This window comes from Cyprinus carpio, chromosome B15 (assembly GCF_018340385.1).
Source record: "Cyprinus carpio isolate SPL01 chromosome B15, ASM1834038v1, whole genome shotgun sequence".
Lineage (NCBI taxonomy): Eukaryota > Metazoa > Chordata > Actinopteri > Cypriniformes > Cyprinidae > Cyprinus > Cyprinus carpio.
Window position 1 is genome coordinate 1,247,312 of NC_056611.1, and position 72,089 is coordinate 1,319,400.

The 72,089-nt window shown below is 36.8% G+C and overlaps 6 protein-coding genes and 1 long non-coding RNA gene across 7 annotated transcripts in view; 5 read left to right on the forward strand and 2 right to left on the reverse strand.

Moving 5' to 3' along the window:
- The window catches only part of LOC122139755 (olfactory receptor 1D2-like), a 3,428-nt gene extending 687 nt beyond the window's left edge, over positions 1 to 2,741 (forward strand). Inside the window, exon 1 of the mRNA XM_042738886.1 lies at positions 1 to 2,741. This exon is cut by the window's left edge and continues 687 nt beyond it. Within this exon, the coding sequence (XP_042594820.1) occupies positions 112 to 1,059 (948 nt within the window). The 5' untranslated portion in view covers positions 1 to 111 and the 3' untranslated portion in view covers positions 1,060 to 2,741.
- A 4,348-nt stretch (positions 2,742 to 7,089) lies between these two features.
- LOC109105517 (olfactory receptor 52K1-like) lies at positions 7,090 to 8,915 on the forward strand. The gene is made up of 2 exons (XM_042738859.1): positions 7,090 to 7,107; positions 7,905 to 8,915. The coding sequence occupies exons 1-2, from the start codon at positions 7,090 to 7,092 to the stop codon at positions 8,850 to 8,852; spliced, it is 966 nt and encodes a 321-aa protein (XP_042594793.1). The 3' UTR covers positions 8,853 to 8,915.
- An 8,431-nt stretch (positions 8,916 to 17,346) lies between these two features.
- Positions 17,347 to 18,189, forward strand: LOC122139756 (olfactory receptor 1D2-like). Its single transcript, XM_042738887.1, has one exon. The coding sequence runs from the start codon at positions 17,440 to 17,442 to the stop codon at positions 18,187 to 18,189; it is 750 nt and encodes a 249-aa protein (XP_042594821.1). The 5' UTR covers positions 17,347 to 17,439.
- Positions 18,190 to 22,931: 4,742 nt separating this feature from the next.
- Positions 22,932 to 24,184, forward strand: LOC109047145 (olfactory receptor 1D2-like). The gene is made up of 2 exons (XM_042738860.1): positions 22,932 to 22,949; positions 23,179 to 24,184. Exons 1-2 carry the CDS (start codon positions 22,932 to 22,934, stop codon positions 24,124 to 24,126), a joined length of 966 nt encoding a protein of 321 aa, XP_042594794.1. The 3' UTR covers positions 24,127 to 24,184.
- Positions 24,185 to 31,714: 7,530 nt separating this feature from the next.
- On the reverse strand, positions 31,715 to 32,838 carry LOC122139904. Its single transcript, XR_006156635.1, has 3 exons — positions 32,426 to 32,838; positions 32,032 to 32,306; positions 31,715 to 31,920 (listed from the first exon to the last, which is right to left on the reverse strand). It is a non-coding gene; the product is annotated as an uncharacterized LOC122139904 (long non-coding RNA).
- Positions 32,839 to 35,260: 2,422 nt separating this feature from the next.
- LOC122139757 (putative gustatory receptor clone PTE03) lies at positions 35,261 to 37,803 on the forward strand. Its single transcript, XM_042738888.1, has one exon. The coding sequence runs from the start codon at positions 36,655 to 36,657 to the stop codon at positions 37,570 to 37,572; it is 918 nt and encodes a 305-aa protein (XP_042594822.1). The 5' UTR covers positions 35,261 to 36,654; the 3' UTR covers positions 37,573 to 37,803.
- A 26,519-nt stretch (positions 37,804 to 64,322) lies between these two features.
- LOC109084126 (olfactory receptor 1D2-like) lies at positions 64,323 to 65,270 on the reverse strand. The gene has a single exon (XM_019098824.1). The coding sequence runs from the start codon at positions 65,268 to 65,270 to the stop codon at positions 64,323 to 64,325; it is 948 nt and encodes a 315-aa protein (XP_018954369.1).
- Positions 65,271 to 72,089: the final 6,819 nt, after the last annotated feature.

Below are 72,089 nucleotides of genomic sequence, written 5' to 3' on the forward strand. Positions count from 1 at the left end.
CTAATTAAAGACCATGACCATTCAAGTTAACACATCCTTCTATTTCTAATTAGCTTTCCAATAACTTAATAACAACAACAAAATCTACATAATAGTTGAATATCATTCCAGATGCAGCCACAGCTGGAGAATGAGTCCAGTGTCCTAGAATTTACTCTCTCTGGTCTCAGTGAAACAATGGAAAACAGATATGTGTTTTTTTCTTTAACTGCACTGTTTTATCCCTTGATGGTCTTTTGTAATGTAACAGTTATTTTCACTATAATCTCACATAAGAAACTTCACGAGCCAATGTATCTGTTTATCTGTAATTTATGTGTAAATGGACTTTTTGGGACGGCTGGATTCTATCCTAAATTCATGTATGATTTATTATCATATGATCATGTGATTTCTTATGTTGGATGTATGATTCAGATATTTGTCATTTATTCATCTGCTTTATGTGACTTTTCAACATTAACAGTAATGGCATACGACAGGTATGTGGCAATATGCAGACCACTGGAGTATCATTCAGTAATGACTAGTCAGAGACTTCTTCAATGTATCCTTTTCTGCTGGCTGACTCCATTTTTGTGCATGTCTGTTCTAATTATATTAATTGCTAGACTCACTTTATGTGGCTCTACTGTTGAAAAGTTATACTGTGAGATTTGGGCAGTTGCAAAACTTTCATGTTTTTCTACAACATTAAATAATGTGTTTGGGTACATTGTTATTCTTGCATACTTTGGACATGCAGTATTGATATTTTGCTCATACCTTCACTTGGTTAAAAAGTGCAGGAAGTCAATAGAGGGCAGAAACAAATTCATACAAACATGTGTACCACATTTGCTCTCACTGATCAATGTGACTACTGCATCATTATTTGATGTACTTTACAGTCGTTATGGCTCAAAGAATTTGCCACAAGGTGTGCGTAATTTTATGGCCTTGAAATTCTTACTCATGCCACCAATTTTAAATCCCCTTATTTACGGTCTAAATTTGAAAACAGTACGGCAGCAAATTATTAGACTGTTTTTCAAAAAACAAGTGGGAATCTCTGAATGAAGATATTATCAAGTCAAAATGTTTTATTCTTTTTTTATTCCAGAATGATTGTGACTATTTTTTAAGTAGATTTATTTCATGGGCTTTGTTTATGGACAATAAGTCTTTTGATTTTACCATGATTAATGGCTGTTCTTAGGTATGAAATGAAGTAGAAGATCTATGAAAAAGAACACAAGGGTGTTGGGAACAAGGAAAAAAAAGTTGTTAATTTTGGTTTAAATTTTCTTGCATTCAGGTGCACTCAATGTTAATATCAAAGAAAACAGCTCTGATTTAATTTATATTTGCTATTCATAAAAAAAAAAAAAAAAAGAAAAAAATGTGTTTGAGTTGTAATAGAAATGTGTGTATAAAAACGAACTGCCATCCTTGGAAAAAAATATTTCAGTACTACAATAGCATCATGCTCAGTTCATGTGCTTTGTTTTGCATACAGTCATTTTCCTACTCACTAACATACTGTCAAGTTATCGAACATTGGCTATGAATACAACAATATAATCATATATTCCTGAGACAAGGACACAACAGGAGTGGCAAAGAGACCAGTACAAGGGTCATGTTCCTAAAGCAATGCACCAAGACCCTGTTACTAGTTCTGAAGTGACGTTTCGAATAACTAATTACTGCTTGTGGGCAAGATACTTATACAGTGCCATAAGAAAGTAGTTCTATATACAAAAGAAATTCATTATTAAAAAAAACACCTGACTAGCGAGGACATTTTATGTGGCCATTTCATGTTTCTATTTAAATCTAGTGTTTTGCACATATGTTTTAGATGTTTAGAGTCCTGGGGTTTGGTTAAGTGACAGAACAGGGATCTCCAATCCTGCTCCTGAAGAGCTACCATCCTGCATACTTCAGTTCCAACTCTGCTCCAACACACCTGCCTGTAATTGTCAAGTAACCCTGAACACCTTGATTATCTGGTTCAGGTGTGCTTGATTGGCGTTGGAGTTGAAATCTTCAGGATGGTAGCTCTCCAGGAGCAGGGTTGGAGACACCTGCATTAGAAAATTATATTAACCTGATATAATAACAATGGCAGTCAATGAGATGTCATCACTAACATAGTGAAGCATACATGAGTATTTGTGTCACAAAGGTGTTGATTGTAGGCCTATCCATGGTCTTATTTGGCCAATTTTTGTAAGTCCAGTAGAAGGACATTGGAAACAATGTGTAACAACTTCAGCCATGATTTTTTTTCTTACATCAAATTTTGAGCAAAGTTCTATTAGCAATATACTTTTGCATTATATATAATATTCCATTTGCCATACTGTAGTGTGCTCTTTGTGTGTGCTGTCTAACAATGGTTAGTAAACAATAAATGATTCATTCAGTAATAAAGAACTTGTCATGATCATTCTGTTGCAAAAAGAAAAAGGAAACCCTGCTATACTTAGGAACCAAAAGCTTGTGCCTGTATTGGGGGCCTGGTGCTAATGCCTGCCATTGGGATGTGGCAGATATGCGTGCTGCTGGAATAAAAATAAAAATCATGCCATGGTTGCGACACTGATGGACAAGCAGAAATATAATAGAGAATATTGCAAAGTTTTTGTGACAAAGTCCTTGCTGCCGGTATCTATATGCATTGTTGATATATAACATGTCCATGGACATTTTTATCTTAGATGCTGGAAGGTTTTTTTGTTTGTTTGTTTGTTTGTTTGTTTGTTTGTTTTTTGTAGAAATTCCATGTACTCTAACCAGTAAGCATGAGCTAAAAGTTGCATATACACTGTAAAACCTGACAAGTCACAGTAACTCAAACCGTTTGAGTAAACAGATTGCCTTTACTTAAACCATGTAAGTTTTAAAACTTTGCAATTATGTAATCAAGTGATTAATTAAGTGCTGATTGAGCATTAGTGATAAACAGCTGCTGTTAACAAACAGCATCACCAGCTCCACTTATTAGTAACCAGACTGACTTTATTTCTGTCAGACGTCTACAGAAGATCTTATTGAGAATTAACTAAGGTTTAGATGTTGGTTTATTGTTTCATTTGAAGTAACCATGTTAGAGATCAGTGTTTGCTTTAGTTGGGCTCTTGACCCTTGACTTCTGTCTTAGATTATTTTATTTTTTTTTTGGACGTTGTAACAATGTGTTTTTGAAACATGTTTGTTATAACTCAAAAAACCCAGAAAAAATATGATCAGGTATTGGTTGTTATACAGCATATTGGAGATGATAATCATCAATTATGGAGCTGTTCAGAGTTCAAAATCTTACTAAATAGGTGTTCTTATAGTTAGTTCAGTTGATTACAATACAAGCCATTCAAAAAGTGAGGAGCTGTTTCATAATCAGTTAATATAAAGAACTTTCCAAACAGTTTGGTCTTTTATGGTGTCAATCAGTCACACACAGACATCAATAATCAGAATATGAACCTCAACAATGGTTACGAAAAAAAAAAAAAAAAAAAACATGCTGCAATGTATGCTGCGTACTATTGTAGTACAAAAACTCATCCATGGCCCCCAGCATGCTCTGCTGCATTGTTTTTTTTTTTTTTTTTTTTTTTTTTTATGGTCACCATTGTTGAGGTTCATATGCTGATTATTGATGTATGTGTGTGACTAAGTGACACCACAGAAAACAAACTGTTTGGAAAATTCTTTATATTAACTGATTATCACAGAACCACTGGCTCTTAGAATCACTTTTAAAATAATCAATCCAACTAATTACGCAACACCTATTTCATCAGAGATTAGACTCCAAACAGTTCAATAATCAATGATTATCATCACCAATATACAGTATAACAACCAACATCTAGGTACAGGTTAGATAAAAAAAAAAATGCTAACCTGAATGCACCTTAAGTTGCTTTGGATAAAAGCAGCTTATAAGAGTGCGAGTGTGTGTATAACACCTGATGATATTTTCTCTGGGCTTTTGAGTTACAACAAATGGTTACAACAGCCAAAAAAAAAAAAAATAAGACAGAAATCAAGGGTCAAGAGCCCAACTAAAGCAAACACTGATCTCTAACATGGTTACTTCAAATGAAAAAATAAATCAACATCTAAACCTTAGTTAATTCTCAATCAGATCTTCTGTAGACGTCTGACTGAAATAAAGTCAGTCTGGTTATTAATAAGTGGAGCTGGTGATGCGTGTTTGTGGGGTTCTTTAATCAGATCTTGAGAGATTTAATGTATTTTATTTCAGTTGATTTCATCTAAGGCTGTGTCTGAAGTCAGTTGTAGTTCTTGTATTTCTCTTTTCTTCAGGGATTCTGTTTGTTAACAGCAGCTGTTCATCACTAATTCACAATTATCACTCAATTAATAACTTAATTATTTAATTGCAATGTATATCTTCTTTCAGTGAACTCAACTGAATTAAGTTCAGATTACTCACAACTATTAGTTTTAAAACTTAAATGGTTTAAGGCAATCGGTTTCCTCAAACGGTTTGAGTTAACATAACTTGTCAGGTTTTATTGAGGCTGTGTCTGAAGGTCAGTTGTAGTTCCTTTCTCTCTTTTCTTCAGTAATTCTGTTTGTTAACAGCAGGTGTTCATCACTAATGCTCAATTATCACTCAATTAATCACTTAATTACTTAATTGCAATGTAAATCTTCTTTCAGTGAACTCAACTGAATTAAGTTCAGAGTACTCATAACTGTTAAGTTTTAAAACTTAAATGGTTTAAGGCAATCGGTTTCCTCAAACGGTTTGAGTAAACCCAACTTGTCATGTTTTTAAGGATATTTGTTTACACAAAAGGTTTGAGTTACGTTACTTGTCGGGTTTTACAGTGTGTTAGTTTTAAAACTTAAATGGTTTAAGGCAATCGGTTTCCTCAAATGGTTTGAGTATACCTAACTTGTCAGGTTTTTAAGGATATCTGTTTACTCAAACGGTTTGAGTTAAGTTACTTGTCAGGTTTTACAGTGTATAATTATTAAAAAAAAAAAAAAAAAATTGTGCTTTTTAAATAGTTGTATACTGTGTAGTAAAAACTAAGAGTAAAAGTCAGGGAAATAATACTGTCCAACCAATGTAGACATCTTTATGTAACAATGTTACTGCAGTAATATATTTCAGAGGACATGTGGTGTCTTGCAGATAAATGTTTCACTTTACAACATCTGCTCCTGTTTCTGGCAACTCCATAAACAATGCAACTTCTCTTTAATTTTAATTGGGGAAGTCATGGCCTAGTGGTTAGAGATTTTGACTCCTAAACCTAAGGTTGTGGGTTCGAGTCTCGGGCCGGCAATACCACGACTGAGGTGCCCTTGAGCAAGGCACCGACCCCCAACTGCTCCCCGGGCGCCGCAGGATAAATGGCTGCCTACTGCTCTGGGTGTGTGTTCACGGTGTGTGTGTGCACTTTGGATGGGTTAAATGCAGAGCACGAATTCTGAGTATGGGTCACCATACTTGGCTGTATGTCACGTCATGTCACGTCGTCACTTTAATATCTATAGTCTTGTAATCTTTGTCATATAAAACAAAATTGTGTGACAATAAATGGTTTTCTTTCTGTCTTTAGAAAATATATATATTTTTTTAATCATCTGATTGTGAACTTGAGTCTAGCTCTGGTCTGTATGACAAGAGCCATGATAACATGTTACAAGCGGCGGCTCTGTTGGAGTTGATTTTTATTAGTGGTGGGCCGTTATCGGCATTAACGTGCTGCGTTAACGTGAGACTAACGCAAAAATATATCGCCGTTAATCTATTCTCAAAGTTGGGTTGGCAGCTGGGTCTATACTACGCAAGCTATGATTACTTTCACCGTGATAGTTTAGTGCGGATGTATACCTAGACGAATTGCACTGTAGGGGGCGAGAACGAGTCTTCGAACCTGTGTGTAGCCTATGCTATTCCTACTGTGAAATTACCAAGCTTGCCCAAAAAAAAACTCGACAAGACTCACTCACGCCTGTAGTCGCATATGCAGTCCGTGTGTGTGTGGTGCAGAAGCAGCACGGACTCATTGTGCTTTCACACAGGACTCGTTTGCAGTCCGCTTCTGATCCGCGGCTGTTTAGTCCACAAACACAACATTTGTTCATTATTTTATATTTCAAACCATGTAAAAAAAAAAAAAAGTGTGACTCTTATCACAGAACAGTAACAATCTTTCATAATCATAAACATTAGTTTAAACTTAATAAATATAAACAACATATTATTCATGCATTTGACTTCTAGGTTTGTATAATAAGCTGCTCAAGCAAGCTGCAAAACATTTAAACACAACAATTAGCCTACTTTTCTTGTTGGAATATCGCAAATAATTTAAAATTAAAGCACCACTGACAGAAACAGTCGACTCTCGTGCCTTTTGCATTTAAATCTTTATTACAAGCAATCGCATGGTTCTTAATGAACTTTGTTTTTCTGCTTCCATAAAAGTGCATAGGCCTATATCATGTTGCCTCGTTTATCTAAAGGTGCTCTTTTTCTTGTTTTAAACCTAGCCAAAAACCAATGTGTTGCATGTGAAACACAGTAGGCTTTAATTAGTATACATTTATTGTGAAATTACTGCATTTCTGTGTCAATCCATGTTAATTTTTACTGCGAACAATGCGCTGTCATTTTAATTCACAGCAAAAATAGACTCGGTACGTAAACGATCTGCAGACGCACTGCTCGTGGAACGCACTGACGGACCACAACCGTGTGAATGCTGGAATCCGTTAATGGGTGCGTAAAAAAAATAAAAAAATGCTACGCATACGCACTGCAGACGGAGTATGTGTGAAAGAGGTGTAAGGTTGTTTGCAACTTGTGCAAATGTGGAATTAGTTTACTGTAGGAGTTCTTTCAGTCTCAAGTACCACCTAAACGCAAAGCATCCCTTAGCTAATGCGGAAGATGCCGGGCCAAGCAATGTAGCACAGGAGAAGAGTCATTGTCAAACTACTATGTTTGAGTGCAGCACAGCTCTATCAGTACTAACAAGTACATCTTACTGAACATAATTTGAATGCATTCGGCAGAATTCAAATGAGCCATTTTAATCTAGATTGATCTAGATGAATTCCAAGATTACAGTGAGATTAATCTAGATTAAAAAAAATTAATCTATGCCCACCACTAATTTTAATGTACCCAGTCAGTGCAAAATAATTTCATAATTTATTCCAACTGGACAATGGGATCCTGCAAAAGGCCTGTTTCCCACACACAGTCTGAGCCTGCAGACAAAAGCAGAGCACTTTTTATTCATTTTTTTAGAAGAGCAAATGTTTCCTATTGTTGTGACAACAGAACAATTAAACATGAGATCCAGTTATGACTTATTTGTGCAGGAAACCACTAGGTAAACATACTATAGGTTTACATTCCTTTTGAATGAACTAAAGCAACCATCTTGTTAAATTGTGTAATACAGGTTTCATAACTGTGTAGTGGTGGATCTGATATATTGGCTGAAACATGAATGGCAACTTAAACTGTATTCTTATATATTATATTCAATTTATTATATCCAACTTAAACTGTAAAATTTTACTTGTAGGCACAGATTGGCATAGACGGGCAGTTATTTTAACTTAAAAGAAAGAAAAAAAGAAAAGAAAAGAAAGCCTTTAGAGAGCTTGTTAAACCTGTTTTCAATGTTTGTGGACAAGGCAATTAGCATGAGTCCAGAGTCTATATATAGCAAACCAAATCGAACCTTTACAAAACACTACAGGAAACATGCCAACAGTGAACACTGGTAAGATGTCACTTGTTTTGCAACCGGAGAAATAAAATGTGTAAAAAAAAAAAATATATATATATATACAGTTTGGTTGTTTTTTTTGTTACATATTTTGATATTCCATTTCCCCAAATATCATTCCAGGTGCAACCATCACTGGAGAATGAGACCAGTGTCTTAGTATTTACACTCTCAGGTCTTAATGAAACAATGGAAAACAGATTTGTGTTTTTTTCTTTCACTGTACTGTTTTATCCCTTGATGGTCTTTTGTAATGTAACAGTACTTTTCACTATAATCTCATATAAGAAACTTCACGAGCCAATGTATCTGTTTATCTGTAATTTATGTGTAAATGGACTTTTTGGCACGGCTGGATTTTATCCTAAATTCATGTATGATTTATTATCATATGATCATGTGATTTCTTATGTTCGATGTATGATTCAGATATTTGTCATTTATTCATCTGCTTTATGTGACTTTTCAACATTAACAGTAATGGCATATGACAGGTATGTGGCAATATGCAGACCACTGGAGTATCATTCAGTAATGACTAGTCAGAGACTTCTTCAATGTATCCTTTTCTGCTGGCTGACTCCATTTTTGTGCGTGTCTGTTGCAGTTATGTTAGTTGCTAGACTCACTTTATGTGGCTCTACTGTTGAAAAGTTATACTGTGAGATTTGGGCAGTTGCAAAACTTTCATGTTTTTCTACAACATTAAATAATGTGTTTGGGTACATTGTTATTCTTGCATACTTTGGACATGCAGTATTGATATTTTGCTCATACATTCACTTGGCTAAAAAGTGCAGGAAGTCAATAGAGGGCAGAAACAAATTCATACAAACATGTGTACCACATTTGCTCTCACTGATCAATGTGACTACTGCATCATTATTTGATGTACTTTACAGTCGTTATGCCTCAAAGAATTTGCCACAAGGTGTGCGTAATTTTATGGCCCTGGAATTCTTACTCATGCCACCAATTTTAAATCCCCTTATTTACGGTCTAAATTTGAAAACAGTACGGCAGCAAATTATTAGACTGTTTTTCAAAAAACAAGTGGGAATCTCTGAATGAAGATATTATCAAGTCAAAATGTTTTATTCTTTTTTTATTCCAGAATGATTGTGACTATTTTTTAAGTAGATTTTATTCATGGGCATTGTTTATGGACAATAAGTCTTTTGATTTTACCATGATTAATGGCTGTTCTTAGGTATGAAATGAAGTAGAAGATCTATGAAAAAGAACACAAGGGTGTTGGGAACAAGGAAAAAAAAGTTGTTAATTTTGGTTTAAATGTTCTTGCATTCAGGTGCACTCAATGTTAATATCAAAGAAAACAGCTCTGATTTAATTTATATTTGCTATTCATAAATAAAAAAGAAAAAAAAATGTGTTTGAGTTGTAATAGAAATGTGTGTATAAAAACGAACTGCCATCCTTGGAAAAAAATATTTCAGTACTACAATAGCATCATGCTCAGTTCATGTGCTTTGTTTTGCATACAGTCATTTTCCTACTCACTACCATACTGTCAAGTTATCGAACATTGGCTATGAATACAACAATATAATCATATATTCCTGAGACAAGGATACAAACAGGAGTGGCAAAGAGACCAGTACAAGGGTCATGTTCCTAAAGCAATGCACCAAGACCCTGTTACTAGTTCTGAAGTGACGTTTCGAATAACTAATTACTGCTTGTGGGCAAGATACTTATACAGTGCCATAAGAAAGTAGTTCTATATACAAAAGAAATTCATTATTAAAAAAAACACCTGACTAGCGAGGACATTTTATGTGGCCATTTCATGTTTCTATTTAAATCTAGTGTTTTGCACATATGTTTTACACTGTAAAAAATGATTCACTTTATTTACTCAATAAAATTGTTTACAATTGTATATCCTATATTATTAAGTAAATTTAACACATTAGAATTAATTAGAAATAATCAAATTAGATGCTTACAAGCAACCATTCAAAATGATTAGAAGAACATGAAAAAATTAAGTAAAATTTACACAAAAATATTGATTTCATTGAAAAAAAAAAAAAAACAGAAAAAAAAAACACTATGCTAAAGAATACTATGTTATACATGCCAGCCCAGTAGTTGGCGATCATGAAACACGCTGTGAAAACATTATATGCATGCACATGACGTCAACTTTTTTACAAATTCACATTTTTGTTGCTTACATAGATATGATACAGGCATAATGTTCAGAAGTTTGTGTCTTCAGTCCCTCAAAACATAGTTATTGAAGACACCTAAAGTTCACAAACAGAATCACTGAAGAAGAAAAGGGTAAATTTATAGGGTTCCATTATAGTGGTCAGTGTTTTGCTTTAGTTGGGCTCTTGACCCTTGACTTTTTAATACTACATTTTGTATGGTTGTTGTAACTGAATTATAACAAATAGATATGCCAAGAGTAAAGCTGTTCAGGTGGTGTTGGTTATGATTTTACATAATCATTGTTTGGCCTGAGCGTTATAAATAGGGGCCTGTTCCCTGAGTTAAATTAACATTCTATATAGCAGCCCCTGTAATTCAACAATAGAAGACCTGAAATTTCCTGTTAAATCCAGAGTTTATGAATTCTGATTAAGAAAAAAAATTGTAGCGGGGAAAGGAAACCTTCTTTTAGACACACAGTGACATCAAGAACCAGCGTATGAATCTCAAGAATGGTGACGAACAGCATATTCAGATTAACAGATGAACTGTAAGCATCACAAAACAAGCTACTAAAAAATTGCATAAAAAAGTAAAAATAAAAGAAAATATTAAGAATAAATCTTAAGACAATTAATCTCATAATTTATTCATGCCGCAAAGCATGATGGGAGCCATAAATAAGTTTTGATTGGTGGAACCCAGAATGCAGTGCAACATGCTTTTTGATGGTCACCATTGTTGAGGTTCTCAGCCTGATTCTTGATGTCTGTTGCCTAAATTAAATAAATTTTCTTTTTTTTTAAAATGTTTTGAAACATTTGCTTCTTAGAATCTCTCTGATTATGCTGAAAATACCAGACCTTATACTGTACAGACAAAGGACATCTGTTGTTGATAAGACACAACCAACTCAGAAATCCAGATCAAACGATGTCAAAACAAACAACACCAGATGATCTTATTATTTATTGGCTTGTCTAACTGCTGTATCACAATTACATCAACCAAAAAGATTGTTTAGAAGATTAAGGGTCAAGAGCCCAACTAAAGCAAACACTGACCACCATAATGGTAACCAAATGTAGATTATTCTCCTTCAGTGATTCTGTTTGTTAACATCAGGTGTCTTCAATAACTCTGTTTTGGGGGCTTGAAAACACAAGCTTTTGAACACTATGCCTGTATCATCCCATGTAAGCAACAAAAACATGATTTTGTGAATTACATTTTTGCGCTGTGTTTCTTAATCGCTAACTACTGGCCTGGTATGCATAACATAGTATTCCTTAGCATAGTGATTTGTTTTTCTTTCTCAAAGAAATGTTTTTTGTTTTGTTTTGTTTTGTTTAAACTTTACTTATTTTTTTGTGCTATTTGACTCATTTTGAATGGTTAATTTCTAAGCATCTCATTTGATTAATTCTAATGAATTCTTATGTGTTAAATTTAATTAATAATATGGCTTGTAATCTGTTGCCACAATTTATTAAGTAAATATAGTGGTATTATTTTTAACGGTGTACACCAACTACGCACACATTTCCTATCATGTATGCCTATGAAAGACGATCGAACCAATCAGAGTAGGTATGGGGCGGGTTAACATGTGCAACCCTGTCTCTATATGCGCAGGTTTTGAGCCAGGTGCTTCTCGTTTTTTGTCCAACAAAATGCCAAAATTTTTGTATACATTTTACTTATTTTTTTCATGTTATTTTACTCATTTTGAATGATTGCTTGTAAGATCTCATTTGATTAATTCTAATTAATTCTAATTGTATCATTAAATTTAATTAATAATATTGCTTGTAATCTGTTGCCACAATTTTATTGAGTAAATATAGAGTATCACTTTTTACAGTGTAGATGTTTAGAGTCCTGGGGTTTGGTTAAGTGACAGAACAGGGATCTCCAATCCTGCTCCTGAAGAGCTACCATCCTGCATACTTCAGTACCAACTCTGCTCCAACACACCTGCCTGTAATTGTCAAGTAACCCTGAACACCTTGATTAGCTGATTCAGGTGTGCTTGATTGGCGTTGGAGTTGAAATCTTCAGGATGGTAACTCTCCAGGAGCAGGGTTGGAGACACCTGCATTAGAAAATGTAATTAACCTGATATAATAACAATGGCAGTCAATGAGATGTCATCACTAACATAGTGAAGCATACATGAGTATTTGTGTCACAAAGGTGTTGATTGTAGATCTATCCATGGTCTTATTTGGCCAATTTTTGTAAGTCCAGTAGAAGGACATTGGAAACAATGTGTAACAACTTCAGCAAATAAAATTTTTATCTTACATGAAATTTTGAGCAAAGTTCTATTAAAAATATACTTTTGCATTACATATAATATTCCATTTGCCAAAAATAGTGTGCTCTTTGTGTGTGTGCTTATTCACAATGGTTAGTAAACAATAAAAGATTCAACAGTAATAAAGAACTTGTCATGATCATTCTGTTGCAAAAAGAAAAACAGGAAACCCTGCTATACTTAGGATACCAAAAGCTGTGCATGTATTGGGGTCCCTGGTGCTAATGCCTGCCATTGGATTGGCATCAACATCTGCTATGCGTGTTGCTGGAATAAAATAAAAATCATCCCATGGTTGTGACACTGATGGACAAGCAGAAATATAATAGAGAATCATTGCAAAGTTTTTGTGACAAAGTCCTTGCTGCCCTTGGAGCTATATGTATTGTTGATATATAACATGCTCCATGCTCATTTTGTATCCTAGATGCTGGAAGTGTTTGCACTTTGTTCTCTCAACTTTGTTTGTTTTTTCATAGAAATTCCACAGTAGTCTAACCAGTAAGCATGAGCTAAAAGTTGCATATATAATTATTAAAAAAAAAAAAAATTGTTTTTTTAATAGTTGTATACTGTGTAGTAAAAACTAAGAGTAAAAGTCAGGGAAATAATTTTGTCTTTAGAAAATAATAAATTTTTTTAATCATCTGGTTGTGAACTTGAGTCTAGCTCTGGTCTGTATGACAAGGGCCATGATAAAATGTTACAAGTGGCAGCTCTGTTGGAGTTGATTTTTATTAGTGGTGGGCCGTTTTCGGCGTTAACGTGCTGCGTTAACGTGAGACTTTTATTGGGCGATAAAAAAAAAATATCGCCGTTAATCTATTCTCAAAGTTGGGTTGGGAGCTGGGTCTATACTACGCAAGCTATGATGACTTTCACCGTGATAGTTTAGCGCGGATGTATACCTAGACAAATTGCACTGTAGGGGGCGAGAACGAGTCTTCGAACCTGTGTGTAGCCTATGCTATTCCTACTGTGAAATTACCAAGCTTGCCCAAAAAAAACCTCAACAAGACTCACGCCTGTTTCACACATACTCCGTCTGCAGTGCATATGCAGTCCGTGTGTGTGTGTTGCAGAAGCAGCACGGACTCATTGTGCTTTCACATAGGACTCGTTTGCAGTCCGCTACTGATCCGCGGCTGTTTAGTCCACAAACACAACATTTGTTCATTATTTTATATTTCAAACCATGTTAAAAAAAAAAGTGTGACTCTTATCACAGAACAGTAACAATCTTTCATAATCATAGACATTAGTTTAAACTTAATAAATATAAACAACATATTATTCATGCATTTGACTTCTAGGTTTGTATAATAAGCTGCTCAAGCAAGCTGCAAAACATTTTGAAAATCATATTTCCCATGTTACAAAAACAGCATTCTTCCATCTTAGAAACATTGCCAAGCTACGAAACATGTTACCTGTTCCTGATGCAGAAAAGCTAGTTCATGCATTCATGACCTCTAGACTGGACTATTGTAATGCACTGCTAGGGGGTTGTCCTGCATCCTCAATAAACAAGCTACAGGTAGTCCAAAACCGCAGCAGCTAGAGTCCTTACCAGGTCAAGAAAATATGATCATATTACCCCACTACTACAGTCTCTGCACTGGCTACCTATTAATTTCCGTATCAGTTACAAAAATATTATTACTTACTTATAAGGGCCTTAATGGCTTAGCTCCTGCGTACCTAACTAGTCTTCTACCACGCTACAAACCCCATCACGCTCCCTAAGGTCACAAAACGCTCGACTTTTGATAGTACCTAGGATAGCAAAGTCCACCAAAGGAGGTAGAGCTTTTTCGCATTTGGCTCCCAAACTCTGGAATAGCCTTCCTGATAATGTTCTCTCTTCGGACACACTTCTTCTGTTTAAATCTAGATTAAAAACACACCTCTTTGGCCAAGCATTCAAATAATGCATCTCATATGTTTTGGACTGCAGTTATATCTGATCAAATGTGCATTATTATTCTTTAGCTTGGGTTAATCTAATTAATTTTACTTGGCTGGAACAGCAGCTACGCTAATTATGTCTCTCTTTGTTTCTCTGCTTTGCCACGGGATTTACATCCCGTGGTAACTAGGATTTACACAAGCCCCAGTCTGGATCCAGAACACCTGAGAAGAGATGATGCCAACCCCTCAGAGGACCTCAGATGATGCTAACCCAGAGACAACATACAGAACTACCACATTTTGCAATAAGTTTGATTGCATAATTGCTGTTAATAGTGTTAATCGTCTGTTTGTTTACGTCTTTTATTGATTTTTTCTGAACATTTCTGCATATGCGCATGAACTGACAGTCATCACTGATAAGCTACTACTAAATATTGTAGAAACTTAATTTTCTGTAAAGTTGCTTTGTAATGATTTGTATCGTAAAAAGCGCTATACAAATAAACTTGAATTGAATTGAATTGAATTGAATTTAAACACAACAATTAGCCTACTTTTCTTGTTGGAATATCGCAAATATTTAAAATTAAAGCACCACTGACAGAAACAGTCAACTCTCGTGCCTTTTGCATTTAAATCTTTATTACAAGCAATCGCACGGTTCTTAATGAACTTTGTTTTTTCTGCTTCCATAAAAGTGCATAGGCCTATATCATGTTGCCTCGTTTATCTAAAGGTGCTCTTTTTCTTGTTTTAAAACCTATAGCCAAAAACCAATGTGTTGGCATGTGAAACACAGTAGGCTTTAATTAAGTATACATCTTTTATTGTGAACTTACTGCATTTCCGTGTCAATCCATGTTAATTTTTACTGCGAACAATGCGCTGTCATTTTAATTCACAGCAAAAATAGATTAGGTACGTAAACGATCTGCAGACGCACTGCTTGTGGAACGCAAAAAACGGACCACAACTATTCTCAAAGTTGGGTGCTGGAATCCGTTATGAACATTTCACCGTGCGTAAAAAAAAAAAAATACCTAAAAATGCTACGGTAGGGGCGGCAGAACGAGAGTATGTGTGAACCTGTGGCGTAAGGTTGTTTGCAACCTGTGCAATGCGAAGCTTAGTTTACTGTAGGAGACTCTTCCAGTCTCACAAGTACAACCTAAATGCAAAGCATCCCTTAGCTAATGCGTGTGATGCAGAAGCAGCCCGGACAATTGTGCTAGCGCACAGGAAGAGTCCATCAGTCCGCTACTATGTTTGAGTGCAGCACAGCTCCACAAACACAACATTTGTACATTATTTTATATTTCAAACCATGTTGAAAAAAAAAGTTCGACTCTTATCAAATGAACATAACAATCTTTCATAATCTAGATGATTCCAAGATTAAACGTAATAAATATAAACAACATATTATTCATGCATTTGACTTCTAGGTTTGTATAATAAGCTGCTCAAGCAAGCTGCAAAACATTTAAACACAACAATTAACCTACTTTTCTTGTTGGAATATCGCAAATATTTAAAATTAAAGCACCACTGACAGAAACAGTCGACTCTCGTGCCTTTTGCATTTAAATCTTTATTACACGCAATCGCACGGTTCTTAATGAACTTTGTTTTTCTGCTTCCATTAAAGTGCATAGGCCTATATCATGTTGCCTCGTTTATCTAAAGGTGCTCTTTTTCTTGTTTTAAACCTAGCCAAAAACCAATGTGTTGCATGTGAAACACAGTAGGCTTTAATTAGTATACATTTATTGTGAAATTACTGCATTTCCGTGTCAATCCATGTTAATTTTTACTGCGAACAATGTGCTGTCATTTTAATTCACAGCAAAAATAGACTCGGTACGTAAACGATCTGCAGACGCACTGCTCGTGGAACGCACTGACGGACCACAACCGTGTGAATGCTGGAATCCGTTAACATGGGTGCGTAAAAAAAATAAAAAAATGCTACGGCAGACGGAGTATGTGTGAAACAGGCGTAAGGTTGTTTGCAACCTGTGCAATGCGAATTAGTTTACTGTAGGAGTTCTTCCAGTCTCAAGTACAACCTAAATGCAAAGCATCCCTTAGCTAATGCGGAAGATGCCGGGCCAAGCAATGTAGCGCAGGGGAAGAGTCATCGTCAAACTACTAAGTTTGAGTGCAGCACAGCTCTATCAGTACTAACAAGTACATCTTATTTAACATAATCTGAATGCCTTCGGCAGAATTCAAATGAGCCATTTTAATCTAGATTAATCTAGATGAATTCCAAGATTACAGTGAGATTAATCTAGATTAAAAAAATTAATCTATGCCCACCACAAATTTTTATGTACCCAGTCAGTGCAAAATAATTTCATAATTTATTCCAACTGGACAGTGGGATCCTGCAAAATGCCTGTTTCCCACACACAGTCTGAGCCTGCAGACAAAAGCAGAGCACTTTTTATTCATTTTTTTAAAGAGCAAATGTTTCCTATTGTTGTGACAACAGAACAATTAAACATGAGATCCAGTTATGACTTATTTGTGCAGGAAACCACTAGGTAAACATACTATAGGTTTACATTCCTTTTCAACGAACTAAAGCATAATTTTGTTAAATTTTGTAATACAGGTTTCATAACTGTGTAGTGGTGGATCTGATATATTGGCTGAAACATGAATGGCAACTTAAACTGTATTCTTACATATTATATTCAATTTATTATATTCAACTTAAACTGTAAAATTTTACTTATAGGCACAGATTGGCATAGACGGGCAGTTATTTTAACTTAAAAGAAAGAAAAAAAGAAAAGAAAAGAAAAGAAAAGAAAAGAAAAGAAAAGAAAAGAAAAGAAAGCCTTTAGAGAGCTTGTTAAACCTGTTTTCAATGTTTGTGGACAAGGCAATTAGCATGAGTCCAGAGTCTATATATAGCAAACCAAATCGAACCTTTACAAAACACTACAGAAAACATGGCAACAGTGAACATGGTAAGATTTCAATTGTTTTGCAACCGGAGAAATAAAAATTATTCATATATATATAAAAATTATTCATATATATATATATATATATATATATATATATATATATATATATATATATATATATATATATATATATTAGTTTGTTTGTTGTTTTTTTGTTACGTATTTTGATATTCCATTTCCCCAAATATCATTCCAGGTGCAACCATCACTGGAGAATGAGACCAGTGTCTTAGTATTTACACTCTCAGGTCTTAATGAAACAATGGAAAACAGATTTGTGTTTTTTTCTTTCACTGTACTGTTTTATCCCTTGATGGTCTTTTGTAATGTAACAGTACTTTTCACTATAATCTCATATAAGAAACTTCACGAGCCAATGTATCTGTTTATCTGTAATTTATGTGTAAATGGACTTTTTGGCACGGCTGGATTCTATCCTAAATTCATGTATGATTTATTATCATATGATCATGTGATTTCTTATGCTGGATGTATGATTCAGATATTTGTCATTTATTCATCTGCTTTATGTGACTTTTCAACATTAACAGTAATGGCATATGACAGGTATGTGGCAATATGCAGACCACTGGAGTATCATTCAGTAATGACTAGTCAGAGACTTCTTCAATGTATCCTTTTCTGCTGGCTGACTCCATTTTTGTGCGTGTCTGTTGCAGTTATGTTAGTTGCTAGACTCACTTTATGTGGCTCTACTGTTGAAAAGTTATACTGTGAGATTTGGGCAGTTGCAAAACTTTCATGTTTTTCTACAACATTAAATAATGCGTTTGGGTACATTGTTATTCTTGCATACTTTGGACATGCAGTATTGATATTTTGCTCGTACATTCACTTGGTTAAAAAGTGTAGGAAGTCAATAGAGGGCAGAAACAAATTCATACAAACATGTGTACCACATTTGCTCTCACTGATCAATGTGACTACTGCATTGTTATTTGATGTACTTTACAGTCGTTATGGCTCAAAGAATTTGCCACAAGGGGCGTAATTTTATGGCCCTGGAATTCTTACTCATGCCACCAATTTTAAATCCCCTTATTTACGGTCTAAATTTGAAAACAGTACGGCAGCAAGTTATTAGACTGTTTTTCAAAAAACAAGTGGGAATCTCTGAATGAAGATATTATCAAGTCAAAATGTTTTATTATTTTTTTTTTATTCCAGAATGATTGTGACTATTTTTTAAGTAGAGTTTATTCATGGGCATTGTTTATGGACAATAAGCCTTTTGATTTTACCATGATTAATGGCTGTTCTTAGGTATGAAATGAAGTAGAAGATCTATGAAAAAGAACACAAGGGTGTTTGGAACAAGAAAAAAAAAATGTTAATTTTGGGTGAAATTTTCTTGCATTCAGGTGCACTCAATGTTAATATCAAAGAAAACAGCTCTGATTTAATTTATATTTGCTATTCATAAAAAAAAAAAAAAAAAAAGAAAAAAATGTGTTTGAGTTGTAATAGAAATGTGTGTATAAAAACAAACTGCCATTCTTGGAAAAAATACTTCAGTACTACAATAGCATAATGCTCAGTTCATGTGCTTTGTTTTGCATACAGTCATTTTCCTACTCACTACCATACTGTCAAGTTATCGAACATTGGCTATGAATACAACAATATAATCATATATTCCTGAGACAAGGATACAAACAGGAGTGGCAAAGAGACCAGCACAAGGGTCATGTTCCTAAAGCAATGCACCAAGACCCTGTTACTAGTTCTGAAGTGACGTTTCGAATAACTAATTACTGCTTGTGGGCAAGATACTTATACAGTGCCATAAGAAAGTAGTTCTACATACAAAAGAAATTCATTATTAAAAAAAACACCTGACTACCAAGGACATTTTATGTGGCCATTTCATGTTTCTATTTAAATCTAGTGTTTTGCACATATGTTTTAGATGTTTAGAGTCCTGGGGTTTGGTTAAGTGACAGAACAGGGATCTCCAATCCTGCTCCTGAAGAGCTACCATCCTGCATACTTCAGTACCAACTCTGCTCCAACACACCTGCCTGTAATTGTCAAGTAACCCTGAACACCTTGATTAGCTGATTCAGGTGTGCTTGATTGGCGTTGGAGTTGAAATCTTCAGGATGGTAACTCTCCAGGGGCAGGGTGGGAGACACCTGCATTAGAAAATTATATTAACCTGATATAATAACAATGGCAATCAATAAGATGTCATCACTAACATAGTAAAGCATACATGAGTATTTGTGTCACAAAGGTGTTGATTGTAGGCCTATCCATGGTCTTATTTGGCCAATTTTTGTAAGTCCAGTAGAAGGACATTGGAAACAATGTGTAATAACTTCAGCCATGATTTTTTTTTTCTTACATCAAAATTTGAGCAAAGTTCTATTAACAATATACTTTTGCATTATATACAGCTCCTTCTCAAAAAATTAGCATATTGTGATAAAAGTTCATTATTTTCCATAATGTAATGATAAAAATTTAACTTTCATATATTTTAGATTCATTGCACACCAACTGAAATATTTCAGGTCTTTTATTGTTTTAATACTGATGATTTTGGCATACAGCTCATGAAAACCCAAAATACCTATCTCAAAAAATTTGCATATTTCATCCGACCAATAAAAGAAAAGTGTTTTTAATACAAAAAAAGTCAACCTTCAAATAATTATGTTCAGTTATGCACTCAATACTTGGTCGGGAATCATTTTGCAGAAATGACTGCTTCAATGCGGCGTGGCATGGAGGCAATCAGCCTGTGGCACTGCTGAGGTGTCATGGAGGCCCAGGATGCTTCGATAGCAGCCTTAAGCTCATCCAGAGTGTTGGGTCTTACGTCTCTCAACTTGCTCTTCACAATATCCCACAGATTCTCTATGGGGTTCAGGTCAGGAGAGTTGGCAGGCCAATTGAGCACAGTAATACCATGGTCAGTAAACCATTTACCAGTGGTTTTGGCACTGTGAGCAGGTGCCAGGTCGTGCTGAAAAACGAAATCTTCATCTCCATAAAGCTTTTCAGCAGATGGAAGCATGAAGTGCTCCAAAATCTCCTGATAGCTAGCTGCATTGACCCTGCCCTTGATAAAACACAGTGGACCAACACCAGCAGCTGACATGGCACCCCAGACCATCACTGACTGTGGGTACTTGACACTGGACTTCAGGCATTTTGGCATTTCCTTCTCCCCAGTCTTCCTCCAGACTCTGGCACCTTGATTTCCGAATGACATGCAAAATTTGCTTTCATCCGAAAAAAAGTACTTTGGACCACTGAGCAACAGTCCAGTGCTGCTTCTCTGTAGCCCAGGTCAGGCGCTTCTGCCGCTGTTTCTGGTTCAAAAGCACACGCCTGTGCACGGTGGCTCTGGATGTTTCTACTCCAGACTCAGTCCACTGCTTCCGCAGGTCCCCCAAGGTCTGGAATCGGTCCTTGTCCACAATCTTCCTCAGGGTCCGGTCACCTCTTCTCGTTGTGCAGCGTTTTTTGCCACACTTTTTCCTTCCCACAGACTTCCAACTGAGGTGCCTTGATACAGCACTCTGGGAACAGCCTATTCGTTCAGAAATTTCTTTCTGTGTCTTACCCTCTCGCTTGAGGGTGTCAATGATGGCCTTCTGGACAGCAGTCAGGTCGGCAGTCTTACCCATGATTGCGGTTTTGAGTAATGAACCAGGCTGGGAGTTTTTAAAAGCCTCAGGAATCTTTTGCAGGTGTTTAGAGTTAATTAGTTGATTCAGATGATTAGGTTAATAGCTCGTTTAGAGAACCTTTTCATGATATGCTAATTTTTTGAGAGGAATTTTGGGTTTTCATGAGCTGTATGCCAAAATCATCAGTATTAAAACAATAAAAGACCTGAAATATTTCAGTTGGTGTGCAATGAATCTAAAATATATGAAAGTTTAATTTTATCATTACATTATGGAAAATAATGAACTTTTATCACAATATGCTATTTTTTTTAGAAGGATCTGTATAATATTCCATTTGCCATACTGTAGTGTGCTCTTTGTGTGTGCTGTCTCACAATGGTTAGTAAACAATAAATGATTCATTCAGTAATAAAGAACTTGTCATGATCATTCTATTGCAAAAAGAAAAAGGAAACCCTGCTATACTTAGGAACCAAGAGCTTGTGCCTGTATTGGGGGCCTGGTGCTAATGCCTGCCATTGGGATGTGGCAGATATGCCTGCTGCTGGAATAAAAATAAAAATCATGCCATGGTTGTGACACTGATGGACAAGCAGAAATATAATAGAGAATATTGCAAAGTTTTTGTGACAAAGTCCTTGCTGCCGGTATCTATATGTATTGTTGATATATAACATGTCCATGGACATTTTTATCCTAGATGCTGGAAGTTTTTTTTTTGTTTGTTTGTTTGTTTGTTTTTTGTAGAACATGAGCTAAAAGTTGCATATATAATTATAAAAAAAATAATAATAATAAAAAAATTGTGCTTATTAAACAGTTGTCTACTGTGTAGTAAAAACTAAGAGTAAAAGTCAGGGAAATAATACTGTCCAACCAATGTAGACATCTTTATGTAACAATGTTACTGCAGTAATATATTTCAGAGGACATGTGGTGTCTTGCAGATAAATGTTTCACTTAACAACATCTGCTCCTGTTTCTGGCAACACCATAAACAATGAAACTTCTATTTAATTTTAATTGGGGAAGTCGTGACCTAGTGGTTAGAGAGTTTGACTCCAAACCCTAAGGTTGTGGGTTCGAGTCTCAATACCACGACTGAGGTGCCCTTGAGCAAGGCACCGAACCCCCAACTGCTCCCCGGGTGCCGGAGCATAAATGGCTGCCCACTGCTCCGGGTGTGTGTTCACGGTGTGTGTGTGTGCACTTTGGATGGGTTAAATGCAGAGCATGAATTCTGAGTATGGGTCACCATACTTGGCTGTATGTCATGTCAACGTCGTCACATCGTCACTTTAATATCTATAGTCTTGTAATCTTTGTCATATAAAACAGAATTGTGTGAAAATAAGTGCTTTTCTTTCTGTCTTTAGAAAATAATATTTTTTTTAACCATCTGATTGTAAACTTGAGTCTAGCTCTGGTCTTTATGACAAGGGCCATGATAACATGTTACAAGTGGCGGCTCTGTTGGAGTTGATTTTTATGTACCCAGTCAGTGCAAAATAATTTTATAATTTATTCCAACTGGACAATGGGATCCTGCAAAAGGCCTGTTTCCCACACACAGTCTGAGCCTGCAGACAAAAGCAGAGCACTTTTTATTCATTTTTTTAAAGAGCAAATGTTTCCTATTGTTGTGACAACAGAACAATTAAACATGAGATCCAGTTATGACTTATTTGTGCAGGAAACCACTAGGTAAACATACTATAGGTTTACATTCCTTTTGAATGAACTAAAGCAACCATCTTGTTAAATTGTGTAATACAGGTTTCATAACTGTGTAGTGGTGGATCTGATATATTGGCCGAAACATGAATGGCAACTTAGACTGTATTCTTATATATTATATTCAATTCATTATATCCAACTTAAACTGTAAAATTTTACTTATAGGCACAGATTGGCATAGACGGGCAGTTATTTTAACTTAAAAGAAAGAAAAAAAGAAAAGAAAAGAAAAGAAAGCCTTTAGAGAGCTTGTTAAACCTGTTTTCAATGTTTGTGGACAAGGCAATTAGCATGAGTCCAGAGTCTATATATAGCAAACCAAATCGAACCTTTACAAAACACTACAGGAAACATGCCAACAGTGAACATGGTAAGATTTCAATTGTTTTGCAACTGTGCAACTTGAGAAATAAAAAATTATATATATTTATATATATATATATATATATATATATATATATATATATATATATATATATATAATATATATATATGTATATATATATATGTATGTATGTGTGTGTTTTTTTGTTTGTTTGTTTGTTTGTTTGTTTTTTTTTACATATTTTGATATTCCATTTCCCTAAATATCATTCCAGGTGCAACCATCACTGGAGAATGAGACCAGTTTCTTAGCATTTACACTCTCAGGTCTTAATGAAACAATGGAAAACAGATTTGTGTTTTTTTCTTTCACTGTACTGTTTTATCCCTTGATGGTATTTTGTAATGTAACAGTAATTTTCACTATAATCTCATATAAGAAGCTTCACGAGCCGATGTATGTGTTTATATGCAATTTGTGTATAAATGCACTTTATGGCACTGCTGGATTCTACCCAAAGTTCATGTATGATTTATTAGCTGAAGATCATGTGATTTCTTATTCTGGATGTATGATTCAGATATTTGTCATTTATTCATTTGCCCTGTGTGAAATTTCAACATTAACAGTAATGGCATATGACAGGTATGTGGCAATATGCAGACCACTGGAGTATCATTCAGTAATGACAAATCAGAAAGTTCTTGAATGGATCCTTTTCTGCTGGCTGGCCCCCATTTTTTTCATCACTATTCTAATTGCATTAACAGCTAGACTTACTTTATGCGGCTTTACTATTGAAAAGTTATATTGTGAGATTTGGGCAGTTGCAAAACTTTCTTGTTTTTCTATAACAGTAAATAATGTGTTTGGCTATACTGTTATTTTTGTATACATCGGACATGGTGTATTGATATATTTCTCCTATTTTCACTTGATACGAAACTGCTTAAAATCAATAGAGGGTAGGCACAAATTTATGCAAACATGTGTTCCACATTTGCTTTCACTGATCAACGTGACTATTGCATTTTTGTTTGATGTACTGTACAGTCGTTACGGCTCAAAGAATGTGCCTCAAGGTGTGCGTAATTTTATGGCTCTGGAATTCCTACTCATACCACCCATTTTGAATCCTCTTATTTATGGATTAAATCTGACAGCAGTACGTCAGCAAGTTATTAGACTGTTTTTCAAGAAAAAAGTAGGAATATCTAAGTGACTATTTCAGTAATTCAAAAAACTCAATATTTTCTGTGTTTTAGAATGCTTGTTGGTTTAATGGAGTGCCCTTAATTGCCCTTAAAATAACATTAATCACAGTAAAGAATTTTTCTGCAGATGGTTTTTATACATGGCACATCAGTATTAAATTAAATTCATGTTCAGCAATGACTATCTGTTTTACAGTTTTCTGCTGTTTTACAGCCAGAAATATTGTAATCTGTGGTTTGATTCCTATTGATTGATTTATTTATTTACCGGTATTTGTTTTAATTAATTAATTTCTTTTTATATGCTATTACAATTGTTCATGATTAGTTTAAAAAAATCAATGCTAACATTTTAAAAGCTCTACATCATGGCTGTTTTTGCTAGGAAACAACTGAAGACTTAAATTTCCAGTGAGTAAATATATGAATGTATAGCTTTATGTAATACACTTTGTTTACCTAAATAATTTCTCTGTAAAATATATATATATATATATATATATATATATATATATATATATATATATATATATATATATATATACACACACACACACACAAACATAATTTGTAATGTGGTAATGAAAATCTAAGAGAAACCTTCATGTTTTTAGGAGCATTCTTGTCAAAGGCACCCAAAATAAGTTTTTTTTTTTTTCTTTCAGATATATTTGTATTCACTTCCTGTTTATTCATAAACTGAGAGAAATATAAAGTCTTTTGTGGAGCCCCTGCAGGAATGGATTGAGCATCACCAGGCTCAAAGGGAACACTGCTTAGGGTCATGCACAATGACATACTATACAGAAATATAACTAATTTGATTTTACTGTTCAGAAATTGTAAATCATAAAAAGTCTGTATGTTCTGCCCATGTTGCTGTGGGTTTTCTATACAGTTACCCTCACAGTCTGAAGACATGCAGGTCACGTGAATAATAGATTCTAAACTGCCTGTAGGTCTGAGTGTAATGTGTTCATCCAGGGTGTTTGTTTGTTTGTTTGTTTATGTCACAGTGTGCTCAACGTACAGTTGAGATGTGTTTTTTTTACTATTGGCATACATTTAGCATGTGACATTTTTGTATAGTCTCAAACGAGTGATCACAGACAAAAAACAAATCAATTATAAAATGTGGTTATATAATTAGGATAACAGTTTGGCTACTTGGCATGTTCCAGTTAGCTACTGACTGTATATGTTATAGTCATCTTACTGCTAACCAACAACTGTCTTCTTAGGGTGATAGTCATGAAATTGGGAGCTTTGCCCCGCATCCCGCAAGACATAATGAGTGTCCCGCATTTTACGTCTGTATGTTTTTATTTTCTTTCCTGAAATTACAACACCACAATAAATCATGTAATACTTTAAAGATTGGCATTTAAAAATACATTTGCACATCTGTCATTTTCTAACTAGAGTGGAGAAACAACCAGCCAACGCATTCTGTTTAGACTAAATAGGTCCCATGAAGTAAAAGTACATTGTATCACTGGAATGGCCACACAATTAAGCTAAATTTCTTACTGCTATTGCGAATAAAGTGAAAATGAAAAGTGGCGATCTGCTTTATATTTCTTTTGACACATTTTTTGGTATTATAACCAATCACACATGATTCTGTTGAGTTTATGAATGCAATGGCCAATAAGAGGCATTCAGATTAGTCATCGCTGAAACAAGCTTTGTTCAGTGCATGTACTCGCTGACTGAATTCCGCACTTTTGTGATTTCTCTCATAATAAACATGTCCTGCCCCTGGACTGTCTCTGTGTGTTACTCTCCCCATATGCTCTCCGTAACCTAGTTTCCCCTCTTGTTAATTGTCCTCGTTTCCCCGTGCAATGAAGTCCCAGTCTGTGCTGTCTGTCCTTGTCAGGTCTTAATACGTCATGTTCGTGTGTCACCAGCCATTCCTTGTATGGATTTCCGCTGTGTTTGGATTATATTTAAGTCTATTTCTTGATCCACGTCTCTGCGTCATTCCCTCCGACACAGTCTTGACAGAAGACCCGACCTACAAAAAGAAATAGATTGCATGTTCCCCTCGGTTTTTGTTTTCCGTGTTTTGTTCAATGTTTTTTTTTCCCATTTTCCTCCATGGATCCCCTAGCCACCAAGTTCACCGCCCTAGCGCGTAAGGACCTTCCCATCTTGGAGTATGCAGTTGAGTTCAGCCAGCTTGCTGCTGCGCTAAACTTACTGTTCTGGATCGGGGTAAATAACCATCGCCCCGCTGACCTCCAGACACCACTGGACTGAACTGGAGGGCTGATCCAGAGCACAGCCAGACCCAGAGTCCCTCATGTCTCCTCCCTGGCTCCTCCCTCTGTCTGGTCTGTCCTGGCTCCTCCATCCGTCGGCCTGAGCCCACCGCAACCAACAAGCCAATGCCACATGGTGCGACAGAGTTGAGGATCACCATGGAGCCGGAAATTCAAGTGACGTCAGATCAGGAGTGAGAGTCGGCTACAGCCCTCACCACGAAGGAGAAGGCCGTGGACAGAGAGAGTGCGGAGAGAAGCCCGGCCCACTGCACCATGGCTGAGGGTGAGATTACAAGGGATCTGGGACTGCTGGATTTGGAAGGTAACCTTATAGACTGGGAGGCAGATATATATGCGGACATGCCCATTCGCTTTTTGGTGTGTGTGTGTGGGCAGCGCAGACCAGCACTGAGAGCCCGGAGGCTCAGAAATGACCACCCACCCTCCTGCTCCTGCCTCCTCCACCACTGTTGTCTGGCAGATCCTCTGCTCACCCTCAGCCCACCATCTGTTCGGTGTGAGCTCCTTGGGTCTGCCAATCTTCATCATCTGCATGGCTGGAGAATCCCTTGCCTCCACCTCCAGCCTCTGAGTGCCAGACTCCACCTCCGCCCATCAACCCACTGGCTCCGCCGGGGTCCCTCATCCCTCCGGCTCCGCCTTCTCCTTGGTTTGTCATCGACCATCCATCGCCTCAGGACTCCACTCTTCCAGCTGTGCCTCATCCCTCCGTCACTCTGGCTCTGTCAGGCTCCTCCTTCACTTTGGCTCCTCCTCGGTCCTCCCTTGCTCTGGCTCCACCGCGGCCTTCTGAATCCCCGCCTCTGCCTGCTCCAAGTCCCTCCTGTCTCATCCCTGGCTCCTCCCTCTGTCTGGTCCATCCTGGCTTCTCCTGTCTCCTCCACCATGGCTCCTCCCTCCGTCGGCTCCACAGTGGGTCGCCTTCATGGCTGTGGCCTGAGTCCCGCCTGTCTCCACCAGCTCCAAGTCCCTCCTGTCCCCTCCCTGGCTCCTCCTGTCTCCTCCCTGGCTCCTGCCTCCATCTGGTCCGCCTTGGCTCCTCCTGTCTTCTGCTCCCTGGCTCCTCCCTCTGTCGTCTCCACCCTGGACTCTGTTGGCTGTCCTCCTCCCAGGTGTCCATCCTCCACCCGAGCCTTCTCCCAAAGTCCAACCTGTCCCTCCCACGATTGTTTCTACAGTGTGAGGATGCACCGTCATGCCCCTGGAATGTCTGTGTGTGTTTCTCTCTCCACGTTCTCTCCATGACCTAGTTTTCCCTCTTGTTAATCATGTAATTTAGTCCAGGTGTGTCTTTTCCTTGGAGAAAATCCACCTCCATTTGCTTTTTGGAAAACTCTGTTTCCCCAAGTTCACGAGTGGCCAGTCAGATGGCTCATGGCTTGTCGTAACACACCAGCACACACCCAAAGTTCATCCACACCACATTCGCCGATGCATACCATACCATAAAACTCCCCTTAATATGTGAGTATTTTCTTTTCCATCTTATTATATGAATACGTTTAATGGTGTGGGTGACTGGAATTAATCTTGTTTGTATTTCCCTTTTTTATCGGTTTTGAATTGTAAATACACTGAGAACGGGATTATGGAAACTGCTGAGGTGAAGCCATCTGGGTTTAACTACTTTTTGAAAGGCTTATTCCTGTCTGGCACCCGAACATTTTAAGTTGGTAAAATCATTTTTCACTAAAACTGTTTACCTGGGTGCCACCACCATTACAGAAATGGCACCTGAACAGGGACTTGACTATAGAAAAAAAAACTGAATTTGAATGTGATCACTTGATTGATTGTCTTTACTTGACTTTTGCACTGTTTTTCTTGCAAAAGAGCTTGTGGAAAAGAAAATGTGAAATTGTGCAATTCTGTTTGTTGAGCAATTGAGAGGTAATTAGGAAAATGGATATGTGATTAGGTGTTATCGAGTTAATCTTTGTTGATTGAAATGTGAGCTGGAAAAATTGTAAACCTCTTGTAAATTTTGGACATATATTGTAGTTTGCTATTTATTTTTTTTTTTTGTTATTTTCCTGGTGCCCCTAATTGCCCCAAAAAACAGCACATACATTCCATAATTTCCTTTTTAATTTTTTTTTGCCCAACATTTTATATTGCCAACAGAATTACATACACACTACAAACATGGACACTACCCCTCCTTCACCTTCAACAATTTAACCCCCTCTGGCCATTCCGTAGTTTCACAGGGTTGATTACGCAAAACCAAAACATAAAGGGAGGAAAAAGTGATTTTGAATGAACACAGGAGAGCTCATCTATCTCATCATATAAATACAGCTAATAGCTGGTCACTGAACAGCTCTAACCTCACCGCTTTACGGCACCACATGCCTTACTACAGAGAAAGATCTAACACAGGAAGACAAGGGTCAAGAGCACAACTAAAGCAAACACTGATCTTCACGATCGTGGCATCATTTTAACCAATAAAACATTGACAGCTGATCCTCTGTTATTCTCAATAACAGCAGGTGTTCATCACTAATGCACAATCATCATTTAATTAGTCACATAATTATCTCATTAACTTTAACTCTTTGAGGACTTTGGATTTGACTTGAGACTTGCTTGTGACTTCAAAGGAATGGATTGGTCCCACCTCTGGTGAAATCAGCTGGCTGAGTCCATGGGTGGAATAAACATATGGCAGGACTTTTACTTTCTGACCCCTGGACTTTCCACCTCTGGTGGCCGTGAATTGGAAGGTGGAAATGTGAGGTGGAGAAACTGGTCTTGGTTGCACAGGTGGCCAGACTGGAGTTGCTATATCTGGAGGGGGTTCAATTTCCACAGACACTGAAGGTGAAGGAAGGTTAGTGGCCATGTTTGTAGTGTGTATTTAATTCTGTGGGCAATAATAAAATGTTGGGGAAATAAAATTAAAAAGAAAATTATGGAATGTATGTGTTGGTTTTTTGGGGCAGTTGGGGCACCAAGAAAATAACAAAAATAATAATAATAATATTTACAATTCGAAATGCGTAATCATTTCAAATCACTTGAAAAAGCAGTGGTAGACCAACCAAGAAGTGCTCCATTACCATCTCACCACACCGTCCCATCTTCATCTCCACCATCAGAGGCTGCACTCATACACCAGCTGTCAAGTCAAGTCAAGTCACCTTTATTTATATAGTGCTTTAAACAAAAAAGATTGCGTCAAAGCAACTGAACAACATAAATTAGGAAAACAGTGCAGGACTAGGCTAATATGGTCATACTTCCTGGTTCTTGTAAGAACTCTAGCTGCTGCATTTTGGACTAACTTGCAGAACAACCACCCGATAAAGCATTACAATAATCTAACCTTGAGGTCATAAACGCGTGGATTAACATTTCTACATTTGACATTGAGAGCACAGGCCGTAATTTAGATATATTATTGAGATGGAAAAATGCAATTTTACAGTTGCTAGAAACATGGCTTTCTAAGAAAAGATTGCTATCAAATAGCACACCTAGGTTCCTAACTCATGATGAAGAATTGACAGAGCAGCCATCAAGTCTTAGACACCATTCTAGGTTATTACATGCAGAGCTTTTAGGTCCTCTAATTAACACCTCTTTTTTTCAGAATTTAGCAGTAAGAAATTACTCGTCATCCAGTTTTTTATGTCGACTATGCATTCTGTTAGTTTTTCGAATTGGTATGTCAAAAGTGATCATTTGAAGTTAACTTCCAACATTTGGAAGACCCTCAGATGATGCTGATCCACTGTTGTATTTATTTGCTGTCAAGACTTTTTGGCCTTACATCCCCTGGCTGATGCTGACACCTAGGCTACCTTCCGCACTGTCCTATACGGCACAGCACATGACTGGTGGGAAGTTTGATCTTCTATTACCACTTGGAAAAAATTTGAAATGGGTTTCCTCTCAGCCTTCCTCTCTGAGGACTATGAAGATGAGCTGGCAGAGTGAGTTCAAACTAGAAATCAGGGAGAAAAACAATCAGAGACTTTGTTTCACATACAGAGCACTGAGCAAATGGTGGAAGCCCACCCTAACAGAAAGTGAACTAATGAAAATGATTCTTAAAAACATCAATCCTTACCAATCCAGCCAACTTCATAACCAAATAAATACCGTGGATGAGTGTGTAATACTGGGTTTTCGGCTGGAGAAAGACAGTTGAAGGACGCATGACTCAACCATCTATGAAGGACGCATGACTCAACCATCACCACAAAGACCCACCTTCAATCGACTTGCTGAAAGACCTCCAGTCCAGTGTTGGAGATGCAAAGGTCAGCACCCACCAGGCCACTGTCCACTCTTTTCTTCCCCACAGTCAACCCCGTCGTCCAGTCAGCATCCTTCTGCTAGAAATAATAATTCCTTCCAAACTCAAAGGCAAGGAGTACCATCGTCCAACAATGCTCTGTCTATTACACTTCCTTCAAAGCCATCCAACAAGTCTCCCTCTAAACATGTTGCCATACCTCAACAGTTGTTGTACCCATTACTATTGTAGCTTGGAGAGGAAAAGCCATCTTGGATATGGGAGCAAGTTATACACTCCTCAATGAGACCTTGTGGAAGGAAATTGATTCCCTTGCCAACCTCCATCCCTGGGCCCTTGGCCCATTCTATTTGGCCAATAGAGAAGCTGAAGTGCCTTTAGGATGGACAGATGTTCAGATCACACTTAACAAGAAAGACTTTCAGGCTGCCATTCTCACCTCCAAAGCCCTGGCTTACTCCGTTGTCTTGGGCCTGGACTTCATCTTTTCCAGCAGCCTGGAGATAAATGTAGCTGAACAAAAATATGCATGCAAGTCAAAACTCAGTGACAAGTATCCTTTTCAACCTGGACATTCAACACCACCAAACAAAATACACCAACAAACGAAAAAGAATACACAAACCCATCGCTCAAACCAGTCACTTTCACTACTCAGCTCTATTTTTCCATTACAATTACCACCATCAGCCCACATGGATGACCAAACCTTGATAAGGCTGTCAAAGAAACTCACTTACCACTGGAAGGGAAGCAACAATTACTTCACCTACTACAATCCAACCTAAATTCTGCACTCTTCAGCTCGGAAGATCGATTGACTTCTGAAAAACAAGCTGTTGTAAGAGAACAATTAAAGGAAATGATGGGAAATGGTATAGTAGAACCATCTTACTCTGCTTGGGCTTCACCTGTGGTTTTAGTCCCAAAAAAGGATGGGAACTATTCAATTCACTATTGATTTGAACAGTTGTTACTGGCAGGTAACAATGGGCCCTAAGAGCAAGTCTAAGACCGCCTTTATCCCTTCCTCTGCGTTGCGCCAGTTTAATGTAATGCCTTTTGGATTGAAATATGCTCCTGCAACATGTCAGAGGCTGATGGAAACTGTTCTTGGAGAACTGAGAGGAAAAATATGCTTTGTATATATTGATTATATTATATACTCACCATCTCTGAACCAGCATTTCCAGGATCTCCAAACTGTTCTTTCCAGATTACAAACTGTTGGTTCAAACATCAATCTACAAAAAAGAAGCAAATTCTGTCTTGAGGAACTGACATTTCTTGATAATGTGGTGAACATTAAAGGCATTTCAGCAGACCCAAGTAAAGTGGAATCCATACGTTCTTACCCCATGCCCAGCAACCTGAAAGAAGTTCAGCATTTTCTGGGACTTGCTGGATGGTACCACAGGTTACCATAGTGGGTGATGAGTTCCACCAAGACTACCAGCCGACTGGTTCGATGGGCTTTCTGTCTGCATAAATTTGATTTTGTGGTTGAATACCGCAAAGGAAAACTCAACATTGCTCCTGATGCTCTTTCACGGATGCACTCAAGACCTGAATGCAGTCTTTACTCCACCCAGAAGGAAGATCCAAAACTTCCAGTTACTGCAGCTGTCATCTGGGAGGAACCACACAAATAAACTGAGATTGCACAAATATTTAATGAATTGGCAAAAGATGGCAATCTTTCGAAAGCCCAATTTGATATAATTGAAGATTAATTATGTCACAACTCACCTGCCCAGTGGCCAAGTACACTTCCGAGTGTACATCCCCAGAAGCTTGATCCCCACCATCCTACAGCATTATCATTCACATCCCTTGAGTGGTCATGTAGGAATCTATAAAGCTTTCAAGAGGCTGCACAACGTAGCCTTCTGGCCAGGAATGTGGACAGACTTGAAACAGCATGTCAAGAGATGTGTGAAATGCCAGAGAGTAAAAAGTGAATATCAAAAGCCTGCTGGAAAACATCAACAAGTCAACAGCTTACGACCAAATGAAATGTTGGGAGTAGACATTGTGGGACCTCTGCCCCGCAGCCCTCACCAACATGAATATCTTCTAGTTTTCATAGATTACTTTTCACAATGGGTTGAATTGTTTCCCATACGGAAAGCCACTGCACAGACTGTCACATATCTTCTCAGGAAGGAAATTCTCACTTGGTGGTGAGTTCCTGATTTCATTCTGTCTGACCAAGGTACGCAGTTTGTTTCAGCTATATTCAAAGAGATATGTACAAAATGAAGGTTAACTCAGGAAACAACAGAAGCATATCATCCCCAAACTAACATGACAGAACGAGTAAACCATACCTTAAAGCAAATGATTGCAGCATATGTTGAGGATAACCACACACACAAAAAAAGGGACCAGTACCTCCCAGAGCTAAGGTTTGCCATCAATTCATCTGTACAGGAAACCATTAAAATGTCCCCAGCTGAGCTCCACCTGTTAGGGAAATTACAAGGACCAATGGACAAGGTACTGCATGGCCAGAATCTCTCTCCTGATGTGCCCTCTTATGACACTGCTGAATATGTATCTCAGTTGCAATCAGGAGCAAAAGAGTGTTCCAGAAAAAGGCAAGTGAGACAACTTAGAAGCAACAACAAAAAAGAAGAGACAGTTTATTTAAAGAGAGAGACAGAGTAAGACATTTTCCCCAGTCAAGTGCAGTTCACTACTTTTGGGGCTATCAAACCAGCCCCAAAAGTGAAAAGGACCTTATCGGGTGATCATGAAATTGGGCCCATTGAACTACAGGGTAGTGGTGGAGGCCACCGGGGAAGATGTCCGCACTGTCCACATGTGCAATTTAAAACCCTGTTTCCCCACTGCAGAAGAGATAGACACCCAAGAAAAACAGAAACTCCTTGAAATCTTTCAGGAATCCCTCAGTGAAGATGAAGAGTTACTAGGATTATAAGCTCACAATCCTCTTTTAACAACCATGGGTTGTTTTCTCCAGGGGTGGAGAGTGTGGCAGAACGGGAAAGGCATAACTGGAAAAATGAAACCAAAACTACTGTCATGACCGCTAGACTCCCATAGGAACGGGAGTCTAATTTTGGAAGGAAACGAGGAAACTATATATATATATATATATATATATATATATAGTTATATATATATATATATATATATATATATATATATATATATATAGTGGAATAGAATCAAAAGATGGTGGTTTTGTGGAGAGTGAAGAACAAAGGAAAAAGTCGCGAGTGTCTAGAGTGGAAGTTGCACCAGTTTCAAATGAGCGCACACTCAAGCAATGTGTAATGCTGAAACGAGCACCAGAGAGTTACAAAGAGATCGTTATCTGAGCTGCAGGATCAGTGCAGAGGCGTGTGTTGTTTTGGGAGCTGAAGGGAAGTGTCTTAACCTGGATGCCTTATATTCCTTGGAGAAAATCCACCTCCATTCGTTGTTTGGAAAACTATATTTCCCCAAGTTTATGAGCAGCCAATCGGATGGGTCATGGCTTGCCGTAACACACCAGCACACCAAAAGTTAACACACCAGCACACCAAAAGTTAACACACCACATTAGCCCATGCATACCGAACCGTACAACTCTTAATGTGAGTATTTTCTTTTCCATCTTATTATATGAATTCTGATGGTGTGGGTGACTGGAATTATTCTTGTTTGTATTTTCCCTTTTTTATCAGTTTTGAATTGTAAAAACACTGAGAACGGAATTAGCCATCAACCTGTCCATACACACAATATGACAAGGGGGTAGACAGGATAGGAAGACAGGGGATTGAGGAAGAAATACAGCATAACATGAGGCAGGGGATGAGAAAAAAAAAACAACCCCCAGACTATGCTCCTGTGGGGAGTACAGTGTGGGAACAGGAAAAAACTCCTCAGCAACATACAGGTGCTGGTCATATAATTAGAATATCATCAAAAAGTTGATTTATTTCACTAATTCCATTCAAAAAGTGAAACTTGTATATTATATCCATTCATTACACACAGACTGATATATTTCATATATAAGCTCTCGGAGAGCCTCGGCCTGCAACACAGTCTGCCTCCAGAGGTCCCTGTCCTTTACCAAAGTCCTCAATCTTCTGACTCCCATGCGTCTGAGGCCGTCTTCCACCTGATCTTGCCACCTCAATCTGGGTCGTCCTCTTAAACGTCTACCTCCTGGCCTTCCTTGGTTAACCTTCTTTGCTGCTTTTTCATCCGGCATCATTTCTACATGGCCAAGCCATCTCAATCTTCCTTTGCGGATCTCACTGACTAGATCTGGCCCATTTAATTTGTTAACTTCAGCATTGCATCGAATTCTCAATCTACCCTCCACACACACAGGTCCGAAAATACGATGTTGCACTTTTCTCTCCCAGTGGCGTAACAGCCCTTCATCTCAGGTTGTTAGTGTCCATGTCTCTGATCCATACAGGACAACTGGGCGTATCATGGTAAGGTATACCCTCACTTTAGTTTCCCGGCTTATTGTTCTACTTTTCATAAATCTAAGGAGGGAAAAATAGCTCCTATTTCCAGCTGCTAACCTTGTTGCCACCTCCTCTGTCACACTGTTACTGTTGGTTATCTGTGCACCAAGATATCGAAATTGGTTGGTAATTTTAAATCTATCCTCGCCAAGTTCTACCTATGGCTGAGGTCCTCCATTTTCTCTGTGGGTCATTAACATGTACTCAGTCTTTTCCTGGTTCATCTGCAGACCCAAATCATCTATTGCTTGTTTTAAAACTTCATAACCCTCCATCAAGGCTCTTTTAGACCTTGCAACTAATTCGACATCATCTGCATAGGCCAAAACTTGCAGCTGTCAGGGTTAGAAGGTATTTTTTATGGCTCGTTCTAAAACTAAGTTAAATAATACAGCAGATAAAACATCACCTTGTCTCAGGCCTTGGTCAGTGTCAAAGGAGTCCGAAAGCTGTCCATCTATCTTCACCTCACTTCTGGTCTGCCTTAAGGTTAGCATAATCAGTCAAATTAGCTTTCGTGGTACTTGCAATTCTCTTAAGGTCTCTCGTAGTTTTCCTCTGATGACACTGTTGTAGGCTTTCTTAAAATCAATGTAAAGCTGGTGCACATCAAGACTGTCTGTCTCTGTTAAGCAATTCCTTAAAATACTCTGCCCATCTCTCAAGAATCGCCTGTTTGCTTCCGATTAATTTTCCATTTCGGTCCTTGCAAAACACGGCTTTGGTCTGAAAACCTTTATTTTCTTCTTTTACTTTTTGACAGAATTATCTTACCAATCCCCTTGCATGACAGCTTTCCGTTTTCTTAAAATTTTTCCTCTCAGAGGCTTTTTTCATGTTTCTATATACTCTAGAAGCTTCTCTCCTTTTATTCTTAAATTCTTCAACAGTAATTCTTGTTCTTAGTTGTAACATACGCATTCTAGCATTGTTCCTTTCTTTGATGGTTGCCCTACATTCTTCATCAAACCACTCTTCTCTGTGAAATCTTTCCTTCAATAACTTGCAGTTTAATCAGTAAGTTTTGAGTTACAAGAGTTTTGCCCACTGTGCCACACAACCCGTTTGAAGGATTCTTGGACTCTGTGCTGTTTATACAAATCAAGCACAGCAGAGAGGTCTCCAGAGACGTTTTATACTATAAAAAACAGCATGTACTGGTGACTCTTAGTTCTTCTAATCCACAGCACAAGTAGAGCTAATTCTCTGCACATTTGCGCATTATTTGAAGATGAAGTGATGATAATTTCAGATCATATTACAGAAGGTATTTCTGGTAATGCAATCAAATGTATATTGTTTAACTGATTTAATAATTCATAGAGTACTTTATATTCACACAATGTATTATTTAAAATGTTGTGGTTATCTAAAGCTGATAATCATCAAAATGGTTTATTTGTAAGATACATAAAGATTGAATTAACTTTTTCTATTCTCATCCTCAGGTCAATGAATCCATTCTTTGTTTAATGGAAAATGGAAAATGGAACATATTTTTACTTGATGTTGTTTGAAAATATTGGGTACATAAGATATGCTTTCTTTGGTTTGGGAATTATTCTATATTGTGCTATTGTATTCTTTAATGCACTTATTATTCTTGCAATTTTTCTGGAAAGGACATTGCACCAGCCCATGTACATTCTGATTTCATGTTTATCCGTCAACTCTGTGTTTGGAACAGCTGCTTTTTTCCCAAGGTTACTGGCAGACTTGCTGTCTGATACACACTCAGTCTCCCGTGAAGCATGTATCTTACAGGCTTTTGTCATTTATTCATATGCATCAAATGAAAACACGATATTAATGTTAATGGCATTTGACAGGTATGTAGCAATCAGTAAACCATTACAATACAACAACATAATGACCCCCAGGATTTTATCTGTTTTAATATCCATAAGCTGTATTTATCCGATGCTTTGTCTTGGTATTGCTGGTATATTAAATGCCAGACTCACAATGTGTGGTAACAAACTGTGGAAGGTTTACTGTCACAACTGGGAAATTGTCAAGCTTTCTTGTGCAAATACTATTGTTAATAATGTTTTTGGCTTGTTCATATTGACCACAACTGTTATCATGCCTTTAAGTTTTATATTATACTCTTATGTTACAATTCTTATAATTTGTAGAAAAAGCTCACTAGATTTCAGAAGAAAAGCATATCAAACTTGTATTCCACACATAGTGATCCTCTTAAATTTCTCAGTAGCTCTTTTTTGCGAGGTCACTTTGAGTCGGATTGCAAATTTGGAACTCCCTATAGGGCTGTCAATCATTCTTTCATTAGAGTTTCTCATTGTACCACCCATCCTTGACCCTCTTGTTTATGGTTTGAATTTTCCTAAAATTCGCAAAAAAATTCAATGGATTATAAAAGCTTGCAAATAGCTGTAACAGATGCTGCACAGAATGTTAACAAAGTTCAATGATTGTATGATTGTATGGTATAAATTATGTAATCATGATGTACATCACATTTTATGAACCTGTGAATTTGAGACTTTGAGTTTTACTGTTAATCTTTGCCACAATTATATATTAACTATACATATTATTTCTAATTTAGCCTGTTACTGGATTCATGACATGGTTCAGACCCTCGGTCACATCTCAGATACCAAAAATATCAGATACCGGGCATTGCCTGTACTATATGTGCAATATAAAATATATGCATATAAATTGATTTATATATATATATATATATATATATATATATATATATATATATATATATATATATATATATATATATATATATAGTGGTGTCAAACAATTAATCGCACCCAAAATAAAAATAAAAGTTTTTGTTTACATACTAAATGAGTGTGTACTGTGTATATTTATTATGTATATATAAATACAAGCATGTATATATTTAAGAAAAATATGTTGTTTATATATTAAATATATTTATATACAATATAAAATATAATAATATAAATATATAAATGTATATCCATGTAAATATTTTCTAAATATATACTGTGTGTGTGTTTATATATACTGTACATAATAAATAAACACAGTACACATACATATGTAAACAAAAACTTTTATTTCAGATGTGATTAACATATATACAGGTGCTGGTCATATAATTAGAATATCATCAAAAAGTTGATTTATTTCACTAATTCCATTCAAAAAGTGAAACTTATATTATATTCATTCATTACACAAAGACTGATATATTTCAAATGTTTATTTCTTTTAATTTTGATGATTATAACTGACAACTAAGAAAAATCCCATATTCAGTATCTCAGAAAATTAGAATATTGTGAAAAGGTTCAATATTGAAGACACCTGGTGCCACACTCTAATCAGCTAATTAACTAAAAACACCTGCAAAGGCCTTTAAATGGTCTCTCAGTCTAGTTCTGTACGCTACACAATCATGGGGAAGACTGCTGACTTGACAGTTGTCCAAAAGACGACCATTGATACCTTGCACAAGGAGGGCAAGACACAAAAGGTCATTGCAAAAGAGGCTGGCTGTTCACAGAGCTCTGTGTCCAAGCACATTAATAGAGAGGCGAAGGGAAGGAAAAGATGTGGTAGAAAAAAAGTGTACAAGCAATAGGGATAACCGCACCCTGGAGAGGATTGTGAAACAAAACCCATTCAAAAATGTGGGGGAGATTCACAAAGAGTTGACTGCAGCTGGAGTCAGTGCTTCAAGAACCACTACGCACAGACATATGCAAGACATGGGTTTCAGCTGTCGCATTCCTTGTGTCAAGCCACTGTAGAACAACAGACAGCATCAGAAGCATCTCGCCTGGATTGCTGCTGAGTGATCCAAAGTTATGCTCTCTGATGAAAGTAGATTTTGCATTTCCTTTGGAAATTAGGGTCCCAGAGTCTGGAGGAAGAGAGGAGAGGCACACAATCCACGTTGCTTGAGGTCCAGTGTAAAGTTTCCACAGTCAGTGATGGTTCGGGGTGCCATGTCATCTGCTGGTGTTGGTCCACTGTGTTTTCTGAAGTCCAAGGTCAACCCAGCCGTATACCAGGAAGTTTTAGAGCACTTCATGCTTCCTGCTGCTGACCAACTTTATGGAGATGGAGATTTCATTTTCCAGCAGGACTTGGCACCTGCACACAGTGCCAAAGCTACCAGTACCTGGTTTAAGGACCATGGTATCCCTGTTCTTAATTGGCCAGCAAACTCGCCTGACCTTAACCCCATAGAAAATCTGTGGGGTATTGTGAAGAGGAAGATGCGATATGCCAGACCTAAGAATGAAGAAGAGCTGAAGGCCACTATCAGAGCAACCTGGGCTCTCATAACACCTGAGCAGTGCCACAGACTGATCGACTCCATGCCACGCCGCATTGCTGCAGTAATTCAGGCAAAAGGAGCCCCAACTAAATATTGAGTACTGTACATGCTCATACTTTTCATGTTCATACTTTTCAGTTGGCCAAGATTTCTAAAAATCGTTAGTTGTCAAATATAATCATCAAAATTAAAAGAAATAAACATTTGAAATATATCAGTCTGTGTGTAATGAATAAATATAATATACAAGTTTTACTTTTTGAATGGAATTAGTGAAATAAATCAACTTTTTGATGATATTCTAATTATATGACCAGCACATGTGTGTGTGTATTTATATATATATATATATATATATATATATATATATATATATATACAGTACAGACCAAAAGTTTGGAAACATTACTATTTTTAATGTTTTTGAAAGAAGTTTCTTCTGCTCATCAAGCCTGCAAAAATTATTATGATCAAAAATAAAGTACAAATCAAAAATGAAAAAAAAGATGTAATCCTCCATTGTGATATATTATGAACATGTGATACTTTTTTAGGTTAAAATAATTGTTTTTAAATTTATTATACTTTAAATTATCATTTATTTCTGTGATGAAAAGCTGAATTTTTAAACAGTTCTGCTGCTTAATATTTTTTTCAGAACATGTGATACTTTTTTAGGATACTTTGATGAATAAAAAGTAAAAAAAAAAAAAGAAGCTATGTTTTTAAAATATAAATATTTTGTAACAACAATATACACTACTGGTCAGTAATTAGGGGTCAGTAATTTTTTTTCGTTCTTTTTTTTTTAAATAAAATCAATACTTTTATTCAGCAAGGATGTGTTAAATTGATAAAAAGTGATAGTAAAGAAAATATATTATTAGAATATATATTATTAGAATTTTTTTTTATTTTGAATAAATGCAGTTCTTTTTAACCTTTTATTCTTCAAATATATTAGACAGCAGAACTGTTACCAACACTCATAATGAATCAGAATATTAGAATGATTTCTAAATGATCATGTGATAGACTGGATGTTACATGTGACACTGAAGGCTGGAGTAATGATGCTGAAAATTCAGCTTTGCATCACAGGAATAAATTATTATTATTATTTTTTTAAGTATATTCAAATAGAAAACTATTATTTTAAGTTGTAATAATATTTCACAATATTACTGTTTTTTCTGTATTTTTGATCAAATAAATGCAGGCTTGATGAGCAGAAGAAACTTCTTTCAAAAACATTTAAAAAAAAAATTATCACAAACTTAAAAACTTTACTGTATATACAGGTCCTTCTCAAAAAATTAGCATATTGTGAAAAAGTTCATTATTTTCCATAATGTAATGATAAAAATTAAACTTTCATATATTTTAGATTCATTGCACACCAGCTGAAATATTTCAGGTCTTTTATTGTTTTAATAGTGATGATTTTGGCATACAGCTCATGAAAACCCAAAATTCCTATCTCAAAAAATTTGCATATTTCATCCGACCAATAAAAGAAAAGTGTTTTTAATACAAAAAAAGTCAACCTTCAAATAATTATGTTCAGTTATGCACTCAATACTTGGTCGGGAATCCTTTTGCAGAAATGACTGCTTCAATGCGGCGTGGCATGGAGGCAATCAGCCTGTGGCACTGCTGAGGTGTTATGGAGGCCCAGGATGCTTCGATAGCGGCCTTAAGCTCATCCAGAGTGTTGGGTCTTGTGTCTCTCAACTTTCTCTTCACAATATCCCACAGATTCTCTATGGGGTTCAGGTCAGGAGAGTTGGCAGGCCAATTGAGCACAGTAATACCATGGTCAGTAAACCATTTACCAGTGGTTTTGGCACTGTGAGCAGGTGCCAGGTCGTGCTGAAAAAACGAAATCTTCATCTCCATAAAGCTTTTCAGCAGATGGAAGCATGAAGTGCTCCAAAAATCTCCTGATAGCTAGCTGCATTGACCCTGCCCTTGATAAAAACACAGTGGACCAACACCAGCAGCTGACATGGCACCCCAGACCATCACTGACTGTGGGTACTTGACACTGGACTTCAGGAATTTTAGCATTTCCTTCTTCCCCAGTCTTCCTCCAGACTCTGGCACCTTGATTTCCGAATGACATGCAAAATTTGCTTTCATCCGAAAAAAAGTACTTTGGACCACTAAACAAACAGTCCAGTGCTGCTTCTCTGTAGCCCAGGTCAGGCGCTTCTGCCGCTGTTTCTGGTTCAAAAGCACACGCCTGTGCACGGTGGCTCTGGATGTTTCTACTCCAGACTCAGTCCACTGCTTCCGCAGGTCCCCCAAGGTCTGGAATCGGTCCGGAATCGGTCCTTCTCCACAATCTTCCTCAGGGTCCGGTCACCTCTTCTCGTTGTGCAGCGTTTTTTGCCACACTTTTTCCTTCCTTCGTAATTTTTTGAGAAGGACCTGTATATATATATATATACAAATACACACACACACACACACATTTTATATAAAACATCCGATGAAATTTTCACTTATATATATATATATATATATATAAAATGCAGAAAATTTTATAGAAAACATCCGATGAAATTTTCACTTTTGTTAACTTTTATTTACTTTATTTTATTTCCTTTTTTTTTCTGACTTTTTTCTGGCGTGTCTGCCAGATCAGAAAACTGGAAAGAAAACACACATACAGCCCTATGAAGTCTGTTTTATTGTTTCCCAAATTCTGTTTTATTTTATTTTCATTTTAATTTTCTGGATTCCATTTTTTCTATTTAATTTTTTTAGACTGTTTTAATGATTAAATAAAAAGTATGTTAATCAAAATAACATGTCTAACTAATCGAAAGTCATGAAACTTACACAATTTAACCTCAATTTATGAAAAGTTTAAGTTTGGTTTTATTTGTACCAAATGCTGTGTTTAACATTAACATTCTGGATTCACACATTCATTAAATTTTTATAGTAAAATGCATTACTAATTAATTAATTTTATAATATATAAATATATATATATATATATATATATATATATATATATATATATATATATATATATATATATATAGATATAGATATATGTGTGTGTGTATTTACAATTTTTTTTTTTTTTGGTAAATAAATTATGGTAAATATTCCTTAAAAAAGGTATTATTATTAGTAGCAGTTGTACTGTCTTTACATTAAAGGGGTCATATGATGTTGCTAAAAAGAACATTATTTTGTGTATTTGGTGTAATTAAGTGGTTTAAGGTTCAAAAACACATTATTTTCCACATACTGTACATTATTGTTTCTCCTCTACGTCCCCGCCTTTCTGAAACATGTTGTTTTTTACAAAGCTCATCGGTCTGAAAAGCGATGTGTGCTCTGATTGGCCAGCTATCCAGTGCTTTGTGATTGGCCGAATGCCTCGAGTGTGTGACGGAAATGTTACGCCCCTTATCATACTGTGATGCATGTCCCGGTCAGAACACTGGCGAGACAAAACAAAAACAATTAAACATCCTCACGCCTCCCCCAGCTCAGCATATTTTGTACGTCTCTCTTTGTTAACACACCTGATTCAGATAACCAGCTCGTTAGAAGTGAGCTCCGTGCATGAACTGTGTTCCCATTGACATGGTCCCTACACAGTGTTCATTGCTCCCTACTCCCTGAGCAGGGGAAATCTGTTGAAGTTTAGGTTAAACTGAGGTTAGACCACACCCTCTCCCAGTCACAGATAAATTAAGGTCAGATAGTTCCCGATTCCAATCGATTTGATAGAAAGAGGTTTTGTAATGCAATCAATAATTTGACTATATATTAATGAAACAGATGGTCGACCAGAAGATGGTGCAATCCAATCTTAAATAGGATAAGAGGAAATAGGAGATGCCCAAGGAACTCCATATGCTTTGAGAGCAGAAAGTAACTGAAAAAATATGATGATGCCAGTAATCAAAACTTAATTCTTAATGCCTGAAACTAACAAAGGCCTTGGTCATCATATAAATCACTGCACTTGTTTATGCCTAAAGAAGACCAAGATGGTTGGACAAATGGATGATTTCCACATAATAAATTGAGATTGTGCCATAAGGGTGCACTGTTACAAAATTTGAAGGGTTCTCCTATCAGACATTCAACCGTTTTCCAGGTTCTAATATTAAGCTTTAACCAGGCTGAATTTGTAATAAAATATCTTGATATTATTATTATTATTTTTTTTTTTAATTAAATATCTTGAATTCTATTTGGTTTAACCTTGTCAGCTTCAATCACTTTTCATGAAACTTTAGATTGAGGGTCAACCCAATTATGAAGAGCCTTAAGTTGGAACGAACAATAATACAACTCAAAATTTGGTACAGCTAGACCTCCTATGCATATAAGATGCTGTAACGTGGCAAGTTTGATTCTGGGGTGCTTACCATTCCATATAAAACGGGAAAGTATAGAGTTTATCTCCTTAAAGTAAACTGGAGGGGGAGAGAGTGGCAGCATAGAGAAAAGAAAGTTAAGCCGAAAAGTCATTTTAAAGTAATTGTAACTGTGGAGATTTTACCTCGAAAAGAAACTTTAAGATTATTCCAACTTTAAATATCACTTTTGATCTTAACTAGAATATTATTGAAATTGTCTCTGGCAATTTTATGTTGTTTTTATATACGGTAATGCCCAAATAGGTGAAAGAATCCTTAATAGGAAAAAATGGGGTAACAGAAGAATTAAACTTAACAATGTTAATTGGCATTAAAGCAGATTTTTTCCAATTAATCTTGTATCCTGATAAACCACTAAAATTATAAAATTCTTTAATTATATCAGAAACTGAAATATCAAAGTGATCTAAAAACAAAATAATGTCATCAGCATACAGTGAAATAATATGATTATGATCATGGATCTTAATCGATGCTACTTGAGACTTCCTGATGGTTTGTGCTAGTGGTTCAAGAGATAAACAAAACAATAAAGGGGAAAGTGGACATCCCTGCCTCGTTCCACGTTGTAGGAAAAATGGGGGAGAAATAATATTGCCAGTAAAGACTGATGCCGCAGGTGAGTGGTATAAAGTCTTAATCATAGAAATGAAATGTTCACCAAAGAAAAAACATTGCAGAACTGCCCACATATAATTCCACTCTAGCCTGTCAAAGGCTTTTTCTGCATCAAGTGAAAAAAACACACACAGGCTCTGATAAGAGTCTGCAAAATCAAGTATATGGAAGAGTTTGTGCATATTGTCAGATGCGTGGCGCCCCTTTATAAAACCAGTTTGATCCTCCTTGATCAAACCATGAATTACCTTCTCCACGCGAAAGGCAAGAACTTTAGCGTAAACTTTTAGATCACCTGGGATAAGTGATATCGGTCTGTAGCTGGAGCAGTCTAACGGATCTTTCCCTTTTTAAGAAGTAATGATATGTGTTTTGATATCTATGAAATACACCATGCTCAATTGCAAAATTAAATGAGTTAAGCATGAGTGTCCCTACCAACTCCCATATTTCTAAATATAATTCAGGGGGAAGACCATCTAGGCGATTTGCCTTTTTGTAGGCTTTTTAGTGATTTATAGAGCTCCTCCAAACTTAATGGCGCCTCCAAAGATTCTTTATTGATCTGAGAGATCTGAGGAAATTCTAATTTAGCTAAATACTGTTTACAAACTGATTCCTCAGAATCTGTTTCAGCTTTATACAAATTTAAAGAAAAATCTTTGATCATATTCTTCTTTCAAGGAGGACTATTGTGTGGCCCGTTGATCAGTAAAATTTTGTTTTTGAAGGTTTTGTAATGATTGGATTTTACTTTCTAATTGTGTAAGCTAATGAAATTTCGCTTTAGCAAAAGTGGAAGAAAAAGCTATACAGAATCCTCATATGGCACACTTAGTCGTTTCCCACAGTTTTTGAGGATCTACATCACATTTCGTATTAATTTCAATAAATTCCTTTATATGAAATATTAAAAAACCAACAAAAATATTAAAGCACCAACATTGGAAATTATCATACAAAAATATAAAGATAAATTTTACACAACACAGCAGAATGATCAGACAAAAAGATTGGTAATATAGAGATGGAGGAATTAGAATAAGAGATGGACTGAGAAATATGTATTCTATCCTAGAGAAAGTCTTATGTCTGTTAGAAAAAAAAAGTAAAGCCCTTAGAGGTGGTATTCTGAATTCTCCAAAGATCGATTATATTGAGTTCAGTGATTAATTTATTAAGCAACTTAGAAGATGGATTGGTTGTTGTATCAAAGTAAGATTTATCCAAAACAGGATTTACGACAGCATTAAAACTAATGGGCAATCTGCTCAATGTACTGGAAATATTTGTAAAAAATGCCTCGTTCAGACCATAAATAGAAACCAATGCTATCCTGTCATTATGTATTTGCAACGGATATAAACATATCTACCCTCATCAATTCCGGTATGTTCAACTGTTACCTGTAACTTCCTGTTAACTAAGATAAGCACACCCTTAGTTTTATTAAGAGCGCAGGAGAAGGCTGCCATTTAATACTTGTTCTGGAAACGTGCACGTCAGATTGTTTTAGATGCGTCTCTTGAATCAGTGCAAAGGAAATCAATTTACGGTGTAACATCAATTTACGGTGTGTGACATTGTCTTGCATGTATTTCACTGGGTACGCCTGCCGTGCACCCTTCAGGATCGCTGATATGTCTTGCTATCTTAGTGCATGAAAGACGAGCGTATGTGCCCGATCTGAGTTACTTTTTCTTCCGTTATAAATGCGATGAGCACGATTAATCTCGATGTCGAGGCCTTTCAGTGCAGGGATCCACTTGGAAAGATTAGCTCTGAGAAAGCTGGCTGCATCGGAGCCCTCTGCCCCCTCTGGTAACCCCACCAGTCGTACGTTGTTTCTCCTGCTTCTGTCCTCAGTGTCTGTCATTTTATCTGTAAGTTGTTCTAGCTGTTTTCTCAAGTTTGTGACTGTCCTCCTATCCTCATGTGCAGCTGCCTGAACGGAATCTACCCGGTCGCGTGTCTGTTTTGTTACGCTAGCTAACTTTTCAAGTTCTGCTCTTAGCTCTTTAACAGAATTGTTGGTCCATTGTATGTCCATATATAGGTCCTGCAATTCTGGGGTCAGTACAGAGTTTATTGCATCTCTTACTGTTGAGGCCACAACCGAATCCAAAGTACTCTGTTGTTCTTTAAGTTCTAGCTTGATACCATTAGCAATGGCGCCTTCGAGGTCCTTTCAGGAGATGGTGGAATCTTTGAATTTTTTCTTTATTGGTGATTGCTCAATCTCTCTTTTCCAATTGTCCTTAAACGTTGAAGTACTCATGATGGGTTAGATAGAGAGTGGTTCGAAATTTACTATCAGGATTATAGAATATTTGACAAAGTGAGCAGAGCAAAGGACTATGCGTGCATCGCCGTCGAAGGGTCACGTGATCCTAAATTTTGATGAGTTTCTGAACCGGTTCGGCCAGTTTCAGAAGTGGTCTGTATGCTGGAATTAGCATAACAGAGATGTGATCCGAGTACCCTAGGTGGGGGCGGGTACTACCTTGTACGAGTTCTATTCTGTTGTGTAAACAAAGTCCAGTGTGTTTTTTCCCCTTGTTGCAAAGTTCACATGTTGTTAGAACTTTGGCAAAACTGTCTTTAAGTTTGCATGGTTGAAGTCACCGGCTATTATGAAAAAGCCGTCAGGGTTATTTGTTTGTTGTTCGCTGATGGCACTGTACAGCTCGTGAAGCGCATCCTTGGTATTTGCACACAGGGGAATGTAAACTGCAACAATAACAATGGCCGTGAACTCCCATGGCAGATAGAACAGTCAACACTTCACAAATATAAACTCCACCAGCGATGAACAGTGTTTTGTCACTACCACAGCATTGTTACACCACTCTTTGTTGACGTACACACACAAGCCACCCGGGATAGAGCCCAAACCCAAAACCCCACCCTGAACCTGAACCTGTTGTGGCATTTATTATTTTTATTTTTTTTTTATAAAAGGTATGCAGTAGTGATCACGTGATGAAAACGTTTACACTTGTGTGGTGCGATATTGGATCCAGTATATTCGGCATAGCATTATTTTTGAATTGTGCCTTGTTTGTAAACAAATATGTGGTAAAATGAAGTAAATAAAGGACAAAGTTCTTACTGACACAGTCTGGCACTTCATTAAAAATAAAATTAATCAAATAAAGTTCATCGTTTGATGTCTGTGTAGACCTGTATTTGCCGATCTTGTCATTTACCTACTATGTGCGCAAATTGGTGGATGGGGCTTAACAGACTGTGGCATAGAAGTGGGGGTTGATCTTCTTCTTTTGAGGCAGTGTTTAGCCACATTATTAAATCATAAAGTGGCACATTCTAAATCGTTTTGGCAGATTTGCTTCAATATTAAGCTGTTTTCAAACTAACAAGAAAGTTTTGAGTCCTGAAACTTACAGAATGTATTTATAGCACAATGACCTCTAATATATTAACAGATCAAGGGATTTTTTATTTCTCAGTTCATGACCCCTTTAAGGACTTAATGGCCAGGGTTCCCTGACCAGCCTACACTGAAAAGAAAGAGTAGAAATAATTCTCACTCATAAATTGTTAGTAAGTTTAAATGAAAAATTACAAAGACATGGAAAGTAACACATTCAATTAAACATGAAAAAGAACAAAGAATGAAAAAGGATGTTCTTAAAACATGTAAAATGTACTCCAATAATATTTATTTGCAACTTTGAAAAAAATATATATACTGTCTAATAGGAAGCTGGATAATCAACCTTCCAAGCATTTGACTCACTTGTTAGCTTAGAACTTAGGCAAAAGCTTCCTTATGGTTTATGGTATTATATAATAATTTTTGCATGTTCTCAGACATGGTGAGAACATGCAAGCTCTTCTTCCTGTGAGGTGACAGTGCTACCCACTAAGCCAATATGTGCCACCCCTTTTTAAAGCGTCATTGATGTATTACAAATATTACAACTATTTAAAATTACATTTTGACAGTTTAGTTGAATAACTGAATGATAGACAATGACAGATAAAGCAGAATCAGAGTAAAAATGATTCATATGAAAGGTAAATTTATTCTATGACTTACATGAGCAGTGTTGGGAAGGTTACTTTGGAAATGTAAAAGGTTACAGATTAGAAGTTACCCTATTTAAAATGTAATTTTAGTGTAACTTTTTCAGTTACTTTATTAATGTTACTGATTACTTTTGATTACTTTTCTACATTTCTAATGAATGTCTATATTATACTGTTAATCATTTTCAAACATTTACACCATACAAGGTTAACCTTACAGTAGTGCTCAACACTGTCAGACTTTCAAAATACTTCATCACATAAAATTAAGATGATCAAATTTGAACACATCCACCACAAAATCAGACTTCAGTACTGCCTTTTACTTTGAGATTGATCTGAAGTTCAATGCAGATTTAAAATCATAGCAAATAGTTTACTGATACTGTTTTTGAAAACAAATATTTGCATAACTACAGGAAACACTGTATGTAACAATGGTTTGGAAAAAAAATAGTTAATTTAAAAATAATAATAAAAAAGCATATACAGTAGCTCAAATATGGTTATCTAATAAGCATGTGTCCTATTCTGTGTACTAAATTCCTGAAACATTGGTGTCTTTTTGACAAATGGGTGTCTCTATGTATATAATTCTTCCTCTACTACAGGAGAGGAAGAATTGTATAAACTTGTTAAATCATCTAAACCAACAACATGTATGCTAGACCCTATTCCATCTAAGCTACTAAAAGAGGTGCTTCCAGAAGTCATAGATCCTCTTCTGACTATTATTAATTCCTCATTGTTATTAGGGTATGTCCCCAAAACCTTCAAACTGGCTGTTATTAAGCATCTCATCAAAAAACCACAAATTGACACCAAAGAACTAGTTAATTATAGACCGATCTCGAATCTCCCTTTTCTTTCCAAGATACTAGAAAAGGTAGTATCCTCACAATTATATTCCTTCTTAGAGAGAAATAGTATCTGTGAGGATTTGGACTATTGAACACACTATTCTTTTGCATAGACTAGAACACTTTGTTGGCAATAATGGAAGTGCATTAGCATGGTTTAAATCGTACTTATATGACCGCCATCAATTCGTAGCAGTGAATGAAGAGGTATCATATCGTTCACAAGTGCAGTATGGAGTACCGCAAGGCTCAGTACTAGGGCCGTTACTCTTCACGCTTTACATGTTACCCTTGGGAAATATCATCAGGAAACACAGTGTTAGCTTTCACTGTTATGCTAATGATACTCACCTCTATATTTCTTCGCGGCCCGGCGAAACATATCAATTTGAAAAACTAACGGAATGCATAGTCGATATAAAAAAACTGGATGAAGATTAATTTCTTAATGATAAATTCTGAAAAAAAGAGGTGTTAATTATAGTGCCTAAAAGCTCTGCATGTAATAACCTAGAATGCTGTCTAAGACTTGATGGCTGCTCTCTCAATTCTTCGTCATCAGTTAGGAACCTAGGTGTGCTATTTGATAGCAACCTTTCCTTAGAAAGCCACGTTTCTAGCATTTGTAAAACTGCATTTTTCCATCTCAAAAATATATCTAAATTACGGCCTATGCTCTCAATGCAGAAATGTTAATCCATGCGTTATGACCTCAAGGTTAGACTATTGTAATGCTCTATTGGGTGGTTATTCTGCACGCTTAGTAAACAAACTCCAGTTAGTCCAAAATGCAGCAGCTAGAGTTCTTACTAGAACCAGGAAGTATGATCATATTAGCCCGGTCCTGTCAACACTGCACTGGCTCCCTATCAAACATTGTATAGATTTTAAAATCTTGCTTATTACTTATAAAGCCCTGAATGGTTTAGCACCTCAGTATTTGAACGAGCTCTTGTTACATTATAGTCCTCCACGTCCGCTCCGTTCTCAAAACTCTGGCAATTTGATAATACCTAGAATATCAAAGTCAACTGCGGGCGGCAGATCCTTCTCCTATTTAGCACCCAAACTCTGGAATAACCTACCTAACATTGTTCAGGAGGCAGACACACTCTTGCAGTTTAAATCTAGATTAAAGACCCATCTCTTTAACCTGGCTTACACATAACATACTAATACACTTCTAATATCCAAATCCGTTAAAGGATTTTTAGGCTGCATTAATTAGGTAAACCGGAACCGGGAACACTTCCCATAACACCCGACGTACTTGCTACATCGTTAGAAGAATGGCATCTACACTCATATTAGTCTGTTTCTCTCTTATTCCGAGGTCACCGTAGCCACCAGATCCAGTCTGTATCCAAGTCAGAGGGTCAATGCAGTCACCCGGATCCAGTATGTATCCAGCCCAGATGGTGGATCAGCACCTAGAAAGGACCTCTACAGCCCTGAAAGACAGCGGAGACCAGGAGCCCCAGATACAGATCCCCTGTAAAGACCTTGTCTCAGACGACCACCGGGACAAGACCACAGGAAACAAATGATTCTTCTGCACAATCTGACTTTGCTGCAGCCTGGAATTGAACTGCTGGTTTCGTCTGGCCAGAGGAGAACTGGCCCCCCAACTGAGCCTGGTTTCTCCCAAGGTTTTTTTCTCCATTCTGTCACTGATGGAGTTTTGGTTCCTTGCCGCTGTCGCCTCTGGCTTGCTGTAGTTGGGGACACTTCATTTACAGCGATATCATTGACTTGATTGCAAATTATTGCACAGATACCATTTAAACTGAACTGAGCTGCATGATGACATCACTGAATTCAATGATGAACTGCCTTTAACTGTCATTTTGCATTATTGACACACTGTTTTCCTAATTGGTGGAATTGCAGCATGGAGCAATGGTGACATGCTCCATGCTGCAATGTATTCTGGGTGCATCATACAAAATTAATCCATGGCTCCCAGAATGCATTGCAGCATAAAGCATGTCACTATTTGCTTTACAGTTGTAACCATTGTCTTTGGATTTATAGTAAAATCATCATTAATTTTCGTAAGGGTTGTGTTGTTGTCTGCCCTAGCTCCCCTAAATCTATTGTAAAATATGATTATTTTTCTGCTAAATTACTACTGTAACATTACACTAGATAATAATAATGTCCTTTATACAGTATTTTGAGTGATGAAGAGCAATGGGCTGCTGCTTAACTAAGTAAACAAAGGCAAAACTACAATAGGGTATTTACAGATGAAACTGACCTGCACTTGAAACCCTGAAAAGCAGTTTTGCTTCTCTTCTCCACCTGTGCGCTTCCACAGTCCACTCCATTCTCTCTCTCGCATTGATTACTCTGATCCAAACCGTTTGGCGGAGGCACGGAGAGCGTGCAAGCCGAAGCATTGCTAGTAACGACTAACCGATTCATGATTTATTAGAGATTTATCGAATGGCGGATTCGGAAATAATCGCTTTAGTACATTCAGCATGCAATTATACAAAAATAGTATTAAAATAGCGGGCCAAATCGGCTGCCAGGCCACCGGGAATTGTCACTGTTCTCCCGATGGCTAGTTCGCGCCTGATTTCCACAGCAGGATTCATATATTGTCTTTTTGCGGCTTAATATTCACAGACACTAGTCCATATCGCATTTTCATTCAAGTGTACTGACCTACTTTTGATTTATTCATCCAAAATGTATTCATTCCATCCGCGTTAAACTGTAATGTATTTCTCCAGATGCTCCAAATTTCATAATGGGTGACTTTAAGGCTGCCCCCTATAAGTCGACTAACTGAGGCTTGGGCAACCAAAGTTCTTTTTTTTTATTTTTTTTTTTTATTCACAGGCAAAGTTATGCAGTCCATGACAGACAGCTCATTAACGACTGGTCTGGGGTAATACAATACATCAGCCAGGACACCCAAACACTCGCCTATCATTCATCGACCTCAAATATGCACTGTTAAAAATTTATTGTAATTTTGCAAGAAAATCCTGGCAACTAATTGCTGTGAATTTATAGCAAATAATATACAGGTAATGTACTGTTTTTTAATACAATAAAATACTGTGTTTATACAACTGATTATAGTAACATTATTACAATAAAATGCTGTACATTTTATTGTTGTCATACAATCCAACAACGTTGACAATCAAAAAAAAAAAAAAAAAAAAAAAAATGCAGCAATGCATGCTGGGAGCCATGAATGTGTTTTGTATGCTGGCATGAAGCATGTCACCATTGTTGTGTTTCATATGCCAAATGTTGATGTCTGTGAGTGTATAAATGACACAAAACATGTTTTAAAAAATGAACAATGACAATATTTATACACTCTTAACCATCAGCATTTATTACATGAAACACAACAAAAAATATTTATTTTTACAATAATAAAGTAGTTTAAACCACTTTAATGCAATCATGTTGATCTGCTTTAATCCATGCAGAATTTTTTTTTTTCTGCAAACAATTCCAATTGCTGCAGAAGAAGCAACTCAACAAAAGTAGAGGGTCAAGAGCCCAATTGAATCAAACGGTGATCTCAAACAAAAAAAAATTAACAAGACATCGACATCTAAACCTCTGTTAATTCTCAATAAGAACTTCTGTAGATGTGTGACAGAAATAAAGTCAATCTGGTTAGTAATAATTGAAGCTTGTAATGCTGTTTGTGGAGTTGTTTAATCAGATCTTTAGAGATTTAATGTCTTTTATCTTCAGTTCACCTAAGGCTGTGGCTGAAGAAAGTTGTAGTTTGTGTTCTTATTTCTCTTTCTTTCAGTACTTGTTCACAGCAGGTGTTTGAATGATTGAAACAGTGGTGGACGAAGTACACAAAACAAGTACTTGAGTAAAAGTACAGATACGTATAATAAAATATTACTCCAGTAAATGTAAAAGTACCATCCTTTTTCAATTTTACTCGAGTGAAAGTACAAAAGTACTCATTAAAAGTACTGATAGATTTATTTAGCAAATTTGTATAGGCTACTTAATTTAATTTTATATTAGCACATATTTTTTATAATCCTATACTGCTCAAAATGCCTGGGATTTTCCCAAAATAACCAATATATGGAGTCAAGAAATATTTTTATTGTTGATATGGACTACGTTGATGAGAGTGATGTAGTAATGTTCACTGTGAAGCTTACACTGCCATATACCTGAGAGAAACAGATTTGACCATCTGATTTTCACCGGTAAAGGTTTGTTGTTTTCCAGAACATTACAGTTATATATGACATAAGAATAAGGCCTTTAGTTAGGAAGAACATTTTAAGGAAAATATAATTATGTAATTAATAATTAATTATATTTTTTTTTATTCTCAAACCTTGTCTGTGGTGTAAAAAAAAACACCTCTGGCCAAATGCCCCCAGAGGGCATCACTTCCCACTTTGATAATTACTGTAGTTACCATGTTCAGAACATCACATCCTTTCTTTTTCCCCTAGATGTAATCCATCTAGGTCAGGGATCCTCAAATCTGGACCTCGAGATCCACTTTCCTGCAGAGTTTGGCTCTAACCTTAATCAAACACACCTGAGCATGCTAATCAATGCCAATCAAATGTCTTTGGGATCATTAGAAAATCACAGGCAGGTGACTTTGATCAGGGTTGGAGCTAAACTCTGTAGCGCATTGGACCTCCAGGGCAAGATTTGAGGAAGGGGGATCTAGGTGGTGGAATAAAAATATTTAGACTTTATATCTAAAAATTGGCTCAACTTATCACCAGCAAGCTTGTTAGCTGGACAGTTAGCATAAGCTAACAATATTTGATTTTCAGTATGGTTTTGAAGAAACATTCATAGCCTATCCAAACAATATAAAAATTTATACTGTTGATAAACAATACAAAAACAGACATCACACGTAGTGTTTTAATAAAACTGTTAACGTTACGGCAGAGGGGAATTTGAACGTGCATGAATTATTTTATTTAATCTGTGTTATTTTAATGTTTCCTTTCTTGACCTAAAACATGACACAGATGTTGATGTGTCTGCATTCAAGCATTTCAGTGGGCTTAAATAGATCACCCTTTACAGCAGATTTAGTTCACAAACAACTGACAATTTTGACCTAAATATGGTATTCAGTTACAATAAGTAATCCTAAAATTTGACATTAGTAACTTACTTCATTTACAGCAATATCATTGACTTGATTGCAAATTATTTCACAGATACTATTTAAACTGAACTGAGCTGCATGATGACATCACTGAATTCAATGATGAACTGCCTTTAACTGTCATTTTGCATTACTGACACACTGTTTTTAATTAATTAATTAATTAAATTAATGTTGTTCAGTTGCTTTGACGTAATCTTTTTTGTTTAAAGCGCTATATAAATAAAGGTGACTTGACTTGATTACTTTTAGCAGCAGCAGTCGATCTCACAAGATCTCCCGGTTGTGAATTCAGTTCACTAGAGACTTGCACTAAATGGTTCATTTGAATCAGTGAGTTGTCGACTCGAGAACAGCTGCAATCGGATCATTATAATTCGTGAATGAATCGTTTGGTGCGATTTGCAGACCGATTTAAAAGGTTCATTGAAAATAATCAGTTCGTTCTTAAATGAGACACCGCTTCTGCGTGTCGGAGAACGTGATATATTATAAGGAGTAATGATATGTTTTATGAAATGTAGTTTAGTAAAAAGTACGATGTTATGCTTTGGAATGTAGTGAAGTAAAAGTAAAAGTTATTCAAAATAAAACTACTCCAGTAAAGTACAGATACTTAAAAAATGTACTTAAGTACAGTAACGAAGTAAAGCCACTCCGTAACTGACCACCACTGGATTGAAAGAATGTTTCAGGAACATCATACTAAACTTTAAATAACATTCTACTAACATTAAGGAAATTGGATCTTTTTATGATCTTGGAATGTTACAAATCAACGTTCCTAGAATGTTGAATTTTAAATCAAAATTAAGATGAAAGAACGTTTGAGGAACATCATACCTTTTAAAAACATTTCTCTAATGTCAAGAAAACTGGACATTTTTTATGTTCCCAGAACTAACACTCAACATTTGGAGAGCGTTCTTATGACAAAATTCTGTTAGCTGGGAAAGTACCAATTTTAATGCTATCCCACAATGCTATGGGTTGGCTGTAAAATAATGCTTCTACAGTGTAGTTACAATAATATTACAGGACCGTCCATCAATTTCCCGTCATGCATTTGCATTTACAATAAAAACATGAATACAATTGTTGTAAAATCTATTGTAAAAATTATATCAATTGCTAACAGTGTGGCTTATCATCTGAAATATGTAAGTAGTAGCAACTTTACATGGCAGCTCAATTTAATGTTAATCTAGAAAATTTTAGCTATACAGATACAGCTTTTGAATCTGTAAAGACTATGTTTATTTGTGTGCACTCACAATAACCCCAAAACATTGCGCTTTTGAAAAATAATGAAAGCAAACAGGAGGCACTTTCTGACGTCTGAGCGCAGCAACGTAATTAAAATAATTGAGCATTTGAACATAAATAAATAAAGAAATAACCAGAACTACGTGTATATTTGCCTTACAGACATATATATATATATATATATATATATATATATAGAGAGAGAGAGAGAGAGAGAGAGAGAAATGTCTACTTTCAAATGAACCAGTTCGAATGGAAATCAAATATTCTCAGATTATGTAATCCATATGTAAGATATGTAAGCCATACAGGCGCATCCACTACTGTGTTAAAGCAGTCCACACTTTTTAATAAGACCCTTGACCTTTGCCATGGATCAATTAAAGGTTCATAAAAGTCTGTAATTCAGCCTCCGGGGGGTGTTATATCAAAATATTTCAAAACAATAAGCCATGGTTTGCAAAATTCCTAAAAAAAAAGTACTTATGAATGAAAGATGTAGAGCATTTAATGAGCGTGATTTGTCAAAAAGATTGGAATTGCAGAAGTGAGAAAAGCAGAATTAAATTATAAAATAAACCTGGAGAAAGTGCTGAGTAAGAATAATCTTGGGTCAGTTTGGAAGGGGATGATGGTCACAACTGGATTTAAAGATGTGAGACTAAGAAAATTCAATTTCCTTGGTATGACTATAGTAGTCAGTTGGCTAAGGAATTTATTACTCCACTGCACACCTCAGACCACTTCCTCATCACTTCTAACCTCACACTTACTCCTGACACAGCACACACTCCTCCGCAGGTCACCTTTCAACGTAACCTACGCTCACTCTCTCACTCTCGCCTATCCTCTATGGTTTTATCCTCACTCCCTTCGCCCTTTTAGTTTTCAGCACTGGACACAAACAGTGAAACTCTTTGCTCCACTCTAACATCATGCTTGGACAACTTTTGCCCACTGTCATCCAGACCAGCATGCACCATCCCCTCTGCCCCCTAGCTGTCCGATGTTCTCCGTAAACATTGCACTAGACTCAGGGCTGCAGAAAGGAAATGGCGCAAATCAAAAAACACTACCGACCTCAGTGTGTATCAGTCACTCCTCTCTTCCTTATCTGCACGTCTTCACTGCTAAAACAACATACTACCACAACAAAATGAACAACTGTTTTGAGTCTCGCACACTTTTCAAAACTTTCTCTTCTCTTCTCTCTTCTCTCCTCCCCCTCCTCCTTCATCAACTCTTACAGCTGACGATTTTCCTTCACAAATAAGACAAGATCCATCAGTGACCAATTCCCCACACCACAGACTGATGATAACTTCATAACGAATAGTACACATTCTCTCTCCTCTTTCTCGCCACTCTCGGAGATCGACGTTTCCAAACTTATTTCCAATCATCCTACTACTTGTCCACTTGATCCTATCCCCACTCACCTCCTTCAGGCCATTTCTTCTTCAGACATACCTTTGCTTACTCACATTATCAACAGCTCTCTTCACACTGGTACATTTCCCACAGCATTTAAGCATGCTCGGCTAAGCCCACTGTTTAAGAAACCCTCTCTAAATCCATCACTTTTAGAAAACTACAGACCAGTATCCCTTCTTCCATTCACTGCAAAGACACTTGAGTGAGTTGTGTTCAACCAACTCTCTGTTTCTTGTACAGAACAACCTCCTGGACAGCAACCAATCTGGCTTCAAAAGTGGCCACTCAACTGAGACTGCCCTGATCTCGGTTACTGAAACCCTGCGACTGGCAAGAGCAGCTTCCAAATTCTCAGTAATCATCTTGCTGAATCTGTCTGCTGCTTTTGACACAGTTAACCACCAGATTCTCCTGTCCACCCTCAGAAAGATGGGCATCTCTGGAACCGCACTCCTGTGGTTCAAGTCCTACCTCTCAGGTAGGTCCTTCAGGGTGTCTTGGAGAGGTGAGGTTTTTAAGTCACAACTTCTTGCTACTGGGGTTCCTCAAGCCAAACAGATTATACCACTTCACCTCCCCACATACAAGACTTCATTAGGATCTGTCATTAAGAAGCATGGCTTTTCTTATAACTGCTATGCTGATGACACCACAATTCTACTTTTGATTCCAACCAGATGATCCAACCGTAGCTGCTCACATTGCAGAATGTCTGAGGGACATTTCTAGCTGGATGAAGGACTATCACCTTCAGCTCAACCTTACTAAGATGGAACTGCTTCTGGTTCCAGCAAACCCATCGTTTCATCACAACTGCTCTATACAGCTGGGTTCATCAACCATACCTCCTTCCAGGACAGCCATAAACCTAGGAGTCATGATTGATGATCAGGAAAGTTTCACAGACCATATTGCTACAACGGCCCAGTCCTGCAGATTTGCCTTATTACAACATTAGGAAGTTTAGACCCTTCCTGTCAGAGCAAGCCGCACAACTTCTTGTTCAAGCTCCTGTTCTCTCCAGACTGGACTATTGTAATGCTCTCTTGTCGGGCCTTCCTGCATGTTCTATCAAGCCTCTGCAACTGATCCAGAATGCAGCAGCGAGAGTGATCTTCAATGAGACAAAAAAAGCTCACGTTACTCCTCTCTTCATCAGGTTACACTGGCTACCAGTAGCTGCTTGCATCAAATTCAAGGTACTGATGCTTGCCTACGAGACAACCACTGTCACTGCAACAACATACCTAAACTCACTAGTTAAAATTTATGCGCCCTCCAGAAGCTTGTGTTCTGCAAGTGAATGGTGCCTTGTGGTGCCATCCCAAAGAGGTTCAAAATCACTCTCACTGAGCTTTTCCTGGCTTTAAGTCTAACGCACCTTTTGTTTGGGTTGTTCAGTGAGTTCCGTCACGATATACAGTATATATCATTCAAGCCGACCAATAAAGTTGTGAACATATCACTATGCCCTTAGGTTCACTGTCTTTAGGTTCGCTGTCAAAAATACCAATGTGAACACTAAGCGGACCAGGACCAAATATATAATTTTCCTTTTTGGTCCGGACTAAATGAACCAAACAAACCGAACTACAAGTGTGAACACATCTTAAATGATCTTAGGCTAATAGTACTAACATATCTTATAATAAAATGTTTTGAGAAATTAGTAAAAGAAGAGTTGTTGACTAAAACCAAAAATCGTTTAGACCCTTCAACCTTCAATTCGCCTATAACAAAGCGAGGTGTCAAAGATGCGACAGCAATTCTATTAAATTTGATATTAAAGCACTAGGAAGATAGCAAAGCACATTGAGCTTTTGTTTGAAGAGTTTTTTAATTAGCTTTTAATTCTTTACAATGTCAAATTTTACCAGACAAATTACTAATTTTGGTCTTGATTTTAATTTAGTGGGTTGGGTCTTAGATTTTTTAACTGAGAGAACTCAGAGAGTGAGAATCAATGGTAGTTTTCAGCCCCTTGACAATATCTACAGGAACACCTCAAGGCTGTGTTTCGTCTTCTTTATTGGGTTCGAATCTCGGGCTGGCAATACCACAACTGAGGTGCCCTTGAGCAAGGCACTGAACCCTCAACTGTGTGTGTGCACTTTGGATGGGTTTAATGCAGAGCACGTATTCTGAGTATGGGTCACCATACTTGGCTGAATGTTATGTCACTTTCACTTTTTCACTTTCATAAGTAAACACAATAACAGGCAAGTTTGCAGACAATACCTTTATTGTGAGTCTTCTGAAAAATAATTAAACGAAATGAAATTGTGTGATGATGCTTGTTTGCAACTGAATGTATCTAAGACAAAAGATGTAATTATCGACTTTACAATATAAACACATTCAACCCAGGCTACCTTTATTAAGGGTATGAAGGTGGAATGTGTGGAAAGTTATAAATATTTGGGGACCACTATTGATAATAGATTGTGTTTTGATGTGAATACAGAGGTATTATATAAAAGGGGAAAGCAATGCCTATATTGCTTAAGAAAATTAACAACATTCAATATAGATAGGGCACTGATGGAATTATCTTGTAAGTCCTACACTGAGCCGGTGCTGTGCTTTTCTGTTAGCTGCTGGTCTGGAAATTGTAGTGTAAAACATCAAAATGCATTAAATAAAATAGTTACTCTTAGTGGGAATATGGAAAGAACAAAGAAGTTTGTCATTTTTGTTCAGCATAAATGTTTTGAATTTGGGCTCGATATGCGCTCTTGGACAACTATTTTCTCGTATAGAATTTTCTATGCTCCCTTCAGATTCTCGCTATAGATTACCAAAGATAAAAATGAACCGATATGTTTGTCCTATGGGCAAGGTTTTCCCAGCAATCCTGAAAACTTTCTATTCAGGGTCCATAGAAAGTGTATTGACTCAGTGTATATCAGTGTGGTATGGGAAACAGCTCCAGTCAAGACTGCAAAACCCTGCAGAGAGTTATGCGCTTAGCTGAGCGCATCTCAGGGTCTGCTCTCCCCTTTCTGCAGGACATCTACCTCAAACGCTGCAAAAGCAGAGCTGTTAAAATCATCAAGGACTCAAACCACCCTAGTAACGGTCTTTTCACTTTGATCCCATCTGGTAAGCACTTCCGTAGCCTGATGACAAAAACTGAGAGACTTAGGAGGAGTTTCTTCCCCCAGACCATCAGACGCCTAAACTCAAAACCAGCCTCTTAACATCTACATGTCTCCACTTAATAATCACTTAAAGGCACAATATGTAATTTTTCTGCTTTAAAAATAGCAGAAATCACTATATCTATGTTATATATTTTTTTTAGTTGTGTACTTACATTATCTCGACAGTTTCCACGAACTTTCAAATCCGGAGAAAATTATAGTTTAATTAGAAGACACGGCACGTTTCTTTATTTCCGTTTTGTCGCCCGTCTATGGCGTCATATAACCTTTGACCTCTCTAGTTTCTCTAACTTCCTGCGGAACCGCCAAATACAAAGGTGAACACAGAGCCAACAGAAGCAAAGAACAGACGAAGAAGAAAAAGTAGTAGCTAGCCTTGATCGAGATTATTATATTTTATATCTATATTGTTTATATTAGTATTTATACCTCAAGTTAGTTATGGATCATGATTATGCTTTGCCTGCACGTTCTGTGAAGCGCAAACGAACGGGTGAAATAAATGACCCGAGAAGGTTTTGGGACAAGAGAAGAAACAAGACAAAGGTAAATATTGGAGTTGCATTTCTAAGATGGAGAGAGCTTCGTGACAAGCTGAATCTACAAAGAGATGCCGAACTCGCTTGCATTCTAATAAACAGGTATGCATCCATTCAGCTAACTATATCTATCCGTATATTTTATTGAAACGATGATGTCTTGTGTAAAACGCAGACGGACTAGCTCACATGTGTAGTATAATGTAAATCCACATTTGTTCTATATCTAGCTGGATAAAGTAGCTTCAAATGCAGTTCACTATATTGTTCGATATCATAGTATAAACGTAATTATAATTATTAACGAAAGGCGACCATGTTTTAACATATATTACTACTAGCTAGATGGAATATTGATTTGATAGGGGTCTCATAATTCATATATCTCTCAGTTCGAAAAGACGTGATAGTCAAAATACTAAGTTGTCATTGACAGTAACAACAACTCCCATGAGCCCACGCTCTTTCCCGATGTCATCAAAGTACGTCTTTTGTTATTATTTTGATTGAGTGACCCCTGGTGGCCAAAAATTCCATACTGTACATTTAATCAGTAAGATATTCATCATTCTCTACCTCATATTGACAGTGTCACAACCTGTTTGCACATTCGCCTCTTGTACATTCCTGTGTATCTTAATATTTAAGACTATAGTATAAATCGTGCACCTTCTGGTTGTCATCTTCTTTGTTTCAGATCACTAAGGCTTTCAAGTCCCAGTTGGCATGGACCTCACTGCTGAGAGACACTCATCCTCATAACCAAGCTACAGGATAGACGTCCCACTGCCACATCTACACGATTACCACTGTTCGCTTTTAAAGACATTATTAAGTGTCTTAACTGTCATGTATTTCCAAGATGATGGTTTCAGGGGGTTAATGTTTCAGCTCTAGCATGTTCAATTAATTTGGGAGCAAGAACCCCCATAAGGAACCATACCACCAAAGATAAATTGTGTTCAATAAACTCAAGTAACTTGCCAAAGTGGTCCTGTCTGAAATGCATATATTCATATTTGCCTCTTGTACATTTCTGTGTATCTTAATATTTAAGACTACAGTATACTTTCATGCACATTTTATTTTCTATTCTATATTTAATTCTACAATATACTTTTTTTACTATTATATTTTAATTTCATACCTATTTTTATATATATTTTCCTCTGTGTTGTATTCTTTAATAATTGCACTGACCATCGAGCGGACCTGACATTTCACTTCTGGTTATATATTCTCTATATAATCGTGTATGTGACAAATAAAAATCTTGAATCTTGAATCTAGAGAGATACATCCACGATCAGATGATGAGAGCAGGTCATTTGTAACTCTAATTAGAGCAGTCTCAGTACTACGATATGGTCTAAATTCGATCAAATGCGATTGTCTTGCATATCTTTCAGTAAAGCACAATTCTATATAAAGTAATAGTAGTAAATCTCCATCCAATGGCCAGAGGTCACTCTCGCGATGCAACTCCAAATATGCCCCGCAGAAGAAAGGTAAAGCGTCATTCTAGGGTTGTGGCTAGAAGGGATACCGCTGCGGCTGGAAACTAGCGATGAAGCCATAGTTCACTGACATGCTACGCAAAGCCGCTTTCATACTTGCGTGATTATTAAATTGTTGAAATCGTTCTATGATTATGAAAGCAGTTTGCTTAGCTTGTCAAAGAACTTCAGTTCTGTGCAGTAAATGCTGCTCCATCTAAACCTGCTTCTGTATACCATCGAGCCTTTACCCGGCTAGTCTAAGTTTATAACATGCATTTGAAAAAGCAACGTGTCAAACATCTTTCCAAAAATGGGAAACATTTGTGAACCTCTTGTCCCTCAAAATACCACATTTAATTACATGTTTTTATTCCAAACTCACATAGCATTGCATTATAAATATACTTTATTACAATGAAAATTATTAGAAGATGAACTCAGATAAACCATATATTTTCATAGTCCTGTGTTTATTAGTCACGTTGAATCAATGAAAGCAGTTCAATCTTCTGTGTTCAGGAACAACGTGCATTACCTTTCTTCTGTGGGGCATATTTGGAGGTTCAGCGTGAGAGTGCCCTCTGGCCTTCAGATGAAGATTTACTATTGAGCACAGAATCGTGCTTCACTGACAGATAAGCATGGGAATCGCAGATTTTGCCTAATCGCAATTGCGATTGATTTGTGATTAATCTTGCAGTCCTAGTTATCTTTCCCTCACAACAAATACAACCATGGTCTAAAAACAAAATGGCAAATCCTTCTCGAGCAAGTCCAGGGCAGCGCTGTCGATGACTTCCATAACCTTAATTAAACATGTTGATGGACGTGCTCTTGCTCTCGCTTTGGTTGATGTGTGCATGTGTTCTTCCAGGATAAGTGCCCACACAAGGAATTCTGCCCTTAATGATGTCATACAGGGCCATACATGGAGAAAAAAAAAAAAAAAAAAAAAACTTTCTATAAACTTTCTAAAAAAACTTATTCGAACCCTGAGGGGGTGTATTTGGCACATGCCATTCGCCCAACTCATTTTTTGAAACTTTGGCCATATTTAGCATGAAAATCCAACTTTTTAACTGTGTAAATAAGTCAGAATGCCTGAAATATCATTAGACCCCCCCCCCCCCCCCCCCCCCCCCCTTAAAGCTGAAGGAAGTGTTATAAAACATTTTGAACAAGTAATTAAAAAAAAAAAAATAATAATAATCAATGTACGTAATTATTTCTGTCTTTTTGTATAAGTGTTACTACCCAAGTTGTTTAGTGTTACAACTCATCCCAGTACATCCCAACATTTTCCCCTCTGTACTCCTATAATTCTATATTTCAGAGTGACATTTTTCTTGGTAAAAAAAAAAAAGTTTATTGTAGACACTGCTACTTATCACTTCTTTTTGGCTAATATGTACATACTAGGGTGTTTTGTTGTATGTATTGCAAATGTATGTGCCATCAACACACAAGCAGATTTTGAATAGTACTTCATTAAAACATGAATTGTATTAGAGCTATTTAATTTTACATGAACAAAAATAATTGAGCTCACCTGAATTCACAAAATACTACTACTAATAATAATAATAATATAATAATAATAAAAACATTCTGAACACCCTTGGGTTTGTTAGGGCTATGCAGTACAGAGATTTTATTGTGACTAAGACCCTTTACTTCACTTCGTACCTAAGAAAAGGCAAAATCATTATTATTATCTTTGTATATTCTCAGCAAGAAAAGAATGAAACCTTCTAAACATCTAAAACAGTTTCTTCCTTTAGACTTTTTTTTTAGTTATACAAACATTGTGAAACACAGAAAGCCTCAGATCTTTTGACATAAAGTGATATTCATTCAGATATTCTGACTTGTTTCTTGAAAAACAGTCTAATAACTTGTTGCCGTACTGTTGTCAGATTTAGACCATAAATAAGAGGATTTAAAATAGGTGGTACGAGTAAGAATTCCAGGGCCATGAAATTACGCAGACTCTGATGCACATTCCTTGAACCATAACGACTGTACAGGACATCAAACAAAAATGCTGTTGTCACATTAATTAATGCAAGTAGATGTGGTACACATGTTTGTATGAATTTGTGTCTGCCTTCTATTGATTTCCTGCACGTTCTGATTAAGTAAATGTATGAGCAAAATATCAATACTGCATGTCCAAAGTATGTAAGAATAACAAAGTACCCAAACACATTATTTACTGTTGTAGAAAAGCAAGAGAGTTTTGCAACTGCCCAAATCTCACAGTATAACTTTTCAATACTAAAGCCACATAAGGTAAGTCTAGATATTAACATAATTAGAAAAGACATGCAAAAAAATGGAGTCAGCCAGCAGAAAATTATACATTTAAGAATTTTCTGATTCGTCATTTTTGAATGATACTCCAGTGGTCTACATATTGCCACATACCTATCATATGCCATTACTGTTAATGTTGAAAAGTCACACAGAATAGAAGAATAAATGACAAATATCTGAATCATACATCCAACATAGGAAATCACATGATCATGGGCTAATAAATCATACATGAATTTAGGGTAGAATCCAGAAGTGCCAAAAAGTCCATTTACACACAGATTACATATAAACAGGTACATTGGCTCATGAAGCTTCTTATGTAAGAGTATAGTAATAATTACAGTTACATTACAAAAGATTATCAGGTGATAATACAGTGCAGTGAAATATAACAAAACATATCTGTTCTCCATTGTTTCATTCAGACCAGAGAGTGTAAATACTAAGATACTGGACTCATTCTTCAGCAGTGACTGCATCTTGAATGATATACGTTTTTTGATATACAGGATTTTGTCATTGGACAGATATTCAAAACTAATTAGGTATAGAAAGTTGTATTAACTTGAATTGTCACAGTAGGAAGTCTGTAAATGATAGAACACCAACAAAGCAAACATCACATCCTCTAGCATACATTGTTTTTTCTGTTACAAAACATTTGAAATCTTACCATGTTCTCTATTTGAGTTTTTCCAGAAGTGCTTTGCAAAGGTACAATTTGGTTTGCTATATATGGACATTAGTCTCATGCTAATTGCCTTGATAACACACACTGTAAACAATGTTAACAAGCTCTCTAAAGACTACTTTCTTTTAAGTTAAAATAACTCTGTTTGTGCCCATCTATTCCAATATGCAGATTGCATGTTAACGCAAGAAAGTGCATAAAAAAAAAAAAAACTTTGATGCTGCTATAGAGATAGATCTTATCTTATCAGAATGTTATTGTAATTTGTTTTCTCTGAACATAAAAGACTATATCAGGGACTCGCTCATCCAAACTACAGATACTTCCTATTTGTACTTCCATATGCACATTGTAAAGTTTATTTGCCTTACTGATTGTTTCTCCATTGTATTATTGTCTTGCCTTATGCTATGATCTTCTGCCTGTTTATTGGATTCTGAGTTTCTGGATTATCATTTCCAGATTGCCTGTAGGACTGTTTGCCTGATATTTGACCATTGCCTGTTCTACTGACCACATTTGTGCCTACTGTTTTGGATTTATACATTAAACTCTTTTGCAAAATAGATTTTTTCCTGATCTCTGGATCCATTGGAAGTGTCACAGCTCCAAGCGGCCTTTAACTAACAAAGTCAAAATAACTTGCCAGTCTGGATGCTGGATCTTACTCAATATATTTAATATTTATATTATATCTCTTCCACCTACTAGAACCGATCTGGTAAAATTTGGCTGGTTCAGTGGATAAATGCAAGGGGTTTTTGTTAGAATGCAAAGATTAATCTCCAACCAGCCTAATGATTTCCATCCAGAAACAGTTTTAATTTATGATAACTCTACTCACTGAGAGAGAGAGAAAAAAAAAAACAACAACAGCATTGAATTGGGCATCCACTATCTAGGACAATAAGGTACAGAACTTGTTTGGCTATTTCTCAAAACGGATTAAATGAGTGTTTGAATATCCAGCTGGGATCAGGATGTTTCTGTACAATTTGACCAATAAAAAATAAAAAATAAAAATTTTGTGAATTGTTGGCCTTCTGGAAAGTATTTTAATTTACTGTTCATGTACTCAATACTTGGTAGGGGCTCCTTTTGCCTTAATTACTGCCTCAATTCGGCGTGGCGAGGTGATCAGTTTGTGGCACTGCTGAGGTGGTATGGAAGCCCAAGTTTCTTTGACAGAGGCCTTCAGCTCATCTGCATTTTTTGGTCTCTTGTTTCTCATTTTCCTATTGACAATACTCCATAGATTCTCTATGGGGTTCAGGTCTGGTGAGTTTGCTGGCCAGTCAAGCACACCAACACCATGGTCATTTAACCAACTTTTGGTGCTTTTGGCAGTGTGGGCAGGTGCCAAATCCTGCTGGAAAATGAAATTAGCATCTCCAAAAAGCTGGTTAGCAGAAGGAAGCATGAAGTGCTCAGAAAATTCTTGGTAAACAGATGCAGTGACTTTGGTTTTCAAAAAACACAATGGACCAACACCTGCAGATGACATTGCACCCCAAATCATCACAGACTGTGAAAACTTAACACTGGACTTCAAGCAACTTGGGCTATGAGCTTCTCCACCCTTCCTCCAGACTCTAGGACCTTGGTTTCCAAATGAAATACAAAACTTGCTCTCATCTGAAAAGAGGACTTTGGACCACTGGGCAACAGTCCAGGGGTCTCATTTATAAAAATCTCTGTAGATTTCATCCTAAAATTTTACGTAGGCACAAAAGCTAGATTTTGCATACGCCCAAAAGTTTTCAAAGATATAAAACCATGCGCATGCCAGAACCTGCGCAAAAATCTCTTTATAAATTCCAGTCAGGGGAAGAATGTGCGTACGTGCATTTCCACCCCGACTCCTCCCCAAAATAACCAAATATGGAGCTTACAATGCCTTGTTTTACTATGCATAACCTCATCTGCATATCATTTCCATGCAAATTCCCATGCACATGACACCATGTTTAACACAGAGACAGTAGGGAAATAGTATCCTTGCTATATTTTAGAATAAATATATGAAAATATCCATAAAAACAAAATGGTTTAAAATAGTTCTCAGATATTTTAGATGATCTCATTCTTTTACACTGGCCAAATTATTTCAAATTAAATGTATGCAGTTTTGCTGATAAGATAAACATGTTTTAGCTATTTTAGTGGAAACAGATAAACGCATATTTATTGCAGTGTACTGTCTGATTCGACGCATTACTGACAAAGTATTGTAAAAAGGAAACATGCAAATCTTACAGTTTTCTCCTAGTTATGTCCTTCAAATATAGTGGATTTTTTTCATAATGTTGTAGAGATGACTTTACACGACATTAACACCTCTGTGCAGCTGTGGTTGTACAGTAATCCAGCAGTGTCCGCCATAATATCATTTATATAGTGCGCATCATCAATCATTGTTCTCGCCAATATATTTCTCATAACATGTGATCTGTAGTTTAGTTTAAAGATTAATTAATTTACACCTATAGCACTCCTCGCTGTCATTAAAAAATAACATGTCACAAGAAAATTATGTTCATCGTTAATGAAATTATGCAATTATGTTGTTTGTAAAATTATGTAATTTCAGTATTAATCTCCTTTAATGCGAGTGGAATATTTAATGTAAATGTGTATATCGACATGAAAACAGTTTAAAGTCATTGTTTACTTCATTAATGTTCGTACGCATGGTTTATAATGTCCATACGGTGCGTACATATTTACGCCAAGTTTATTTTTTATAAATCCCGATATGTGCGTAAAAAATTGCATACGCAATTTCTATGCCTATTTTGTGCATATGCAACGTTTATAAATTAGATCCCAGTTATTTTTCTCCTTAGCCCAGGTAAGATGCCTCTGACATAGTCTGTGGTTCAGGAGTGGCTTAACAAGAGGAATATGACAACTGTAGCCAAATTCCTTGACACGTCTGTATGCCTTGACCCCAGCCTCAGTCCATTCCTTGTGAAGTTCACTCAAATTCTTGAATAGATTTTGCTCGGTTGGTTGTGCATCTTTTTCCTCCACACTTTTTCCTTCCGCTCAACTTTCTGTTAACATGCTTGGATACAGCACTCTGTGAACAGCCAGCTTATTTGGCAATGAATATTTGTTCCTTACCCTCCTTGTGAAGGGTGTCAATGATTGTCATCTGGACAACTGTCAGATCAGCAGTCTTCCCCATGATTGTGTAGCCTAGTGAACCAAACTGAGAGACCATTTTGAAGGCTCAGGAAACCTTTGCAGGTGTTTTGAGTTGATTAGCTGATTGGCATGTCACCATATTCTAATTTGTTGAGATTTCTACTCTATTTGTTAAATGTGAGCCAAAATCATTACAATTAAAAGAACCAAAGACTTAAACTACTTCAGTCTGTGTGCATTGAATTTATTCAATACACAAGTTTCACAATTTGAGTTGAATTACTGAAATAAATTAACTTTTCCACGACATTCTAATTTATTGAGATGCACCTGTATATTTAGGTAGAGAAATCTGAGTTTGCATACAACCAGTACCACTTTCCTGGGATACAACATCAGTCACCAAAGGGTAATGGATCTGTCAAAGATCAAAGCTGTAACAAAATTATTTATGAGATTTCAGTTCAAAGTCATGTATCAACCCAGCAGTAAGAACAGCAGGGCAGATGCCCTTTCCAGGGGGTATGACCCTTCAAACTGTCTGATCCGCCAATACTCAAGTCTACCACCATCAAACAATGTAGCACCCATCAGATGGGACATCATGGAGGAGATCCAGCATCAGCAAAAAAAAAATTATCCAAACCCACCAGGATGACCTCCAATCAAACAATAAGTACCACAAACCCTCAGCTAACACACCATCCAATGGGTTCTTATGTCATTCAGCTGGACACCCTACTGGAGTACCTGAATCACTCCCTATTCCTCAGAGGTTCCGGTATATCTTTGTGTATTGTGTTACTAATCTCCTAGTTTCACAGATATTCTGGTTATTTTAGACAGATTTTCCAAGTCATGTCTTCTGGTTCTCCTGAAAGGTCTCCCTACAGCCATGGAAATCTCTAATGCTTTGTTTCATCATGTTTTCAGAGTTTACAGGATACCAGAGGACATTGTGTTGGAAAGGGGTCCCCAGTTTACTTCATGAGTATGGCAGACATTCTACAAACAGACAGACATCACCCACAGGCAAGTGGACATGTGGAGAGGCACAATCAGGAGATATGTCACTTCCTCATATGGAAAAATTGGAGCAGGACTTTCTTCCATCGGCTGAGTATACCCAGAATTCTCTCACTCATTCCTCCATTGTACTCACTCCCTTCCATTATTTGGTGGGCTACCAACCACTCATGTTCTCTTTTTTATGTGAACCACCAACAATGCTGATTGGATGATTTGGAGGATATGGAACAGCCCACATGTTAGGCTCCAGCATGCCATCCAGGCCCAACAAATTCAGGCCGACCATAGGAGATGTCCGTCCCCACTCCAGCTACCAGTCAGGCCAGAGGATCTACAGTGCATCCGGAAAGTATTCACAGCGCTTCCCTTTTTCCACATTTTGTACAGCCTTATTCCAAAATGGATTAAATTAATTTTTTTCCTCAAAATTCTGCAAACAATACCCCATAATAATAATAATGTGAAAGAAGTTTGTTTGAAATCTTTGCAAATTTATAAAAATAAATAAAATAAATAATAAAAAAATCACATGTACACAGCAAAAAATCCAGAGTGAAATTAACTCTGCTGGGAGTACATGTGAGACCACACTCAAGAGTGTGGAAGTGTTAAAATAGGAGTGTTAAATTAACACTGAAGTGGAGTTAAAGTTAATGAGATAATTAAGTGATTAACTGAGTGATGATTGACCATAATTGACGAAACCTGATGTTAACAAGCAGAATCAACAAAGACAAAAATCACAATTTTTTATGTCACCATTATAGTGGTCAGTGTTTGCTTTAGTTGGGCTCTTGACCCTTACATTTTTAAAATTAGATTTTGTTTGGCTGTTGTAATGGAGTTATAAAACAGATGGGCAAACAAAAAATATAGGTTTTCCTGAATCACTGAGTTAAGCTTTCATTGTTGATTATTGCGGCCGGATGATTCTTCACCATAGGATTGCCGGCATTTTAAATACAATCTGTGGAATTTCTTAAAAGTTGTTTGTTCAAAAATCTTTCAAAAGAGTCTTTCATTTAGACATGCAAACATCAAGAATCAACCTGTGAACCTCAACGATGGTGACAATCAAAAAAGCGTGTTGCAGTGCATCATGGGAGCCATGGATGAATTTTGATAGGTGGCACCCAGAATGCACTGCAACACAAGCAATAATCAACAATGAAAGTTTAACTCAGTGATTCAGGAAAACCAATATTTTTTGTTTGCCCGTCTGTTTTATAACTCCATTACAACAGCCAAACAAAATCTGACTTTAAAATGTTAAGGGTCAAGAGCACAACTAAAGCAAACATTGGCCACTATAATGGTGACATTAAAATAGTGATTTTCGTCTTTGTTGATTCTGCTCGTTAACATCAGTCAATCATCAATGGTCAATCATCACTCAATTAATCACTTAATTATCTCATTAAGTTTAACTCTGATTCAGTGTTAATTTAACACTCCTATTTTAACACTTTCACACTCTTGAGTGTGGTCTCACATGTACTCCCAGCAGAGTTAATTTCACTCTGGATTTTTTGCTGTGTACATGTATTCAAAACCTTCGCTCAATACTTTGTTGAAGCACCTTTGGCACCCAATTACAGCCTCAAATCTTTTTGGGCATTATGTTACAAGATTTTGATCATCATCTTTTGCCAATTATCTGTCATTCTTCTCCTTGCCTCTTAACCTCTCAAGCTCTGTCAGGTTGGATGGGGGCAGATGCACATTTTCAGGTTTCTCTGGAAATATTTGATTGGGATCAATCCCAGTCTGTGGCTGGGCCACTCAAAGACATTCACAGAGTTGCCTATAACCCACTCTTGCTGTGTGCTTCGGGTCATTGTCGTGTTGCAAGGTGAACCTTCTGTCCAGTCCTATCAAGTTTGGCCACACTTCCATAAAACCCAGATTTGTGGAGTGTTGCAGTGATGTTTTTCCTTCTCGCCACTCTCTGAGGCAGAAGTCTCTAAACTCATCCTTTCCAATCATCCTACTACATGTTGGCTTGATCCTATTCCATCTCATGTCCTTCAAGCCATTTCTCCTGCCGTTGTACCTGCACTCACACACATTATTAACACATCCCTTCACACTGGTGTTTTTCCCTCAACATTTAAATAGGCTTGTATATCCCCACTTCTTAAGAAACCTAATCTTAACCCAACTCTTTTAAAGAACTACAGACCAGTTTCCCTTCTACCTTTCATTTCAAAAACACTTGAACACTTGTTCAAACAAATCTCTGCCTTTCTCACACATAACAACCTCCTGGACAGCAACCAATCTTGCTTCAGAAGTGGACATTCGACCTAGACTGCCCTAAGTCTGGCAAAAGTGGCTTCCAAATCTTCTATACTTATTAAGATAGATGATAGATAAAAAATTTACAGCCAAGTATGGTGACCCATACTCAGAATTCGTGGTCTGCATT

What these genes read in the sequence shown, in the direction of transcription:
- LOC122139756 (XM_042738887.1), top strand. Translation starts at nt 17,440, where the DNA reads ATGGAAAACAGATTTGTGTTTTTTTCTTTCACTGTACTGTTTTATCCC.
- LOC122139757 (XM_042738888.1), top strand. Translation starts at nt 36,655, where the DNA reads ATGGAAAATGGAACATATTTTTACTTGATGTTGTTTGAAAATATTGGG.
- LOC109084126 (XM_019098824.1), bottom strand. Translation starts at nt 65,270, where the DNA reads ATGCAGTCACTGCTGAAGAATGAGTCCAGTATCTTAGTATTTACACTC.